Source organism: Hesperophylax consimilis, chromosome 25 (assembly GCF_061612785.1).
Source record: "Hesperophylax consimilis isolate HC1 chromosome 25, BYU_Hcon_1.0, whole genome shotgun sequence".
Classification (NCBI taxonomy): domain Eukaryota; kingdom Metazoa; phylum Arthropoda; class Insecta; order Trichoptera; family Limnephilidae; genus Hesperophylax; species Hesperophylax consimilis.
In genome coordinates, this window is record NC_142860.1 from 19,891,166 (window position 1) to 19,963,254 (window position 72,089).

At 32.9% G+C, this 72,089-nt stretch overlaps 1 protein-coding gene across 1 annotated transcript; it reads right to left on the minus strand.

Annotated features, from left to right (window-relative positions):
* Positions 1–45,634: 45,634 nt before the first annotated feature.
* On the minus strand, positions 45,635–46,282 carry LOC149411646 (uncharacterized). The gene has a single exon (XM_089646711.1). The coding sequence runs from the start codon at positions 46,280–46,282 to the stop codon at positions 45,635–45,637; it is 648 nt and encodes a 215-aa protein (XP_089502837.1).
* Between the last annotated feature and the right edge of the window lie 25,807 nt (positions 46,283–72,089).

The window sequence follows — 72,089 nt, forward strand, 5'->3', positions numbered from 1 at the left end:
CATCTCCAATGGGGGAGTTTGAGAGGCTAAAAGTAGTGGGAAGGGGTAGGAGATGATGGTTGAGAAGTATCTGGCATTTCAATTCCGGTCACCAAACACGGCTAAAGCTATTGTAAGCTACGTTTCAATCTTAAATGCCAACATACTATTTATATTTCGACTACCATAATACGGATATTATGTGTATAGTGTGGTAGTCGAAAAGCGTGTAAAAATACTGTATACAAATATATTTTACGAATAAAGGAAAGAAAAAAAGAAAAATAGTATTTGAAATTAATAAATTAATTGCGCACTTCGCGACTCCCGGATTCGTAGCCAAGGATCGTACCTACTAAACCACGGAGACCGTCAAAGATTGGGAAAGATGTTCCACGTGTAAAATTTCTGATTAATTACATTTCTGAATAGTAGATTTTCTCACACCAGAATAGAGTAAAAACTCATTTGATTAGGCTTAAAACAACTTCAGTGAATATATCAGAATAACCAGGCTCGTCCCACCCTCCCCACTCTCTTCAGCAAACCCCATTTTGAGATAATAATAATAATACTAATAATAATTGGATAATTTGTAGAGCGCCGTTTTTGTGAAAAATCACCTCAAGGGCGCTGTACAATTTATTGCCTTAGTTTGCCTATTAGATGCCTTAGATGCCTATTAGATGCCTTAGTTTCACTTGCTCCGGGCAATTAGAAAAATTTCTCAACCATTTCCAAAGTGGAAGATACTTTCAGTATCGCCATGGTGTAAGACCGCCATTCAGAACTGAAACGTTGCTTGAAATCCCCAAATCACACCATTACTTTCAGCCTCACATTATACCCCAATTGAGGATGCCATAGCCACTGGCTCAAGATGGTTTAAAGCAGTTGGGTCTCTTGTGCGGTCTCTTTAACATAAAAAAATAAATCCTTATTACTGTGGTTCTAACAAAAAAATAGCCCAAAGAAGCGAAGCCAGGAGTGCACAATGGAGTGCTGGAACCAACCCTGATTTATGGAAGTGAATCATACAACTAGCAAAGGAAGGATGGAAGTACACTGAATGCTGTGGAAATGAGATCCCCGAGGCGTCTGCATCGCAAAATCACGTATAATCGTGTGAGAAATGAAGAGTTCCAAAAATAATGCAGGGCTGATGTAAGCTAAGAGAAAAATACACCTATATGGTTTGAGCATGTAGCGCAAATGAAAGAAGATACACTGAGAAAAATGAGAATTGCAAATTTATTAAAAATCTCTTCTGAAATTGTTGGTAATTCGGTTCGAAAGGGGATTGCAGGACTTTTTCAGATAAACTTTTAGTAAGTTCCTAATATTGGAATCTGCATTCGTCTTGATAAGATACAGTGACGAACTGCTAAAATATTAGGATTTTTATGTTCGAACATCTTGATAATACAATAGTAGTTTATTAGGAAACCTATCAATTTATTCGTTTTTAGAAGAAGTCTGGACGCCCGAGGAAGACTTGATCAATTGAACCAAATACTAGAGTCGGGTTATGCAATAGTTAGAATGACAGAAAGGCATGTGTGAGCATGCAGCGTGGAGTGTGTGCCAAGACTGAGTTAGTATTCATAAGAGACTGGAAAACAAAAATAAGTCGAAATCGTAACGACGTAAGTGAAGAAGACGTCTACAAAAATCTGCAATGCGCGGCCCCTGCATATTGGACGGACCTACGGTCGAATTCGCTTTATTCTTTATTCGAAATCCCTAAAAAATAAAGAAATTAAATGAAAAATACTAGTATATATTGAATTGTAATTAATTGAAATTAAACTACAACTTCTCCCCATGGATATAAATGTATTGTTTTGTAATTTTTTTTGTTTTATATAATCTTTTTTTTGTATTAATTTTTTAATTCATATTTCTTTCTTACAAATTAAATTTACTTATTCCATATTATGCTGTCTAATTAGAGGTAAAATCACAAGGAGGAAATCCATAATTGGTTTTATTTTGGCTATATGATACTTGTGTACAAACTGATTAAATGTAAACGGTCGATATCCCGAAAATTAATAAATAAATTATTTGGCGCGTTTATAAGGCTGCGAGTTCAAATCCCGTCGGTGGCATTTTTTAAATTTGTGTTTCTTGCTAATAATTATTGCTTATTTGTTAAATTCCTGTTCTTGTTCAATGTCTTGATAAACTCTTGTCAATTAGTAAGCCGTGCTGAGTGCAGTGTGGATACTGTGAGATAAATACGATATCGTCAGCGACGCCCCTTGATGCAAACTTCAAAATTTTTGTAGGGGGTACGAGAAAAGTTGTTATCATCTTAATAACCTTTTGGTCTCTCGACAATCTGCAAAGCGTAAAGTATGCAAGTAGATATACTCGAGTGTTCTCTGTTCTCTGTTCAGCGAGCACAGCTCAACTCACTGGAGGCTGTTGACCTTTTAACCCAGTGAACTTCCCCTGCTGCACTGGGATATTCCTTCCGGGGGAAGGGAGGGGGGGTGTTCTGCTTCATTCAGGTTCCGGGAATCAGGGATAGGAGTGTTATTTGAAGTTTATAAGTCAATAATCTAAACGAATTGTGATTCTGAAAGATAATCTTTACTTATTGTGACGATGTTGGGTCTAATCAATTTGATTTTTTCATACCCTGATACTAGTTGAGCAGTTTTTTTAGGTCTTATTGAAAGACCACCAATCAGAATCGACACGTTGCTTGAAATGAATTTAGCAGTGTTTGTTGACAGTATCTTTTCTTCCTTTCTTTCGCCACTACCTTCAACCTCACAACATACCTGATTGCGGAAGCCACACTGGAATAGGCACACTGGCTTCGGACAGTTGAAACTCTTGTGCGGTATTTTTTTAAATTTCCAACTCCACAAAGAACTTAACTATCTTTGTTAAATTAGGTTAAAAAAATAGGCAAAAATAGTTTAAAAATGAATAGAAAAAAAGATAAAAATAAGTTTAAGATTATTAATTATTATTAATAATATTAGATTATTATTTTTTTTTATTACGTACATGCTACACATTACACAGACTAGATCCATCCCATACCCCTCCCTTCCCCGTCCCATCCCTATAGGCTAATGTAACTTTTTTTATTACATAAATATTATATATTCACTAAATAATTAAAATACTTAAGTGAAAACCTATTATTGGTTAAATAATTAACACTTAATACACCATACTTTGTAATTATTATAACTGTTGGTTTTCCAAATAAAATAAAATAAAATAAAATAAATAAATAAAACGTGGTACAAAAAATAAGCTAAATCGTAATAAATAGGTGCGTAAAAAATATTTTGTAAATGACTTATCATCGTCCAGCATGACAAATATTTCCGGGTTACGAAAAACTTGATAAAATTTTATTTCCATCTACTTCCATCAAAATAATAATAATAATAATGAAATTTAGGAGGTAGAGGTATAGTCAAAATAACTTCTTTGAAACATAATCTGGTAGAAATGCTAAGAATTTTTTACCATAGGAAAGCTCAGAAATGCACAAAATAATTTGCAAGGCAAATAGAAACATTACACGTTTAAATTTATACGACGAGAATGCCAACATTTTTATAAATCCCAACCAGGAATTATTGAATTCCTGGTCAAATAAAATTGTTCACGCAAAACACTTTAATTATCTCAACCAAACGTATGTTGACAAATTTTTGTCAAGCAGATGGTTGAGTATTGGAGAGTTGAGCGCAGAAATAGAAGGATTTATTCATGATAGAGTCATTAATACTAAAAATTATAGGAAGCATATAATCAAAGATACACTTAAAATTGATGATTTATGTAGAAAATTTTTGGCTTTTCCAGAAACTATAGAACATATTATATCGGAATGTTCTGTATTAGCGCCGTCCCAGTATACATTTAGGCACAATCAAGTTTAAAAAAAAATTAACCAAATGTTGGTAATTAATCATAACGAATCAAATTCATTTTTAGGAAATTAATTTTATAAATTATATTATGATAAAACTATATTAACAGACCGAACGATGAGTTAATAGAACCGATAAAGTTATACATGACAAAATTAAAAAAAAAAAAACTTATATCATTGATACCACTATTCCAAATTTCTGTAATATTCAAAAATCTGTTTCTGAAAAAAATAAGAAAATACACAGATTTAGGAAATGAGATTAAAAGAATTTGGCATTCTCAGACTATGAAAATATTACCATTTGTTATTTCGACTACTGGCATTATACCTAGCTCTCTCATTCAAAATTTAGGCGTATTAGATCTGTCAAAGAATTTATATATAAAAATGCAAAAATCAGTCATTTTAAATACGTAGGGTTATGTAGGGTATATGTAGGGTTACGATTTTTTTTTTAATATTTATATTGTGAGATCAGTAGGATTTATAGGTCCAGTTAGGAGTTCTACCGAGCCGAACCCTCTGATATGAAAATATCTGGAGTCGGTGAATTATTTTTCTATTTGATCTCTGGTAATTTGACGTGTTGTTCTTGTATTGTTTTAGATTTATTATGCTTATATAGTGCACTTGCATAATGTGGATTGACTAGATGATCATTTGTGGAAAAGTGTGTGGAAGGGCTTAGTTTTTCCTATTTTTTTTCAATTTTACCTAAGTTCTCCCAATGGAGAACTTAGGTAAAATTGAATCTGTGACCCCTTTTTGGTATGTGAATACTGCACAAGAGTGCCAACTGCTCCCAACCGTCTGAAGCCAGTGAGACAATGGCATCCCCGATCGGGGTATGTTGTGACGTTGAAAGTTGTGGAAAGGGTAGGAAAGGAGATGTGGAAGAGGAAAGTGGGGAAGTACCTGGCTATTCAGATCTGATCATAAAAAACGGTTAGAGCTATTTCAAGCAACGTTTAAATTCTGAATAGTGGTCTTACACCAAGGCGATACTGAGAGTATCTTCCACTCTGGAAAGTAACTCAAATTTACTTTATGTAATTTTAAATTAATAAATTGTAAAAACTAAATCATTTGAACACATTAAATTTACTTGCGCACGCCGGGATTTAAACATGCTATCTCCGGATTGCTAGTCTAGAAACTAACCCCTCGACCACGAGGGCCGTCGTGCTGGGTAATCGAAGCTTTGGACCATCCAGTTCATTGGCTAATAGACCGGAGAGAGATTTCATCTCATCCCCTCAACTTCCATCGGCTTAACTATTATTTAGATACATGTTCCACCATTGTCAGCTGGTATCCAGAAAACTTGTAAGTTATAAAATTTAAAAAATATATCTAAACAAATCGATTCTACCTTTAAGTTGTACTACCATACATTCCGAATCGAGATTTGCAAGTAGGTACCCGAGTCTATACTCCAGGCGGCTTGTCTTTGCAGGGCAATACTAATACAGGGTTTTCCAATAATAGGTGTTATTTTGAATAGCCCACTATTTCGGTAGATATTACTTTTGAAGCTGTCATTTTTTGACATTTGACAAGTAGAAACTACGTCATTAATAAAAAATGGAACGATACACGCTTCAACAATGCATTGAAATTATTAAAATTCACTTGAGTGAATCAAATGCAAATCATCTTGAGTGATGAAGCCATTTCCACCTCGGTGACTTCGTCAACAAGCAAAATTGTCGCATTTGGGGCTCGGAAAACCCAAAAATTACTGTTGAAAAGCCTCTCTTTTCTCAACGTGTGACTGTTTGGTGCGGTTAATGGTCAGGCGGAGTTATTAGACCTTACTTTTTCGAAAATGAGGCTGGAGCAACAGTTACGATGAATGGATTGCGCTATCGAGAGATGAAATGATTTTTTATGGCCGGAATTGGATGGTATTAATCTGGACAACGTTTGCTTTCAACGAGATGGCGTTACGTGCCACACAAGCAACGAAATCATTGATCTTTTACGATTGAATATCAAAATAACACCTCTTATTGAAAAACCCTGTATTATGTTCCTGGGTTCTCACGATGCAGCAGCTTCAAAGTCAAAGCAGCTTACAAGTCACTACCAGTACTATGTTGGCTGGTTGGTATATCTGGTTGGCATCTCGAGTCGGGAAACCCGATTTGCAACTCTTAGGGAATCGGCACCGCCGCAGGTGCCTTTGGACATTCAGTCGATTATTATCATAATTAGTTAATAAGTGGGGGACGGTGAGAAGAGAAAATTGCTGTGGGAATTGTCATGTATTAAAGGACGAATTTCGGTGATTTTTTTTAAAAGTATGTGTGTGGATGGTTGTATTTTAATTGTGGGAGGAATAAGGTATTGTGGAGCCATGATTCAAAAACAGGTGACTTATAAACAACATCTCATTAAATTGGACAGATTCAATGTAAGACTGTACTTAGCCTTAAAGTTTTGGTACTGTGATGGTAATAGGGTATGATAAAAAGATATAAACTTACTAGTAAGACCAGTTCTTAAAATTTGCTGATCCAGTTTATACCAGCATTAATAATAATAATAATGGATGACTTGTATAGCGCCGTTTTTGGGCAAAATCACCTCAAGGGCGCTGTGAAAATTTATAATACATTTCTACAATGATCTATGTTATAACTGACTATATATGGAGATAATATACAGTACACTACTTACCTGGTAGGTCACTTGAGATTAACACTTAATTAACATTAACTAATTGTTTATTAGCGAAATTTAGATTCAGGATTTAGGACATAATTGGACTTTCTCTCAGGAATGGTATATTTAATTTATGGGTATGACAGCTAAAAAATGTAAGTTTTTAGTTTAGACCTGAATTCTGTTGGAATTGTTATGGATCTTAGTTCCGGAGGAAGTTTATTCGGTCCAGATACTCCGAAAGCGCGATCGCCAAACTTAGTATTTTGCTTGCGCTTAGGTTCCATCAGTCTGCCTACGTTTTAGAGATGTGTACATAAACCTAATTCGAAAAATTTACTGAAACAATGTAAGATCTCATAAGTACTACGAGCATCATGAATATACACGGTGTCTGAAAACTCGTAGTACAAACGTGAAACTATGAAAAACCCCAAAAAACTTATTTCGATGAATTGATTAAACGAAAGCTCAAATCAAAAAAGCTTCTCAGAGGATCGAAAGCTATTTGCGAGCCAATAATTAACCTTATGCTTTATCATCCGGCAGTATCGGATCGAGCCTTATACGTCCAAACTACCTTTCCAGGCCTAGTAGGAACTCTCGGGCCAAACTCGAGGCTATTAGAATCCTTCTATAACTATCAGCACATGTACCATTAGAGGGCTTATCAGCTCGTGACGTCATAATAAACGTTAATATGTATTCAATAGTAATAATAGTAATGTATGAGTGCAATATTAACTTGAGTTGGTATGTGGGAGTATGCAGAAAGGTGGGAGAGTCGTGAAAGGTGGATATAAGAGGCAGTGGTGTTGTTGTATATTTCAGGGCCCCAGAGCAAACCTATTGAGCAACTATTATCTATTTTAATTTGATTCAAGAGGTTGAGGATTCCCGAGTAGCACAAAAACAAAACATCAACAAATTTAAAAAAAGTACTTTTTAACAAATAATTATAAGCAATAATTAGTCGCCTGAAATATCTATACGAATTGAAAATATCTCGCGAGTAAAAATAAATGCCGCCAACGGAAATTGAACCCGTGCTTTCTGATGTCCGGTCAGGTGCTCTGAAACCACTGAGCTATGTCGGCTTATTGTACAATTGTAGATTCAATTTGTACTAGTACCTCAATCAAAAATTACTACTTATTATGTATATTTTTTCCACCTGTAAGCAACCAACTTTATTTTTGTAGGAAAGGCTTTGTTAGTGCTAAATTTCTCACTAGATGGCGTCGAGACATATTATAACTTCATTTATTGGTGAAATATTTTTTTACTTGTAAAATATTATTATTTTTTAATGAAAAACTAATGTTTATAAGACAAACTTTTATGCATAGCATAAAAGATACGTATATCATTTATTCTATGTATAAAACCTTTTCTTATAAACATTAGTTTGTCATTAAAAAATAAAAAGTACTTTTTTGTTTTATTTATTAATTTTTTGAGCGCATTAGTAACTACTCCCAACCGTTTTGAGCCAGTGCGACTGTGGCAACCCCAATCGAGGTATGCTATGAGGTTGAAGGTAGTTAGTGGGGAGAGGAAGGAGTTGGGGAAGAAAAAATTGGGAAAGTACCTGGTTATTCAAATTTGGTCACCAAACACGGCTAAAGCCATTTCAAGCAACGTTTCGCTTCTGAAAGGTGAAAGACCACCAGGGCGCTACTCAAAGTATTAGTATTAGTACTGGAACTTGCAACAAATAGACAAAATATTATTTAAAAATAAAACAACACAATCAAATATGTAAATTTTATTTGCGCACGGCGGGATTTGAACCCCCGACATACGGATTGCTAGACGAGAGCCATTCATACCTACAGAGATGTACTTTATTTCAAATAAATCCATTTCAAATGAAAATGCAAAATGGGTATTTTCCATTTTGCATTTTAAATGCTTTTCTCAATGCATTTTCCATTTAAAATGCTTTTTTGCAACATTCTTCCTACTATCTCCACTCGTCTTTTTTTCATAAGCCCCAAATATCAGTCGGTCCTCAACCTCGCTATGGGAGATAATTTACATTTGTCAAGTTGCTCACTGGTAGGAGCCCTGGCAATTGAGTGATACCATTACAAAAAATACTGATTCAAATACTGAACATGGGGCCATGACGCTGTAATATTAAATGTTAGATAGCAGTTTCTATGTTTTTACGTTGGCATCATTTGTCCCGCGCAAATTTTTTGTGTTTCATAATCCGTAGTCGTTGCGTTTTTTTGATTTACCATCATGTAATATGTTTGTTCTACATTGATTTCCATTATTAAATGACAAAACTGTTTGAAAATTCTATAATTATTTTAATTGTTTGACCTAAGAAACCATTTTTCATTTTCAATGCATTTTGAAAATAGGTATTTTGCATTTTGCATTTGAAATGCTTTTCTAAAAACCATTTTGCATTTTCAAATGGAAAAGTTTTAATCCATTTCCATTTTGCATTTCAAATGGTTTTGGGTACCCATTTTGCACATCTCTGCATACCTATCATTGTAATTTTCAAAATTTTATTTATAAAAATAACTGTCATTTCACTTCTTATCTCGTTTTATATAAATTATAATAATTCCCAGAGAATTACCAAATATATCCGACATTTTGATTCAATATAAACGTTGTTTTTTTTACCTATACATGGATAAGGCGTTTATGTCACCAAACAATATCTTTTTTATGGAAATTTTATTAAATTCACGAGGTAAAGGTCAAATAAAAATTATGAGTCCGAAATAATCTCGCTTTTTCGATAAGATGAAGAAGATGAAAATGTATTCACTATTTATACGACATTATTAATAGATTAAAACTGACGAAAATAACAGAAATAGTAGTAAATTTATTGAATTATACAAATAAAATAGTAAAATGGTCATTAGAATAGAAATTATTATCAAACACATGATTTCATTCACAAATGATCAGTCATGATCAAAAATGAAATGTCACCAAAAATGAAATTTAACGAGACATTTTTATTAGTAATAACTTGAAATTGAAATTTTACAGTCTTCGCACAATGTGTAATAAAAACACCGTTTAACTGTTGTGAAGTTATTTTTTATTACTAAGACTTTAAATGTTTATTATTTTTTACCAATGATATTCGTACGTAAACCCACTTACATATATATTACAATGTTCGTAAATCCATGTGTAGTCCCGTTTGCAAAATAATTTAAATGCAGATTTCTCTAATTTCTAACTGCGCCTCGATGCATTTTGATCTGAATCTCATGCTAATGCACCGTGCACAACTGCATCCCATTTTCAATGATAATTGACTGCACATAAATCAACATTATTGTCGCATAAAACGATAGAAAATCATGTACAAAGTGCGGAGAGAGACAACGACCTTTGAATTAAATTTCTTACTACCTATGCCATACATAAATGACCTATAGATTTCAAAGTTTGTTAATTAAATGTTAATGCAATGCAAAATCATGTGTTTTTGGTTTGAATATTTGGTCGCCTAAAAATGTTTCAGATGCTTTAATTAAATACTGCGAGTAGAATACATCTTGGCCTTTGAAATAATCGAGTATTTTTAGATAAGTCTTTTTATAAGCCCAGAAAAAAATAATGAACAAGGCCTATGAAAACTGCTTTAAAGTTCAAAATCTCCTACTTACTACGAACCCATTTTCATGTTTTTTTCTTGCATAAATCAAAACGGGCGGATGGTGTTAAGCGGGAATTTAAACCTTATCGCCATCTACGTAAGGGTTGTTATTGATAGCGGCTTAATTAAAAAATATTACACGACGTAGTGCATCGCCTTAATCAAAGGGTACAGCAAATATCTAGTAAAAATTTTTTCGATATTATTTATTTGTTTTTTTTTTAATATATGATTTACAGGTCATCAAATAAATAAATTTTGCATGATTTTTTGTCAACTTTGGAATTTTTTGTGAGTTATCTATAATTATAAAAAAACAGACTTACTTTCTATGCTATTAAACCAAAACATTGTAAAAAAAGCGTTTTTTAATCGAAATTTTCATTTATATACGACGATTTTTTTTGTTTCAATAATCAGTCGTTTGTAATTTGAATTAACCCCATCAAAATTCAAACCCTTTTTAAACTTAATGTCTTAATATTCGCATAGCAAACAGAACCAGCAAATAATTGCCAAATTTGCTTCTAAAATCATGAAAAATGAAATATAATATACTAGTAACTCTTAGAATATCAATTATTTTACATTTTATTTCCAATTTTATCTCATTTAATAAATCAAAACCAATTTTCATCTAATTTCATAAAATTTCCAGTACTTAATTATAAACAAAATATTTTTTACGTAACATTTTAAAATTTCAAATAAGGAATTATACAATTTGTTCAAAGAAACGTCACTCAATAACAATAAGGAATTATACAATTTGCTCAAAGAAACAAGCAAGCTTTTCAAGCAAGCAATTTTTAAAATACTGTTTCAATGAATATTTGTTTCAGGCAGGTAAGTATAGGGTTTTCCAATAAGAGGTGTTATTTTGAATATTAATTAAGGAATTAATGATTTTTTATGACCGGAATTGGATGGTATTGATCTGGACAACGTTTACTTTCAACAAGACGGCGCTACGTGCCACACAAGCAACGAAACCATTGATCTTTTACGGGAAAAGTTTCCGGACCGTGTTATTTCTCGAAGAGGTGATCACAATTGGCCACCGAGATCTTGCGACTTCTTCCTTTGGGGCCACGTGAAAGATAAGGTCTACGCCAATAGTCTAGCGTCGATTCAAGACCTCAAAGATGGAATTCATGAGGCTATCGAGGACATAAGGCGGCCACTTTGCGATTTGGTTATGGACAATTTCATGAAAAGGATATGGTCCTGTAGGCGTGGTCGTGATGGTCATTTGACTGATGTTATTTTTCACTATTAACGGCATACTTTTTTCTTTATAATGAAATAAACATTTGATCATTTATATTAAAAATGGCATTTTTCTTTGAATATCAAAATAACACTTCTTATTGGAAAACCCTGTACTATAATATTGATTATTACGATTTGACAGCTAGTGAAGATTATGTGAACTCTAGCGACGTAAGAAGTCAGTAACCAACAGGGGCACCATCTAATTAACATCATTTGTTTAAACGAAACGTATAAACAAATTTACAGACAGACGATGTGTAAAACTGTCGAATTAAAACAGGAAATGCGCTTCGCTCAGTCAAATATTTTGTTTTGGTTATTGTTTGTTTGTGTGCTGTACAGATGACATTATTTATTTATTTATTAACGGACATCGTCCAAATTACAAAATAATAACACGAATACAGTAAAATGAAAAATACAGAAGTAGACAAAGGTACATGAAAGCAAAGACATATGGTAGATATAATATTAAGAAAATAAAGTGACAAGTCGAATAAAGTCAAGAATACGCCATGGGTCAGGACCACAGGACACTTATAATATTCCGTCACTTGTTTAGCAACTGGCAAAAATCATTCAGACTTATCCCAAAAAAGTTAAGGTTTTGACTTGAGTTGACCAGTCTACACATTCTGGACAATGGTGAATAATATCCATAATTTGTCGAATGATGGTTGAGGAAGAGCAGTTCATTATTTCTTAGTCTTTGCGAGGGGATATTGAAGGCAATGAGTTGCAGTAGAGTAGGTGAATCAATAATACCATTCATAATTTTGAAGAAGCAAATGAGGTCATTTCTTTCCCTACGGACTTCCAAAGGAGGGAGGTTTAGAGTTAGTTCAATTTCATCATATGAGTATTTGCCTTTTTCTAAACCTAGCCTCCTAGCAATCCCCCTTAAAAACCGATGTTGAACAGATTCAATGCGTCGAATGTGGACAGCATAAAAAGGAGACCAAATAAATAAGTGAAATAAGTGCCATTCATTAATCTTGAACGTGTAAATCGCGAATCATTAATTTACAATATATATTTGGCGATAAAAGCCTACAAATCCTGATTATAAAAACATTAATCTTTTGGTCAACATATTTGGAGTGCGCTTTAAAATACGTCAGTGGGTGGTTGCAGTAAACAGTTAGTACTTAATACACATTGACCGCCGCGAAAGCCTCAATACATCGTAAACCATCGCCTAAATAATTCGTCCTGTGTTGAGGCTTTCACGCTGATTTGTACAGTAAAGGATGTAGTGTACTTCCTCACCCTTTTGGTGCACTGTCACAGGGCGGGTGTTCCATTGAAGGCTTTGAAGACAGAACCTTTTCGGCAGGGCTGGATTTAACTATTAAAAACCTTTAAGCAAACTAATTTTCTCACTTCCGTAGGGGTTGATTGTATCAAGATTTCCAGAGCAAAATATAACTGACGCAATAGCTTAATGGTTATCTATAGATAAGCTTGGATAAGGGGAGGTGCCGAATTCAATTATCGCTTCGTTTTTTTATAACACAATGAAACTAAGCTAAAGTGATTTTATATATATATTTTTTTAAAGAAAGACAAACATTCCCAGGTTATAAATAACCTGACAACATTTTTCAAATGTTGTCAGGTTATTTATAACCTGGGAATTTTACAAATTTTGAACTTTCGAAGCGAAGATTGGTAAAATAAATGCAATTGTGTCTGGTCACATCATACGCAGTAAAAATGTATAATTCGGTTGACAGTGATGTCAAATTTCAACGTTTTGACGGCTTATATCTCCAGTATTTTTCCAAGTCCTATCCTCAGCATGCTCTAATTAAAGGTATGATACTTTTGTAAATAGCATTATTTTTTGTATTAGGCAACCTCCTCCGAAATACGAATTATATTGACTTTTTCACAAACTTAAGCTAAATACAGTTTTAACTAATTTAATATTTTTATACCGAACGGGCTAAGTTATGAATTGAGCGTCCTACGAGCTAGTTTAAATTGCAAACTAACGTAACATGAAAAATTGCGTATACATATTTGCACAAAATTATATAACAAAGTAAGACAGCAGATTAAAAGGAGCATGGTAGTAGTGCAGACATTTTAAGGAGGTAGATTTATTATGTTCGTTTAAATATTATCAATAAACAGAAAATCTTTTTGAATTATACTCTGCTAAATGTGTTGTCGTTGTAAACACTCCACCGGCTATAAGGCTCCGCAGTAAGCGTTTAAAAAGAAAAAGAAGATGGTTCGCCCTTGTCTTAAGTAGCATTTAATGAAATACAATGATTTTTTTTTAACCTGTAGCATGTGATAAAAATGAACCAGATGTGTTTTTTTTTCATTTTCGATTTAATACTTTGCGATTTTTTTCTATCCAGGGTCTTTCATATAATAACTTTTCAACCCGTAAAATGTATAGAGATTGTCTTATAAAATAAGATATATTTTTCTGAGAGCTTTTAATTTTATTTATTTTACTATACCTATGTAAATACTATCTGTACTTATACCCTATATAAGATGTGTGGGACTGCACTAACCTCCCCACATCCTGGAATAAAGAATTCATTATTTATTTATTATTATTATAAAACCTGAAAGTGGGCAAGGGAAGTAAGTCTGTATTTGTAATTTAGTTTTAAATAAAACCCTGTTAGGTGGGCATTGCTCAAAAAACAAGTCGGTTGTATATATATAGTTAAAGTGCTTAAGTGTTTATTATTTTTAAATTTAATGGTGCAACAAAATAAGTTTTATACATAAGACGTGATTTATATGTATTGCATAATATGATTTTTTATGTTACCTTACCGATGGCAACAAAATATGGGAGTGGAATCTAATACATGTGCTACCGGGAAATGTGATAACGCATGTGGTAGTACAGCAAAAATTGCCAGCTCATAAAACATGCATTAAATAAACCAATAAAATTTCTTTTTCTGCCTAGTCCGTCCCCGAACCCAGGACGTTTCAGGCGCACGCTTATCCTAAATTAACCGGACAGCGGTCGATAATCTCCGCCTTTATGACAGAATTGTGTCGTATTATTCGGAGGCATTGTCCGCGTTTTGAAGACTGCCTACACTAGTCTATAGGTTATTCATTGTTGGGATTAAGTGAAAAAATGACCACCTTTTAGCGCAAGAACATGTTTTTTTTTAAAGATAACAGATTGACCAACTCTTTTGACGTTTTGCGGTGCGTGCGTTATGTTTTTAAAATTTCGCACCGATGGCGCGTGGAAATTGATTTTTTTGAATATTTCGCTAATAAATTTTTCAAATCTATTATATTCATGCAGTTATGTAGGGATATTTATACCTACTGCTAAGCTGTTTTTAATTTGGTACATTTTGTAAATTTTCAATTGGGCCTGATGATGAGAAAAATGTATGATAAAAAAATTTAAATCACAAATTTTATTACACTTCTAGAAATCACGGGAAATTTTAATCGTAGGATTTACTAAGCTGACATCATTAATAAAATATTTGCCTCAGAATCATCGCATATCGAAAATGCTAAATTTATTTGTGATTTAATTATAATTTTGCTGTCAACAAATATTTGGAGATTCGATATTTTAAAAATGGTTAAGGTTTCGAAATTATCTGTCAACCATTTAAACAAAAGAAATACACATTGCAAAAGTAAAAGTTCAAATTTAGAAATTTAAACTTTCAACATAATAAATAATTTTACGCACTACGCAGGAATACAAATCACATAATACATGCACGCACGTACCGACAATCAAAATTAGTATGTTTAATTATTACAGTTTGATGAAAAAAATAATTGAAGCCTATCTTTGCTTTATCTCTATTCTATCAAATTAATTTGCGATTACTTCATAGGAATAATACATGGTAACATATACACGGTGTCCGGAAACTCGTAGTACAAGCGGGAAACTGGAGAATCTACACCACATGGGGAACCCAAAAAAACATAAAGTTTTTTAATTTGAGCATTTTCAAAAAAAAAAAAAAAACCAAAAAAAAATATTTTTCGGCTATTTTAGGGTTAAAGTTTTTTCTGGTGTTTAGGGTTGAATAACAGATGTTTTAACCCTGCAGAGCAGAAATATTTTATGATTGCACCGGGTTAAATGAAGGGTGATTTCAAAATAATGCTTCAAATCCGAGTTTCTTCATTTGTTTTACTTTCAAATAGTTTTAATTAGTTGGGTACTTTGATCTTCAGTAATAATTTATAAGAATTTGATTAAAAAAAAAAAAAAAATCAACTTCAAACTCGATTTACTCGATAACGAAAGCTCAAATAAAAAAAAAAATATACTACAAAATCGACTCCAAATGTGATGTAGATTCACCAGTTTCCCGCTTGTACTACGAGTTTCCGGACACCCTGTATATTTTAGTGTCGGCAAAATAAAGCATTATTACGAGCCGCCCTTGCCAAAATATTTCATCATACAAATAGTCTAGTTTTCACCACCAGCAATCCTTTTATTCTTGACCAAATGCATTGCAAATCCACATTTAATGAAGTGTTAAGGGATAAAACGTTTAAAATTTGCGGTTCGAGTGTTTTTCTATTTGAACGTGTTTACAAAGCGACGAAAAAAATCGACGGACCGGACACTCGGCGGACGGAGAAACGGCAGAACGTTGTAAAAATAAATATTGCAGATTTTTTTGAATCCGATTAAAAACGGGATTGCAGGCCATTTCCTATTAAACTTTTAGTACATTTCTAATATATCGGAACACGTGTGAAAAAATGCGACAATATCATAATTTTTATGAACACTTGTTCCGACGTCGCGATAACACTGTGTCTTTCACCAACGCAATATTGAAAAAAATCTACCACTTGTTTAACAAATGTTTTTACTAATGATTTATTGTTCATTTGGTTATCAACCAATGTTAAACCCATTTCATGCAAAGTTACATAATATCTGAATCCAACAGGGTAATAAATACGCTAACCTTTCTCGTTCATTCATACATAACTTGTAATTGGCTGTCTGATGCAGTCAAATCTGAAAGGTGAGATCTAGTGTCATTAAATATGTCGAAGCATGGACCTGGTTCCAAATTTTTGAAAAAATTAATTTTCCCAAAAAAGGACAAAAATAATTAACAAATTTTAATGCTCAGAACGAAAAAAAAAGCTTTTTTGGGTTCTATATGTGAAGTAGCTTCACCAACTTCTCATTATACGGATTTTAATTGCAACAGCATTGAAAAATCATCTCTTACAACGTTATGTGTTTTCTCTCTTCTTTCTTAAAATCCGTCGCGTGCGTAAATCTCACTGTAGACCTTTTCGGCCACTTGGACAATGGTCACGGCCCACGGACGGACAATGATGGAGGCTTAGAGCCTACAATGACTGTGGCAACAATGCCAATTCAGCAACAGTTGTCCAGAACAGACAAGGTGTGGAATCCATCAATGTCCGAGGAAAGGTGCTTAGATCCTTGTTAACAAGACGCCTCAAATGTACATTATTTATGTTTATATTATTTTTGGAAATACGTAGGTATATATAGCGTAGATTATAATGATAATAACATGATATATTATCGTAATAAGGAGAATGCCGGTATTACATTGTCAAAGTTCCCAGTTTTTAGTACTTTTTTTGGAGCGAGTGAGACTATGGCATCCCCAATTGGGGTACGTTAAAAGGCTGAAATTATTGGGGAGGGGAAGGAGATTGGAAAGGGGAAGGTGATAAAGTACCTAGCTATTCAAATCTGGTTACTAAACACGGCCAAAGCCATTTTAAGCAATGTTTCAATTCTGAATGGTGGTCTTACACTAGGGCGATACTGAGAGAATTTTCCACTCTGAACGTACCGCAAGTATGGTATATATTATTTAAAATGAATGAATTGTTAAATAACACAAATTCCAAAAATAAAATTTACTTGCGCACCCCGGGATTAGAATCCGCGACCTTCGGCTTGCTAGTCGAGAGCCTTACACCTCGATCACGGAGGCCGTAGGCGATATTTTACAAAAATGGCACTTAAAAAAGAGCCAAGCATTGTAATCATTCAACGTAAGTCGTTTTATGATGATTTATGTACCTTTAAATACTCATTGTCATAGTTGAACTAGAAAAATAATTAGGAATCAATATTTAAAAATGTTTTATTTGGTGGATTTTCAATATAACATTTAACATGACTGGCGATTATGATTATCAACTTGTTTAGTGTCACTAACACTCATTAACACTCTTTCGAAGCTGTCAAGAATAAGTTTTCAACGTAATTTTGCATAATAAATGCTGAAATTGAGAAATTAAAAAAATGAAAAATCAGTCAACAAAAATGTTTTTTTTTTTAAATTAAAAGTTGTATCATTTATTTTAAAGTAAAGTTACAGTTTTCTTACACATTCCCCAAACAAAACGAATGTGTTTTATCGAGTTCTCTCATTTTTTCAGCGATTGGAATAAAAAAAATAGGTAAAAAAATGTGGTTAGCATTTTTGACAACATTTTTCACTTTAAAATTATTTTTTTTAGAAAAAGTAATGTTTATTTTAAATGCATACACTGGAAAGACAATTTTATTTATTTTCTAAAACAGCAGGTATTTGTTTTTACGAAAAATTAGAAATAAAATATGTATATTGCGCTTTTGAAATACACTGAAAATATTGCAAACAACTGTTACAATAATACAAACTAAAATACTTAAATTTGATTTACTTTAGATTAACTCAATTAAATACATCAACAAAAAGCTTAGCTTTATTTTAATTTTAAAAGAGATAAGATGGTTTTTCTTGACTATTTACTGATTTACCACTTTGCCACTTATTTTTAAAGTGGATTAATGTAATGTTACGCAAATTAAAAATAGTTATTTTTTCTCTTATGAATTAGTTCTGTGCATATTTAATAACTAACGTGGTACTATTTTTCTAGTTGGCGCTAACAAAAAATTGTAGAAAGAAGCGAAGCTAGCAGTCCACAATGAAGTGCTGGTACCTACCTTGATGTACGGAAGTGAAGCATGGAACTGGCAAAGAAAGGATGAAAGTAGATTGAATGCTGTTGAAATGAGATCCCTGAGGCGTATGTGTGGTAAAACCATGTTTGATCGTGTGAGGAATGTGGAGATCCGCAAAGAGTGCAAGGCAAGATTAAGAAAGGGACGCTTAGATGGTTTCGGGATGTAGAGCGAATGAGCGAAGATAGGAGTGCAAGGAGGATATATGATGCAAATGCGAATGGTAGCAGAAGTCGGGGATGCCCGAGGAAGACATGGCACGATCAAGTGAATCAGATACTGGGTCGGTCATGTCAAGAGTCAGAATAATAGAAGAGTATGTATGAGACGATGTATGAATGTGAATGAGGCAAGGAGTGTGTGCCAAGACCGAGTTGTTTGGCGGTCCGTCCTCTCTGCCTACCCCTGCGGAGAAACGGCGTGATGGTTAGTTAGTTATTAGTTAACGTGGTACGGATGAGTCAAATGATGGAGAATTCCATAAAAAAATTTATAAGGTTTTTAGCGTCAGAAAACCAGCCACTATTGTAAAATAGTCTTATCTACTTAAATCGTTATCTCTTTCTCTAACCAGATTATAAATCACTGGAAATTCCGGGCATTGTTCGGGAATATTTCATGGCGGTATTGAGGGCTGTCCCTTTTGACTGATTCGCCCTTTGTCGGGCCGCCCTTACGGAGGCAATTCTGCGAAATGATCCCGTATTTACCTCCGGCGATGACGCTTTGGCCACCGAAGAGATTTGAGATTTCCTGACCACCTTCTTAAAGATTTTGGCGTAAGATTAATGGGGGATGAACTGTTGGTTGGCGAAAGGATTTTAACTGTTTTTTTATTTTACATTAGATCCGCATTCCTTGAGAAAAATAATTCGTATCAGGGATGTGATCTTCAGAAATTTTGTGTGGCGGGTCTTTTAAGGTAATGAAGAAAATGAGGGTTCCAGGAGTGACAGACGAATGAATCCATCCTTCCAATTTGATCCGCAACGCAATTGGTGGGCAGAGTAGTGTAAAAATCAGTTCCTATTTACCTGGGCATCCCTGCTCCTCGCCAAACGTAGCGAACCACTTGGGGTGACCTATGACGGAGGTATTGGTTATTCAATAAATGGTTGCCGGGTTGCAGTACCCATAACCACCTTCCGAAATTAAGAAGTCAATATTTCATGTAGACTTGTATTTTGGATTTTTTGTTCATAATTTGTACTTGACACTTTTTATTTAGAAAACAACAATTTTACAAATTAAAATATTGAAAAAAAAATGTTATAGGAATTCACAGAAACCACTGTCCGGCATCTAAAGAACGTTGCCGCTACGCACTCCATAATTTACGGTAAATCCAAAAATAATAATTTCCGCCAGTAAAAATACAACCAAAATCTAAAAATCAACGCAAATAAAAATAAGTAATACCTACTATAATCATAGCTTGAAATTTCGTTATTTGTTTCACGTGTCATAGGTCACGTGGTAGGAGCGAATTATATTAACTATATACGAATATAAATTAACTATATCTACGCAGAGAGCGTGCATGTTTACCATTCTAGTGAAATTTCTCTGAAATCGAAACTCAGGACTTTCTACCGAGGCGGAAATACCCGAAGACATATTATTTTTTTGTTGCGCCGAGATGGCACCACTTTAAAATTGCTTAGATTGATAGACCAGCACAGCTGTCTAGCACAGTTGCTTATTGTATTATAATTGCTTAGCTCAGCACCACTATTCGTATTTAAGTGTAAGATGGTACAATATATTATTGTCGAAAAATAAAATTAGTGTAACCGAAACTGTGAATTATGAACAATTCAAAAAATTAATTAAGTCCCTAAAATTGGATACTGATATATTGTACCCCTAATTTTCTTACACTTACTCAATTTGTAAAAAAATATTGATATATTAATTTAATTGTCTTTAAAAAACTATTTTTCTAATTTGTTTACCTGATATATTGTACCTACCCTTAATTTCCTCACGCTTACTTAATCTGTAAGAAGATTTATTATTTTAATTATCTTTAAAAACACACTTTTCTCATTTGCGTACCTATGTTAATATTATGTTTGTATTTATTTCAAAAGTTTTTGATTATTGTTTAAAAAATCATTAGAACTAAATGTAAATACTCCTCCCATAAACACGAGCTCCTGGAGCTCAACTTATGGAGTAGTAGAATAAAAAAACTAAAAAATTATATATATAAGTCTGCATATTGTTATCATTTATAATGTTAAATAATTTACAAGTAATAAATAAATAAGAAATAAGAAGACATAGATAAAAACACGAAGAAATCTTTCGAAAACGAATTTATGCGTCATTCTGTTATTTATCGCCTACTAAATTTTAAAGAATGGGAAGGTTTGAGAAAGAATTGCTATAAATCACATTTATTCGTTATCAGACAAAATGTTTACGAACCCTTTGTCCCACGTGTCCACCATTCAACTAAAGATCAAAGCATTGATATATTGGTGATGATCTTTTTATCTTCTGAACCATTTAAGCTGATGAATTGCAGACCTTCTCAGATGTGGGATTACCTGTTCCCCGTTTTCTCGTGCTCCTGTTCGGCTTCTTTGTAAATCTTCTAAGTTCCTCGCACAAGTTATTACAGCGAGTAATGGGTGCTAACATAATAAGCGTTTGATTTGTTTTTGCCGTACCTGATCATGGTGGCTTTTTTTTAAGTCTGCATCTTATCTTGCAAGGAGATTGTATTGGAGTTTATATTTCAATTTTAATGATAAACCTTGTCAAGCAATCTCGAAGCCCCCGCATACCCAATTTCTACTGATTTATAACAAGTTTCTCGTTAACTCTTTAAGTTTTTAAGTTCCAACAAAAATAAACGGTATTTTTTAAGATAATAACTATATGAAATTCCTTCAATAGAAAAAATCCTTGATTAAGTACAAGAACTAAATCTAGGTATCATCCAATCAGGATTTTAAGTGATAATTCGTGGCTATCGCTCATTTTAATAAGTCCCAATGGAGAAATTTTAATCCTCAGTCAAACCAAAATAAGTTATGCATTTTTAAATACATCTATTAATAAAATTAAATAATTGAAAGGTTTTACCAAAACACAGTCGGTAGATAAAATGAGTTGCAAATAGTACAAGGTGGTGCAAAAGTAATGTCATAATATGAATGTGACAATTTTTTTGCAATTTATGTTGTAGATAGATAGAGAATTAGTTGACAATAAGCAATGGAGCGATACACACCTGAAGAACGCTGAATTATTGTTACTGCTTATTTGACCAATTTCCGGTATCTTGTTTTAATGCAGCGTGAATAAGTACAAGGTTTTGTTAAAAATAAGTTATAGGAAAGATACCAATGACATGTCCTTATAAAATATCTAGTGAGTAAATGTATATAGACATTTTAACGAACGGGGTTAGTACTTGCTAAGGAATGATTTGAGGTAAAGAAATCAACGATATGATGCAAAAAATATACCTAAAATATACATAAAATATATATAAATAGGTGGGAAATAACCTGGCCGTTCAGATATGGTCACTAAAAATGGAAAAAAAACATTTCAAGCAGCGTTTCAATTCTCAGTATCAGAGCGATACTGAGAGTATCTTCCACTGTAGAACTTGTCACACATAAGATAATTTGTATTATTCAAACTGAATAAATTGTATAATATAACAAATTATTCAAACTGAATCAAATAAAATTTATTTGCGCACGCTGGGATTCAAACTCACCACCTCCGAATTACTAGTCGAGAGAATTATCCCTTGACTACGGAGGCCTTCCAAATCAAGCACGATGTACGCATTGAATGTAAAAACTACCTACATGATTCCATTTATTATTCGTTATTTATTTACACAGATAAGCACAAAAAATCTTGTGACAATCCTAACAATAGAACTTCCTGTACTTGGAATAGTGGCCAATCGGTTTCTTTTATCTGTTCAATGGCCAAAATGGTCAGAAGTGGTCAGAAGTGGTCAGAAGTGGTCAGAAGTGTTCAGTCTGTAGTAACTTTTAAATGTGTCCATTGACAATTGAGTGATGCAGAAAGAACCCGGGCAATTGAATTGGTCCCAATAATTGTCCCTAATCTTGTGGTCAATTCAGCCCTTAGAGTATTACTCTAAGATTCAGCCTAAGGAAACAAGCAAGCTGTTCATTTTGTCATTATTTTGGGGTTGTTGAAAAATAGTGTTGAAGCCTTTTTGGACAACCTTTCTGAAGGGTTATTGTAATATGAAAGTTAATGGAGTTTTTACCTATTTGTTTATGGATGTTTGATTTTATTATTATTTATGATTTGGAGTGGGTTTATTCGAAGATTTATTGAAAAAGGAACTTTGACAGTTTTGCTTTTTAAAAATGGTACTGGAGACTTTCGAAAATATTTTTTTGACTTTTTGAAAAAATTGCATGCAGTGGTAAATACTTTCAGTATTTTCTCCCTTGGTAAGACCAACTTTCAGATCGAAACGTCTCTTAAAATAGCTTTAGCCGTGTTTGGTGAACTGGTCTAAATAGCCAGATATTTTCCAAACTTCCTTTTTGCCATTTCCTTTCCTTCCACCAGCCTCACCACATGCCACAATAATTAAGGATGCCATAGTCCCCTTAGCTGCAGACAATGCTATTATCAATAGTATGCCGATGAGTTTGATGTTATAGTATTCTAGTGGACATAACACCAGGAACAAGATTACATGGAGATGGACTTGCCGAACATCACAGCGGTGCTGCTAAGGTTTGTTATCTATGTGAGGATACTGTGACAGCGCTTAATTAGCAGCAGACACATACCTGGATGGATGACGAACCTCGTGCTGGCACTGTTGGTGGACGCGGTGCACTCTTTCGCTGCAGCAACTGGTCCAGTTTCCTCACCACCTAGGATTCTTGCTGCAGAGTCTCCATCCTCTATCTTCGTCGAATGTCACAGCGGTGCTGCCAAGGTCTGGTATCTGTGAGAGGATATTGTGTCAGCACTCTATTAGCAGCATACCTGGACGGATGATGAACCTCGTGCTGGCGCTGTTGGTGGACTCTCTCGCTGCAGCAGCTGGTTCAGTTTCCTCACCACCTAGGATTCTTGCTGCAGATTCTCCATCTTCGTGTCACCGGTTTCTGTACTTCATTTTATTTAACTTAATTGCAATTTATTTTTGTAATATTTATATTTTTTTGTAATACCTGCATTAACTGTAAAGCGCCCCTGAGGTGATATCTCACAAAAGCGGCGCTATACAAATCATCCAATAAATTAATAAATAAAAATAAATTGCATCGACTTTAATCCGATGCAGACTCATTCCGATGCAAAAATATTGCGTTAAGTATTTCTCGGGTATCTTCGAATTTTTCTAACATTAAAACCACTCTATAAACACTCTTGGCACTAATAAGAACATATATTAAGTTAGCCACACACTGCAGAAAATTGAAATTTTTTATGATGATAAATAATACAGTCAGCACATAAATAAAAAGTAAGCTTAGTGAGAAGAATTCTCACACACGTGCAAGATGAGGCGACGTTGATTTTATCACGTAGTACAGTCAGTGAAGAACTCTTCCTTATTTCTTTTGATATGAACCATGTATTGCTAACAATACGTGTAACGTGCATTCACGTAGCATTACATATTTGAAAAAGCTGTTCTTTGAATGTTGACGAGGCGTCATTTAGTCCCTTATGTATTATTAACCCTTAAAGCATAAATATTAAGCATATATATACATACAATGTCTCTTAGGAGAACTGCCAAAATACAGATTCCGTGGAAAAAATTTTCGCAATGCATTTGATTCTATAAAAATTCGCTGTTTTTTTAAGTATCTTTAAATAGTATAAAACAAAGTAGCTATTGTTTGTTTGCTTAGTTCTTCTAAACTACGGAACGGATTTTGACAGGGTTTTCAATATCATTTTGAGAATTTCTTCCGGGATAACAAGCAGGCCAGATTACTCTCCAGCAGGATTCTTTTGGAACATCGTCTTTAGGGATGGATTCATACGTCCGTCACTCCTGGATTCACTGTCCCCCAGATTCATATCCACCCCTTATGCCTTTTCCATCCCAAAAATTCCTCTCCTTCTTTTCCTAAAAAAGACCATCCACACAGCACACCCAAAAATGGCATAAGTTGTGAGAGGAATTATTTTCCTCCGGGCCTCCTGTTTATTTATTTACTACTGTACATTGATGCAGAAAAATTCTAAAAGGATCAAAATATATGTGTTAATAATGTATACACGGATATTGGATAAATGCACAACAGATCAAAATATATGTGTTCATAATGTATTCACGGATATTGGATATATGCACAACGGATCAAAATATATGTGTTAATAATTTATACACGGATATTGGATATATGCACAACGGATCAAAATATATGTGTTAATAATTTATACACGGATATTGGATATATGCACAACGGATCAAAATATATGTGTTAATAATGTGTACACGGATATTGGATATATGCACAACGGATCAAAATATATGTGTTAATAATGTGTACACGGATATTGGATATATCCACAACGATATGTAATAATATGACAAGTACAATATACGTCGAAGATAAGATGCAATACGGTCGTGAATATGTTATAGCATATTCAACATTAGTTTCTAATTAGGCAGTACTGTTTTAAAAAACTAATCATCACATTATTTTTTGTTGTTTTGTACATAATATCAGAGAGCAAAAATTAAAAAAAAAATTGTATTAAATTATTTTATATTGTTAATTATATATACTAAATGCGAATAGAAGAAAAAAAAACGATAACAAAAAAATTATTTGAGAGAAAAGAATTAAAAGTGAAGATTCAGCCATGCGCTTGTTATAAATTCTCAAATGAAATTTTGTAATAATATAATCCAAATCTATCCTGCCTAAATCTAATAGAAATTTTGCCATTTTAGAACTAAATTATGACAATTCACCTTATGAAACTAATATAAAAATAGTGATTAATTATCTAAGATTAATGTTAATAAAAACTATATAGTTGTACATATTATATGAAATAGGAACATTCTGGGCACGCTGTTCAGATGCAGATTTACATAATGAACTGGTTTGGCCTAAAAACTAAAAAATAATGCACTATTTCTATTCAAACAGGAACATAACACACTAATTATGGACGCGTGGATATAGTTAAAATCTCAGAAAGCTATTTTTTGCCGTTTTCCAGCCATAAATGTTTATTTTGGCTACTTTGGACACAAATTCTTCAAAGACATTTTAGAGTTGAGCATCAAAACATAACGAATCATAAAATTACTATGTAAACACAACTAAAATTGATTTAGACAAATCTGCATTGCAATGCAACTAAATAACAAGATTTTTTGCAGATACAAGCCCGAAAAATTCTTGATTATTAATTCAACTTCATTTCTATCACAAAATTTGGGAATTGGGTTAGGTTATGTTAGGTTAGGTTAGGTTAGGTTAGGTTGGGTACCGCTGCCCCGAGAATCATTTATTTGATAACTAACACCCTTTCCATAGGTCACCCGAAGTGGTTCGTTTGGTGACTTAGCAGGGGTGCCTAGGTTCATCCGGACTTTCTCTCGACCCATGGCTTTGCACCCGATGGGAGGGATGAATGATACTTCCGGCACTCCTGCACACAAGACCCTCAATACAGCATTCCCTAAGAAGACATAGGCCCTGAGAACCTCCTTTGTGAATCTAATATAAAAAGCCACATCGGTACTAACATAAAATTAAACAATACCCCTTATTATCGTGATTTATTTTTGGGGTATTATGCCGTGTTGCTCCTTTTTAAGGTAACGTTTTGAACACTTATGATGGATACTGTAACGCTGTCCGAAAAAAGTCCAACACGGCATAATAATCCAAAAAAAATCATGTTGATATTATTCAAATCATACATTCAATTTGAGATTTATATACACAAGTTATAAACCCGTATTATTTGTAACACTCACGGAGAAAAATTGGTATTGCTATTTTATTACGAATCACTTAAAATTATTAGTAATCTGCTTAACTATGTGATTGCGGGTCCTTAACAAATGAATTATCGTTAATTCCTGTTAATCTTTAGTTAAATACGAATATGTTATCACAATGTCGGAATACGTGTTCATATAAAACTTCATATTTTCGCATTTCGTCATTACATGTCTGGGGATAAAGTGCGCTAACTACGGGAAGTGATTCTATATGATGATAGAAATAAAAAAGGATAATTTTTTTTTTCAAAATTTGAAGATTTTTTTCCCATACTAAAATATTTTTCCACAGAAGATACAACATAATTTCTATTATTTATTATATTGTTATTTTTCTTTTCTACTTCTAAAATCATGTAGAATCACCCCCTGAAGTTAGTGCACTTTACTCCTGGACACCCTGTATATTATCAAGTCAAATGCAGGTGCACGTACACGTGTTCCGATTAGGAATTTACTAAAAGTTTATCAGGGAACGGCTTGCAATACCGTTTTCAGCCGAATTACAAATAATTTGAAGAGATTCTAAATAAATCAGCAATACTTATTCTTTTCCGTGTACTTTCAAATCTTAAAAAAAAAACATGATTACAGTGACATGTATTTAAATGAATGAATATGATATTTTGTCAAACAGTAGAATATTGTTTTCCAAAGGCAAAACAGCTGCAATACTGAAAACTATTGTTACACAGCTAAATATTCGGTATTTGCTATTAATTAGTTTCATACCTAATAATTCCTGAGCTTTTTAAATTAGAGTCTGAAAAAATATCAAATAAAACTTTCTTTGCTTCTTGAGACTTCCAAAATTGAGCGTATGCCGAGTCATTGAACCTAAATACGCATGATTCAAAATAAATAATAATAATTCTAGATGCTTATTGAACCTGTTGTCAGGGAGGTTAATAATTTCACATTGTTACGCAATCATTGGCTATATACACTGGACATGAAATCCCCAGAAGTGAATGCTTTATTGATCCGAAAAAAATAGATGTAATTTACATAAACTTTAGAGGCACATGAAATTGATTATGTGCTCAGGACAACAACAGAATATGTATAAAAATTCAAAATTTTCAGCGGAACTAAGTAAAAATTGGCCTTACTTTGGGAAAACAGACACGTCCACAATACACCTCTTCTATCAATTTTGTCTTTAGTGATTATCGCCAATTACACGGAGAAAAATGAGTATTAATCATAGACATATGAATATTAGTAGACCTGCCCTAAGTGCTTAAAAGCGTATTATCCCCACTCCCCATACCGGTTCCATTGGAGCCGGCTGGGCTCGCGTATGGCCTCAAGTGAAATTTGAAAACGTGACGTCATCATTCTTGTGCGAACTATGGTCGAGGCATCATCGGTTCATTTTACGAAATAACACGGCAAAATGTTGACTTGTACTATGAAAACTTGTAAAAATAGATGTGAAAAAGAGAATAAACCCAATTGTCGTATTACATTCCATATATAAGCATTATTTTACTTTATTTTAAGCATATTCACATCGTATAATATAGATCAGTTTTAGAAACATATACTATCATATCGAGAAACGTCTGGACGCGAAACACAAAGCTGGTTGGTTGCTGGGAAGTAAATTATGAACATTTATAAAAGTGTCTTAACTAAATACTTAAACGAAATATTCGACTCTGAAAATAGAACCTAATTTTTTTGCCGAATTTGGACCTCGCAAATTTGTTCATAACGTGGCGAGTAATTTGCGCTCCCATGTAAAAATGTCTATTCATTCAAAAGCAGATTTTACTTTTAAGAAGTAAATGGTGATATTATAATGCGAGATGCCTATTTACTGTCAGATTGATTTATTGACGAATCACAGTCAGCCTTACGCCCTTCGTTCTTCAACAGTTGATTTTACCCCTCGCCATTATCTTCTCGTCTATTAATTCCTATGTCTGTGGTATTAATATATTTTTTAGAATTTCTTCTAACTATTGGAATTCCGGTTGAAAACGAGATTCTAGTTCCTTAACGAATGAATTTATATGTTTCCTAATAAACTTTTAGTAAAATACGAATGTTTTAACACGATGTCGTGACATATGTTCATATAATTCTTAATATTTCCGCATTTCAACATTGTATATTATCAAGGGAGGTGCATGAATTTAATTCAAAGTTTATCAGGGAACTGCCTGAAATCCCGCTTCTAACCGGATTACTAGTAGGTTGAAGAGAATTTTAATTAATTAGCAATACTACTCATTTTTCTCAGTGCCGAAAGAACTTACAAAAAAGCATTTCACATATTTAAAAAAAATAGTTATAAGTTCATTTTGTTTCCTATAACCGAATTATTAATTTTTGTTAGCTTTCATATTAGTATTTATATTAGCTTCAGTGAAGATAAATCAGCGTTCATAGAAATATTGTTAACAGTTTCATACCTATGTTATAAGTATCTACGATCATTTAATTTTCCTCGCTAGGTGTAACTACCGTTGTATTTACATTGTATAATAAAGTTATGTAATCCCTTTCTAGTAAACAAATGTTTTATTCTGTAAAGGTACTTGTACCGTGTATATATAAATAAGTGTGTAGACTTCAGAACAGGTATAATACCTAGTGAGGTCTATAAAACATATGTTATAAAATATTTCTTATAACATATAACTTTTTATATTTATAAATTTTGAATGCTAATATAAAAAGTATATATATTTAAATTGGCTCACCTAACGTTATTAGTAAATGAAACTACTCATAAAAAAAAATAAGAACATCACAAGTATATATTATTAGACTGTTGTTCTAATTTCTATTTTATTTTATGTTACTCTTACGTTTTACTAATAATGTTTCATGTTTTATTTGCATGCCCTAAACTACACACTTCATTTGCCCAGCACCATTAAACCCACCAAGAAAAACATTTCTTTAATAAATTACCAGAAGAAATTAGAAGCATTAATGATAAAAAACAAATATTGAACTACATAAAAAAAAATATTTTAGGGAAATCGTTAGCAAAAAAAATTGATTCCCATAATATATTTTTTTCTTCCTTCCAAATACAATAATTTGTATGGATTTTAATTTTTTAATTCTTTTTACTTTGTAACCTAGTAATATTATTTTTTCGCAAATGTCCACTCCTCTTCCATCCACAAGCAAATGCTTTTAATGGAAGTGTAGTATAAATTAAAACAGTATTACTTGTAAACGTATATTTATTGTAAAAAATACAAATATTAAATATTTAGTTTTTTTTTAATTACTTTTTAATGTATTCTCATTATACTTGTAGTCACAATTTTACATTTGTGTTTTCATAGATCTATTTTCTACCTACTTTAAAATGGATTACATCTACATACTGTTAGTATTTCCTATATAATACAGATTTTCTCCTATATACACTGCATCATGTATCACTTTTATGAAAAAGTATTTTTAGGCGTATAAATAAATAAATTAAGATAAATGTGTTACAAACGTTACGGTAATCTGACTTTTTTGTAGAAAAATAAAAAATATTATTTCAATTTTGCATTCGGAACATTTCGTTTCATAAAGGAACACATTTGAATTATTTTGTGGTTAATTTCTAGATTCAAGTATAAAGCGTGGTGTTTTCTCTTTCAAATGCCGTTTTAATCATATTTCTAACCATGACAGTAAGAGAGATACAACGATTTCTATGAGGCCACATGAGTTGTTCCTAAAAGTGAACAAATCAGCATGATTCAATAAATTATTTTAAAAAATCTTGCATACTTCTACCAGTTTATTTGTTCAGTGGCTGTATTGAATACGAGAGCGCAAGTGTTGGCCAAATTCGTAGAATGTTCGATAATATCGAAGGCATGATTGTACTCGAATACTTTCAGGCGGTTAAAAACACGTTTTACTGTCAAAAATATCTTACATGTATACTTCCGCAAGTTAAATTATGCCATGTTTCGAAGAAAAGGAAGGAATGATCTTATGAAGACATTTTACCTTATAATTCCTTTACGTTTTTCACGTACGTTTCTTAATTTCTGAAAAAATTGTGACCATATGTTAAATTTGTATAATATATGTTCATTTTTTATTATTGTACGATAAATCGATTTATCGATTCTCAACCAATTCACCATTCTGAATTAAAAAGTTCACATTCAGCCTCATAGCATACTCCAATTGAGGATGTTATAATCTTATTTGCTTTAGATGGTTGGGAGCGGTTGGGACTCTTGTGCGGAATTCACAAAATAAAATAAAAATGGAAATATCGTAAAATGGGGTCACATATGGTCAAATGTGGTCATATATGGTCAAATGTGGTCACCCTTGGTCAAATGTGATCACATTTGGTCAAATTTGGTCATACAAGATCAAACGTGTTCAAACCCAGGCGTCTTGGGTTCGTGCACCTTCTGCATTAAATGATAACTAGCAGTTAAAAACCCGCTCCGCGGGTTTTTTTCTGCTAGGCCCTGCGGGCGGCACTTGATTGGGCTTCGCCCAGTTTAAGTGATGCTAACAACAGTTACATTTAATAGGTAGATATTAGGTCATTCACAGAGAGAGGGTGAGTATATATTGTTAAAACACGGAACAGGAAGGCGTTTAGGCATAATAATAATGACAGTTGTTCGGGTAAAACTTTACCTTTCCCGAATAATTGCCTAAATGGCTAAAGGTAAATTAATATAGTTAAATATTCGGAATCGCTGGACACGGAAAATAGGTAATATTTTTAAATAATACCTTCTGATTTACCTTAATTACTATAAAAGGAATCGAACAGCATTTGGGAAAATTTTAATTTTAGCTTTTTAATTTTTAATTACGTAAAATGAAAATTCGCTTTCGCTGTATGGGATGACAGCCTGAATAATTTCTGTTGATAACATTTTCTTTTGTCGGTATTCCTGAAATGAGCGGCTAGAGACAATTGAAAAACGTAAATTAAAAAAATATAATGTAATACAATATTCCGGCAAAATAGTGCCTACTTAGCACAAATGATTTATTTGACTATTATTTTATTTAACCTCACCTATAATAACCTAACCTAACCTATAATAATCCAGCCTAACCTATAATAATCCAACCTAACCTAAAATAATCCAACCTAACCTATAATAATCTAACCTGACCTAAGCTCAACTCACCTATAATAATCCAATCTAGCCTAACCTAACCTAAACTTACCGAACCAATCCTAACCTAACCTATCCTAACCTAACCTAACCTATACAAATCCAACCTAACCTATAATAACCCAACCTAACCTAACCCATAATAACCCAAACTAACGTTACCTAACCTAACATAGCCTGACTTATCCTAACCCATAATAATCCAACTTAATCTAACCTTACCTATAAACTAACTTGAACTATACTAATCCAACCTAATCTAACCTAATCTAGCATAACCCAACCTAACCTATCCTAACCTATAATAACCTTTTTTTAAATATTTCCTTACTTGTAAAAGAAACCAAAATACCAAAATAATATTTGCATAGAGTAAATTATGGTAAAAATTCTAGACACTCATATCAGGAATACCAAAAAAAGAAAATGTCATCAATAGAAATTATTCCGGCTGTCATCCAATACAACGAAAGCAAATTTTAATTTTACGTGATTAAAAATTAAAATGCTAAAATTCAAAAATTCCCGAATGCATTCAGATTCCTTCTATATTAATTAAGGTAAATCCGAAGGTTTTACTTAAAAATATTTCGTATTATCCTTGTCCAGCGTTTCCAAATAATACCTTAATATATATTATATAAATATTTATACCTGGCAAAATGATTGTTTTATTATACATATAAGTACATGTCAAATTAGAGAGATTTGTTGGCTAATTTTACAATCAACGAAGCGTTTCTATCTTCCGATTGTCTTTCATGTTATTTTATTGAGTTGGCAGTGCCTATACTTTCGCGTATATCATATCGGTGTTCTGTCAAAATAATGCGAAATTATTATTTACGTAAATAATATTAAATATCAATATTTTTCAAAATCGTACATGCAAAGAGTTGTTGTTTATTGTCATTAAGTTGAATCAAATGTTTGTTTTAGAAACGATGACATTGCAAAGTTTAAATAAACTTCCAGAAGAAATCTTTTTATTTTGCATATTTAAATATTCGCGCCAGCCCCTTGGTTCGTTCTTTCACCGCCAGAGGAGCGCTCTGTCGGCTATCTTTGACGCGGTGCGTATCGGCCATGTTGAATGAACGTGCTTTTTTCGTCAAACGTCAAACGTAATCACGTAATTGTGGATAATTTTCACTGTAATGTAATTAATCCAATGGATCATGAACTTTCTAAAACATATTTTCTTCGATATTATCCAAAAATTGTATGAGCAGAAGCGATATTTTTGAATAAATATCGTATTCCATGTGGCGATTCTATTTCAGTATGAAATCGTGTCTTAATCTTTAAAGTCTTATTTAAACACAATTTGAATTTGACCAATCACAGGGCCTACATCGTCCAGACGCTGGGACAATAATACTATTAGATAAGTGGTCAAATGTGGTCACATTTGGTCAAACGTGATAACACATAATCAAACGTGGTTAAATGTGGTCAAACCAAGGCGTCTTGGGTCGCGCACTTTCTGCTTTAAATGATGATAAATGGTGGAAATTCCTCAAATATTGTCAGGTTTTAATATTAGCTTTCTTAAAATAAAATTTAAAAAATATAATAATTAAAACAATTTAAAAACCATTTAATAGAGATACTCTCAGTATTAAACGAGGGAAAGACCTCCATTCAGAATCGGGATGATGCTTGAAATGGCTTTAGCCGTGTTTTCCTCTTCTTCGTTTCTTCCCAACTCTTCCCAACATATGGATGCCGAAGTCCCGAATCGGGACTCTTATATGGTATTCAAATTTATAAAGAACCAATGTGTATAATATGTATATATCCACCTGGATTTATACTTCCAAGTTAGTTTTTTAAATAGTCAAATTTAATGGTCTTTTCCTTTTTCGAATAATCTTTCGCTTCTCACATCTGATCGCAATACAGTCTGCCTCCTTGCCTATTAAAACAACGTGATATATTTTTTAATTCTTCCATCAGTCATTACTATTCAGAACACGCGTGGTTAAATTGTACAATTTTTTGCAAATTCACCGAGCCGATGCCCAAATTGAATGCTAATTTGGAATTAGCAATTAATGATAAAAAGGCAATTCTGAAATTTTTTGACGAACAGTGAAGATTTTGTTTTACAATGATGTTAATACAAGAGAAGTTTTTCAGAGTTCCTTGAATTTCATGAACTAGCTTAAAAGATTCAAGAAATCTTTGAAATAATAATAAAAAAAAATTTGGATTACCTTCTGCTATCGGAGGTTGACTTATATCAGGGCAATATTTATCTTGGTTAATGCAACTCAAAAAAATACAGCTGAACAGCATTCCGCATCAGCATCAGCATCCTTCATTAATTATTGTATCTTGCAAGAAAAGATTTCCAAGTATGTATTTATCAACGCACTACGGCAATGATATTTAAATCTTACTGTTCTTAATTGTTTTGGTTATTGAATTAAAATCTTTTATGGTTAGTCATTCGAAGGAAAATGATGAAGAAAAACAGAGGAATAGAAGAGATAGCAACGGGAAGACTACAAATGAACAGATAATCAAAGAATGGAATGGCAATTAAAGAAAAGTTAATAATAGGAAATTCAAAAGAGAAAATTAAATAGAAGAAAAGAAATGAAAAATCAAACAAAAAAAGGATTGTGTAAAATAGAAAAGAAAATAGTAATAAATTAAAAAGTTGCCTAATAAATGAAAACGCCAAAAAATTAAAACGTAAATTAGGCTAGTCAATTTCAACCAAAAAGAGGCATTTTTAATGAAATTTCAACGATTTCCCACCGCGTTTGGTTGGTTGGTTGGCTGCATACGTTAGTAGTATCAATTGGCCTGTGTTTACATGGCACGGGGGGTCAATGCCCCGCACAGCTGATTGTCATTGTCCCCACCGCACCGTGCATCCTTCTTCTTACTGCCTACTGCTTACTGCCTGATGTCCGTACTACTTACTGCCTGCTGCCTGCCACAGGGCACAGATGGCGCTCTGCACTACTCACAACGCGTTACTCCGCAAGACCAGACTGCAAGACTACCTAGTATGCGTGACTGGGGATACACACGTGGAAATATAATTTTATGATGTTGGTAATTGTTTCAAAGCTGTTGTAAAGCGTTTTAAAGTGCTTTTAGTTTCATTATTTAGTTAAAACCTTGGCGGCAAGTTTAAAATTTGCAAATTTAAAAAATATTTTTTTAGGTGTTCCTAAAGGCCCCCCTTTGTGCCCCACGCTCTTATAAAATAAATTTTTGTAAACTTCACCAACCTTCAAATATTAATTTACCTATCTTTCTCCCTGTTTTTATGGGACAGCTTATAAAAATTATCCCCTAGTAAATGCATTTTTTTAGCCCATTTTTGTATTTACATTTATGACCATCGCAATAATCTATCGATAATTCTCATAATTTATTTTCATTAAAAATTGAACAAATTGGTTATTAGTGAACTCTCACGTCCGATGTCATCACTTATTGCTTCTTATTATTCATTTTATTAATTTGTGAACATTTTCTTCGCCCTTTCTCGGCGTTTTTTAGTATAAGATGCTTTAATAAAAAAATAAAATGCAGATTTTGCGTATAACAGAAAATTGTTTTTATTTGTCTTTCCAACAAATATTTAATGCTAGTTAAAATACACGGAAAAAATGTATTTTGTAAAAATATATAGATTCCTCGCTATGTAATTGTTTATAATAGAGACCAAATGAAAATATCCAATCACATTTCTGTGTTCCTAGTATTTTGTTTTTATCGATAGATTCACTTCTTTCGAGTTTTATCTTTATTTTATACATTATGTATAAGTGTGACTTTAGCGCCACAACGGAAATTAACACAAATTAAAATATGAAATTTCAAACTTCGAAATTTGGTCAGGTTCACGTTTTGACGTTTTTTAAAAAATTTATTTGTTTATCTATTACGGACCCGAGAAAAATCACGTATAATCTGAATTCTCAAAAAATCAGTTCCAATTTCGAAGTTGGCAATTAGAATAATTTTCTGTCAAAATATTTTATTATTGGTAGCTTATCTGAATTCTCTAAACACTTTCAATTTTGAAAGGGACACTTTAATTCAAAGCAAATCTGATTTGCAGAGTTCATTGGAACAGAGTTACAAGCACACAACTGAAATTAGTTTTTTATTATTTACTCGTACGTAAAATTGTATTTATACTGTCAGTATCGCCCTGTGAAAGATCACCTTTCATGATATGAATAATCAAATTCAAGTTCGTTTTTAATCGTGAATATAGCGGAGTTGACGTCACTTCGGGTGACGTCAGTGACAACCGTCTTATCAGACATTGGCGTTTTGTACGTCATAATGACGTAGCCTGTTGGAAGCGTTTGGTAATGTGCGTTTTTGATCGTTTTTAAAATCAATAATTGTGAATGAAAGTATTAAAATCACACATTATTTACTAAATTACGTTTAAGTTTACAAAAATTTACTTTAAATCTTCCACACATATTTATAGTTTGTGAATATACCTCATTGGGGACGCCATAGCTCCGCTGATTCACGTAATCATGAAATGTAAATACAGAAAAATAACATGCATAGAAAACTATAGCGTCTTTGACATCAATTTGCATTTTTAAAAAGGAATGTCGTTCATTCATCTCTGATATATCTGGCTACCCGCGATACAAGATGACGCCGAGGTCATTGTATTACCGTGTTTACAGCGACCGCGGGATAAAGTATATGAAACTGAAATATATGTTGATTCCTCCAGGAAGTGTAATGTAGTGTTTATATAATCGCGCCATCTTACCGACAGCCTGTGTGAAAATACGTAGGTACTGACATTTTCTTTCAGCTTCAATTTTCTATGTGATGCAATTTTTGAATCTCAGTAGTAAGGTTACAATATTTACATTAGATGAAATCACTTGTTTTATTTATATTAAAAATGCTTTGAAAGCAAAAGTAGGTTAACCTCTAAATCCTCTGACATTTTGCAACGAAGAATTCAGATAGCAAAGCAGTTTATCAGCAGTTCATGATCACAATATTAATTATAATATAAAAGCATACATATAGAAAATATATACCGAAGAATAACATTTCAAGTTACTACAATACAAATACACAGACAGATATATATAATACAGTCAACATAAGACATACTCACTTTGATGCTATATATATAAAATTTTAATAACTTTTTATTTATCATTTTTTTGAATTCTATACTCCTTACTATGTTTTATATTCTATAATTTTTTTATTATTATTTTTAAATTCCTTTATAATTCAATCTTTTGATATATTCTTTCAAATTATTTTAATATATTTCACATAAATACTAACTCACACACATAAAATATGAAGAGTTATTTTTTTCATATTAGTACATTGATTTCGTAAATTGAATTTATATATATATATATTCATTCAAATATACTTAATGTAATTCCAGCAACTATGTTGAAATACAGCACTCTGTTAAATTATATGAATATGCTCAAATTGTCCACACAGAAGAATTTTCACTGACTTGGTATTTCTATATAAAATTCTAAATGATTTACTTGATAGTCCGGTATTGCTAGAATTGATAAGCTTTCGGATTCCACAACGTAATACTAGAAGTCAGGATTTATTTCAATGCAGAAATTCTGGGACTAACTACCATATGTATTCCTCTTTGCCCAGAATACTAATGGAGGGAAACAATTATACCAATTCAGTGGACATCTTCAATTTATCTTTAAACAAATATAATATGTTTTTAATGAAGCAATTCAGTAATGTACAATAAATAATGTATATTTCTTAATATTCATATGTAAAAGCCCCGAAAAAAGGCGTTAATAAATAAATAATATAAATACATTCAAATATACTTATTGCATAATATATATCCAATCAAATATACTTAATGTATAATAAATATCCAATCAAATATACTTAATTTATAATATATCCAATCAAATATACTTAATGTATAATATATATCCAATCAAATATACTTAATGCGGTTGATTAGAAATCTGATCTTTTAAAATTGATTGTAAATTATCATGCAAAATAAATTATTAGATGGGCAAGTGGTCACCTTCATCATTGCTCAAGCTGGATTTTCGCTTATTATGACGATAATAAGACGATTAAATATTTTCAGGTCATTTGTAACCTTGGAATGTTTATCTTTAAAAAAAAACAACTTTTGCATAGTGAAAATGTTCAAGAAAGTTTTAGATTTTTTTTTCATGTGTATCGAACTGCTCCGATCCGCCTGAAGCTAGTGAGAATGTAGCTTTTCCAGTATGTTGCGAGGCTGAAAGTAGTGGGAAGATGGAGACGATGCAGATATGTTCACAAAACATGGCTAAAGCCACTTCAAGCAAGCTTAGATTAATTCTGAATGGTGGTATGTCAACAGAGCGATGCCGAAAGTACCTGCTATTCATTTTCATTCTTCAAAGATGTTAAAAACATCTGTATTTTGAATCAGTATGAACAGAGTAAACAACATAATGTTGAATACATGATAGCTGCATATTTGTATGTAGAAGGCTCGTAGTAAAACAAGGTAGTTTTCTCGTATCGGCAAGTTGTTCAAATATGCGCTTTCCCCGCCAAGCTACGTGACGTGACAGCGGTTTTATTGCTAGAATAAAACATTAAACACTGCACTTAAATAAAACATTTATGTGTACACACTGCAAACATTTTCATTAGAGCGCATTATTTTACAAACTTATGTCGAAGAAACTAAATCTTATATTTTAAAATATAAAACCAACACTTATAATGTATTCAAATTTTATACAATAATTAGAAATATCAGTTAAAAACACGCTTCGCGGGTATTTTGATGCTAGGCGTTGCGGGCGGCACTTGGTTGGGCTTCGCCCTGTTTAAGTGATGCTAACAACAGTTACATTTAATAGGTAGATATTAGGTCATTCACAGAGAGAGGGTGAGTATATATTGTTAAAACACGGAACAGGAAGAAGTTAATGAATAATAAAATGTTTAATTTAGGCAAAATAAGAATGACAGTTGTTTGAATAAATGAAATTTTAGGTATTTGTGATGGATTATTTCAAATGAAACACTATTATTGACTACATGTCTACAACTGATATTAACTGTTTATACAAAAAATTATATTTATACAATAATTAGAATACAATAATAATCAAAAATAATAATAATAACATATGTGCAAAGCTAGGAGTCCTCAATTGAGTGCCGGTACCAACCCTGATGAAATGGCAGAGGAAGGACGAAAGCAGACTGATTGCTGTATAAATTATATCCCTGAGGCCCATATGTGGTAAAACTATGTATGATAGTGTGAGAAATGTCGAGATTCGCAAATAATGCAAGGCTGTGTTACGCGTAACGAGTAAGATTAAGAAAGAGACGCTTAGATTGTTTGAGCTTGTAGAACGAATGAGTGAAGAAAGGATTGTTAGGAGAATGTATGATGCAAATGGGAATTGTAGAAGAAGTCGGGGACGCCCGAGGAAGACATAGCACGATCAAGTTAATCAGATACTTTGGCCGGGAGTAGGAATAATAGAAGAGTATTTATGAATGTGAATGAGGCAAGGAGTGTGTGCCAAGACCGAGTTGTTTGGCGGTCCGTCCTCTCTGCCTACTACTGCAGAGAAACCGTGAGATGGTTAGTTAGTTGGTTAGTCAATAAAAGGTTTTCATTGATATATCTTAATTTGACGTGTACCCGGGGTGGCTCCACTTTTGTCTATTTTCAATAAATATATATAATCCATGAATGTAAAAACCTTCCGGAAAAAATTATCTAAATGATAGTGAAACCCCTATCAAACTCCGTTGCACAGTTTGGAAGAACTGAGCGCAACAACACACAGACGCGGATATTTACTTTGTTTTATACTATTTAGAGATGAAAGAAAAAAGAGTTACACTAGTCTATGTGGATTGGTTGGTGGGAGGAGAAGAGGGGATGGATATTGTCTGTGTCGAGTAATATCTATTGTGTTAATATTATTTATAGATTTCAGTTTTAAAAATGAAAGGCGCTGTGTTAAATAAGTATAATTTGCTGTATGGAGTGTTAAAAATGAATGTGTTTTGTTTTCAGTTAGTTGTAATTATAAAACAATTTACTGTGGAGATACCCAAAAACCCAATTTTAAGAAAACCAAATGAAAAATGTATTTTTTTTAATGTTATATCTTATGTCTCAAACTTGTTTATTGAGATAAATCAAATCAAAAATAAAATCAATGTAAATAATTAAAGTTGACTAAATGCTGTATTGATTCAAATGTGTAGATCCGGAAAGAGTGTAAGAATAATTAAACGCAATGAATATGATTAAGAAAGTGACGGATATACGGTTTGGACTTTTTTTAATGTGAATACCGCACAAGAGTCCCAACTGCTCTCAATCATCTTGTGACAACGAACAAAAGTATCTAAAACTCTTAAGGGTGCCGCAAATATACCTACCATATTGTCAGCTCAAAGACAATTTTTCTTCCTAGCTCCTAAAATCTTTAACCTTATCCCTGAAAACCTAAAAGCCGTGAGTCAACCCCATTCCTTTAAAAAATAAATTACGAAATGGATCCTCACACACGGAATACATTACAATTACAATACCCATTCATTCTACATACACTCTATCAATTTAATCACCTTTCATACAAAACATAATATATCCTTATTCCCTAACTTAGCGGTATAGTATGTACATAATTAATTAGTGTGATCTACGTATTTACTAATAATTTCTCAAATTTTTCATCTTCTTATAATTCTCTAACTTCTCCATCCTCTTTTTGCAACCCAAGCTAGCTATACCATCATTTTTATTTTATAGTAATGTATAGATTCTATGTCCGCAAACTGTAAAATTCACCCGCAATAACACAGGGTAATCCCTAGCATGGAGAGTGAAATATCTCAAAAAACCACATGTAATGTCTAAATCATGTATCAATAAAATAAATATATTATTTTTAATGAATACATAGAGTAAAAACACAAATTCAGATTTGAACCCGCGATTCCTGCATTTGTAGCATACAATCGTAACCTTTCAACAACAGTGGATTATGTTAGGTTAGATTCAAACAATTTGAAGAATTAAAGTAGAATTGTAGAACTGAAATCCTTGAGGACTATGTGTGTAAAGCCATGTTTCTACATGTAACACGGTCATCCATGTTACAAAAAATGTAGAGATCCTGAAAAATGTAATGATGATATAATCGTAATGATTACGATTAAGAAAATGATGCGTAGATGGTTTGAAAATGTGGAACTGATGACCCAAGAAAGTAGTGTAACGAGAATATATGACGCGAATGTGAATAGCAGAAGAACTCGGGAAAGCCTGAGAAAGACACGATCAAGTTAATCAAAAGTCGGTTCAAGAATCAGAATAATACAAGAGTTGTGTGGCGTTCCACTAAATCTCCCTGCCCCTGTAGAGAAACGGTGTAATGTTTAGTAAGTATGTGGAAAGAAATTATATTTGAGTAAAATTAAAAAAATATATATTTAGAATTTCGCATTAAGAAAGGTTTTTATTAATATGATACTCAGTGCCACAAAAATTTTAACATTTTTTACGTCCCTGTTGTAGTAAAATAGTACGTCATGTTGTGCCTAACGCTGGCACAGAGTGCTTAAGACCTCATGACTCAGATCTCACTACCGTGAATATGCAAGCATTTCCTGAAGGTGAAAGTTATGGAGTGTATAATTTATACTTTTTCTAGACCAAAATAAACAGCGGCAATTTGGTTTTCTCTCGAAGTGAATGTGCATGAACGAAGAAGTCGGTTCCGGGAAAGAAAAGGAAGAGTTGAATTGAAAACAATATTTTAATAAACCGAGTCTTAGAAACTGAAAGTAATTTCGTCGAAAAGGTTTTTTGTTGTTGAGATATCTGCACATTATTATATGTCCGCAGCCCGTGAGACTTTGACATCCCCAATAATAATTGGCACAATGTGTATGGCCGAAAGGTGCAAGGAAAGAGAGGAGACGAGGAAAGGGATTGTTGGAAAGTACCTGGATATTCGGATATGTTTACCAAAAATGGGTAAAGACATTTTAAGCAAGGTGTCATGAATGGTAATCTTGCACCAGGGTGATACTGAAAACATTTGCCACAAAAATTTTACAGCTATGCTGCAAAGGTTGTAATTACCATTGCAGAGGGTTCGATACTTTCAATATCGCCATGTTGAAAGACCACCAATCGGAATCGCAATGTTGCTTTGACCGTATTAAGGCTCCGTTTTTATTTATTTATTTATTTGGAAAAGTTGACAGCAAATCTGTAATTATATAATGATACAATAATAATATTATTAATTATGCCAATTATGAACTTTCCACTGATGAATAGTTAATGGTGTTACAATGGTGTACAATGGCATAGAGATGTTCTCTTAAATTAATTTCTTGTTTAGTTAGGAAATATTAAAAATATTAAAATAAAGGAGGGTGGGGGGGAGGAGGGGGAAATATAGGATAAGGATTAAGAGGCAAAGGACGGGAATATATAGGAATTGAACTAGTTTGAGTTTTGTTGATTATTGAGTTTTTGTTTTATGTCGCGTAAAGTCGAGTTAAATATGTCAATATGGTTATAATTTAAGTTAAAAAAGTGTGTGGATCTGTAGATAAATGAGTTTTGTTTGGAATTTGTCTTACAATGAGGGAGATTAAAAGTAAGCGACTGTCTGCTGTTGCGATTGGGAACATGGAATAATAGGCGTTGAAGAAGATCAGGACTATCGATTAAATTGTGTGTAATTTTGAATAACATTACCAAATCTGCTACATTTCTTCGGAAAGTTAACGTCTGTATATTGAAGAACTTTGCAGAGTCTTCATTACTGATATGAGATCGAAAAGAGCGGAAATTAAGGTACCTTAAAAATCTATTTTGAACACTTTCAATTCTATTTTTATGTATTGCATAGCCTGGGTTCCACACTTGTGATGCGTATTCAAGGATACTACGAGCGTATGAGAAATACAGTGTTTTGAAAGTAGCAATGTCTTTGAATTGTTTACAGGAACGGATTATGAAACCCAGCATAGAAGATGCGTTAGTGACTACGTGGTCAATATGTTTATTGAAATTCAGTTTACTATCAAGTATAACCCCAAGGTCCTTAATTTCTGATTTGGTAGATAAAGGTTGATGATTAATTGAGTATTCGTGTATAAATATGTTTTTGTTTCTAGTAAAGCGTACGATGAAGCATTTGGATATATTTAATTCCAGACAATGGGCATTAACATACGCGTTTAAACGTTGTAAATCCTTTTGCAGCTTGTGACAGTCTTCGATTGATTTTATAGGTGAGAAGATTTTCATGTCATCTGCATATAGGATGGTCTGCGAGTGTAAAAAGCAGTGACCAATATCATTGATATAGATATTAAATAGTAACGGTCCTAACAGGCTGCCTTGAGGAACTCCCGATGTTACAGCAACAGAGTCGGATTTAAATCCAGCAACCACTACTATTTGACTACGGTTGGAGATATAAGAAGAGAGCCAACGATAAAGATTGCCGTGAATACCAATCTTTAAAAGCTTGTTCAACAAGGTTGAATGATCGACCTTGTCAAACGCCTTACTATAGTCGGTATAGACAGTGTCCACTTGTATTCTGTTATCCAAATTATCCTGCAGGTACTCTGTGAAGGTTAAAAGATTTGTGGTTGTAGATTTTCCACTAATGAAACCGTGTTGGGTCGTATTCAGGCTGGGCTTAAGAGCAGAATATAGTTGGTCATAGACTATTTTTTCAAAAATTTTGTTAAATATACAAAGTTTGGAGATTGGCCTGTAGTTTTTAACGTCTGTTTTTTTGCCATTTTTGAAAATAGGAGACACATAAGCAGATTTCCATATAACAGGGACAGTGCAATCGGTTAGGGAACGATTGAAAATTAAAGAAAGGGGTAAGGCTAGATTGTGTGCACATTGTTTGATAAAGATTGAAGGTATTTCGTCAGGACCGGCACCTTTGCGAATATCAATTTCCTTAAGGTATTTTAAGACGATTTCTCGTGTCACCTCAATATTGCTTATATTGGATGTATGGTTCCCGACGTCAGTTGGATCAAGGGTAAGTGGATCGGAGGGTTTACTGAAAACTGAACTGAAATATTTTGAAAATAAATTTGCAATTTCCGTTCCATTATTGGCTTTCAGCTCTCCAAAATACATACATTTTGGGACACCTTGGGATGCGTTAGAAGATTTGACGTGGCTCCAGAAGTTTTTAGGGTTTGAGGAAATATTGTTTTCAATATTACTCAAGAAACGGGCTTTGCTTTTCCGACATAAGTCTTTGTGCCGTTTACGAAGCAGGGAAAATGCGTCATAGTCAGCCTGGTTCTTGTGTTTTTTATATTTGCTAAAGTATTTTGATTTTTCCTTAGTTACCTTAATAAGGGCAGCACTGTACCAAGGAGGATATTTCGAGTTCCACGAAAGTTTATGAGGAATATGAAGATTTATGAGGTATTTCAAAAACGTATAGAAACCGTCAAGCGCTGGTTCTATTTGAGAGGTAGAAAAAATGGAAGCCCAGTCAGCTTGTTCAAGGGCGAAATTAATTGAATCGTAGTCTCCACGATTATATAGAAAAACTTTTCTTTTCGCATTTTTCAATGAAGGAGTTTCCTGAAATGGCACACTAATGGATAGAGTTTTATGATGTTCATCTTCGGGAACTAGCGGGTCGTCATTAGATTCGACGGAGATTAGTAGATTTGACAGAATCAGATCTAGGATATGGCCGCTTGAGTTTAGTTCACCGTTATATTGAGAGAGGTTCAGAAAATGCATACAGTCTACGAAGTAATTACTAACGTGAGTAGAGTAATTACTAGCTGCATAGTGAGCAGATGGCGTAGTTTGGATCCATGAAATTTCAGGAAGATTAAAGTCACCTAAGATAATAAAAGAATCATTGGGGTTATTTGATACTACGTCTGATAACATGTTCAGGAAATTTTCGATTAAATATTGATGTTGAGTCCCTCCGGGGATGTACACGCAACATATATGGACCAAACTGTGAGGTGTAGTATTGGTGCGAATGGTGACCCAAATGTCTTCAGCACAAGAAGTCCATTCTGGTCTGGCGACGCTGATCAGCTCCTGTTTAATAGCTATCACTACACCACCGCCAAGACGCTGACCGGTGGAAGCGTAATCGCGGTCTCTACGATATACATAGTATCGAGGATCGAAAAGTTCTTCGTCTCTGATACCTTTGGTGAGCCATGATTCTGTGAGGGCAATTAAATCGTAATCGTTTGAAAAGGTATTTTGAAGGATCGTCGTAGTCTTGGTACGAAGACCTCTACAGTTCTGGTGATATATTGCTAAAGACATGGGGAGTATTCGAATAAATATTAGTGAGTAGGCGGTAAGTTATACATATAAATGATAACTTCAATAAGTGAGTTCGGTTATAGTGGTCATGCAGTTTTACAAAGTAAGTACATCTAACACAATAATTTCTTGGTATGGGTGCATAAAGTAGTTTAAAATAATAATGGTATAAAAATCTTGTAATACGCATCTCTGGCTCGGCTAGTGATAATATTATTCTGATGTTGATATAACTAGATGGAGGTAGATATCCATATTTGAGGTAAGAGCGGTTAATAATACTATTCAGTTTATATTTGAGTGAAATATTTGTTGACAAATGAGTATACGGTAATTTGCTTACCACGGCGGAGAATATAATTAGTGTGTGTGAGACCGCGATTGTCCGTCGAGTAGGTCTGATTGTCGGGAGTGCAGGGGGTCGCCAACATGCGGTAAAATGTATTCCAGGTTGGTTCTTGAGAAGTGTTGACTGATTTAGAAAAGAATTAGAAAGTTTGTGGGAGAGGGTGAAATGGTAGAGGGAGGGTGAGTGTAATAGGAGTGGATAAAAGGAGGGGGGAAATGTATGGGGAGACACATGAGTATATGAAAAATCCATTTTACGACGCGAAGAGAATGCAGATCGACTCAGGCTATTTTCTTTAGGTCCTCTTCCTTGAAAATTGGTATGGGAGGCGAAGTGGGATTTTTTCTCACAAATATCCTGGTGTTTTTTATCCACGTGAACTGGAATCCCTTCTCCTTGGCAATACCCTTGGCCCGAAAAAGGAGGTTTTTGTTAGAACTAGTCAGATGGTCGTTGACATAGATTTTTCTATCGTCACCAGGGTAATTCAGGTCCTTCGTGCTTATTCCTTTCCTTCGTCGAATTTCGGTGATGAATTCATTTTTACGCGAGCGGGTGGTAAATTTAACAATTATTGGTTTGATTAATTTGGAATGAAGTGGGTCTTTCGCCGAGACTCTGGTGGCGAACTCAATTTCGTTAGTTTTAAAGTTGTGTAAGCCAAGTTTGTTTGCCATCTCTGATAGAATGTTTGGAATGTTTTCATTGTTATCTTGAGGTATTCCTTTTATTTCGACATTCTGTAGTCTCATCCATTGCTCCCTTTTGTTGGAATCTTCTTGTATTTGTTTGATGGTCGATTTAAGGGAGGAAACTTCTTGTTCCAAAAAGTCTACTTTGCTCATTGACTGTTCGAAAGCTTGGAATCTATTGGAAAAGTCATCCAATTTTGAGTTGTTGAAGTCCACAGATTTTTTCAGTTCTGACATGTCTTCCTTGACTTGCTTATTAAGTTTTTTGAGAGAGGCAAGTTCAGAAGATATTTTTTTTATTTCTACCATTACATCTTCTATTGGGTTGGTTGACGTAGCGGATGATTGGAGTGAAGTTTTGCATGCAGTGCAGCGCCAGCTTCTTCTTTTCTCGTTATTAGCCTTTCTGAATGTAGTTTCAGATGTTCCTCCGCATTCGTAATGAAACTGCTTACTGCAGGAGTAACACGTGATGCCGTCGGTAATAGTTAGTTGGCACTTCACGGTAATAGTTAGTGGGAACAGTTCATGTTGAAAAGGTTGGGCACCTCTGGATTGTCGGGCACCGGCGATGAAGTGGATATATAGCTGAGTATGTATGTCTGTCAGAGCACGCACGGCACTGCACTGCCTCTAGTAGGTAGTATTAAATATGGCTACGCGGAACTGCACCTTACTGGACTTTATAATATTGGTTTCACAGCAAATTAACATCAACACTGTAGAGATTATATAAGAGTCAATTTTATGTGAGTTCACTGAAAAATTTTGCGAGGTTCAATGATACAATTTGATGTTTTAACTGTAGGAAAGCAATTATTTTAAGAGAGCGAAAAATGACGTGTGTGTGACACTGTAATCTGTTATATTGTATTTTATTAGTTTTAAGCATTCAAAGATTTTTGGAGATGAGTGTAATATGTAAAGGGAGATAATATGTAAATACAAATGATAGAGAGAGCGCGCTTACATAAAAAAAACGATTATAATGAATAGGCGCAAGCCACTGTTTTTGATGTAAAAATATTTAATAAAACAAGACTTACTTAAAAATAGAGCAAAGTCTCTCGACATGTAAGTAAGGTAGCATTTAAAGAAACGCTGTGAATTTTTCATGCCTTATAGCACGTTAAATAACAGAAAGAGATCTATTTTTTTATAATTTTCGGAGCATTCTTTACGATTTTTTTTCTATCGAGGAAATTTCAAATGATTACTTTTCAGCTCGGCCTCTGAATATCTATATTTTAAAGAATTGAAAACTTAAAATGTTCAACTATAATAATATGTTATGAAATATGAAATTCGGAGAGCAGGGTCTTAAGTGACCATATCTGTATAGCCACGTACTTTCCAATCTTCCTCGATATTCCCCATTTGGAGATTCAATTAGCCCACTGAATCCGGGCAGTTCGGACTTAAAAAAGCTTATTACTACGAACATTTTTCGACTTAAAGATTGCAATCTTAATTAAATATATTTTTTATATTTTAGAAATTCAATTGGCTGAATCACGAAGTGTGAGTATTTCAGTGAAATGATGATGATGTTCGTGATAATAATGAGGCAATCATTGCACTTTCCCAATGTTATTGCTCTGAACAACACGTCATCTAAGGCTTTTAATCTTAGGTTCACTAACTAATGACGTCATCAAATCATTAATGAAAATCATGAAGGCAGATTTCTAGAAATGGCTGATGACCCGGTTAAAGAAAGTTCAGTGAAATGACGGATCAAGTCTACCTAACTATGATTCACGGCAAAGTCCTTTACGACGGCTGTGATGCAACAATAGGTGCAAAATTTATTATTTTCTGAATTGTTACGTAAAAACAATACTGCTTCAACTGGTACCCTCCATAATCATACTAATTAGATTAGCTAGTAGTTACTAACTAACCGGTTTCGCTTTGGACTACTTTTTTATTTCTTGTTCAACAAATTACGCACGGAGAAAAATGAGAATGACTGTTTTTTAATCAAGGTACTATAATAATAATAATAATAATAATTGGATAATTTGTAAAGCGCCGTTTTTGTGAAAAATCACCTCAAGGGCGCTGTACAATTTATTTCCTAGGATCTACATTTGTTAATTAGAAAAGATACCAAAACATACTTACCTGGCAAGTCACTTCCGACAAACACACTTATATTAAAAAATTTATGCTTATAAAAGATAGAACTGCACGCAGAGAACACTATATCAAAAAGCACTGGTCGTCGCATGATCTTAAGTCTGCTATAGTTTTTATTTTAATTTAAATGTATTTTAACTGTCTTAAAAGCCTACAAATTGTTAGTTGTTTTCATTTTTATTTATTTATTTTTAATTATTATTTTTATTTATTTTATTTTATTTTTAGTATTTTTTTTTACATTTTGTTAATTTAAATTGCCGTCAACTGTGAAAGTGGAGGTTTCTGAAATTATGGATACGACTGTCTGAAAAGGTGCGTTTTAAGTTTAGACCTAAATTCTGTCGAGTCTGCGATCATTCTCAAATCATGTGGCAGTCCATTCCAGGCTTTAGGTCCTGACACGGCGAAAGCACGCTCATCGAACTTAGTATCTGGTGTGCGCTTTGGTTCCTTCAACCTTCCGATAGCTGATGACGTTGCTGACCTAAGGGTTGACTGTCAGGAATTGGAATCTTCTGGAATACACAATTCTGATAAATAAGCCGGAGCCATTCCATTAAGTGACTTAAATACCATCCAGCATACCTTGAACTGGATTCTTTCAGGACATTTGAGCCAGTGCAGATTTTTGAGATGCTCTGAAATGTGGGAGTATTTAGATACTCCGGTGATAAGCCTTGCCGCGGCGTTGAAAACGGATTGTAATTTGTTGATTTGACATTTAGGGAGACTTGCATATATTTAGTTGCAATAATCTAGACGTGAAACAACATAGGAATTGACTAGCAATTTAGTCGCTTCTGTTGGCAGGTTTCTCCGCACTGCTTTAATTTGCCTTAATTGAAAGAACCCCGTGCTTACAGTTCTGTTCACCTGAGTTTTGAGGGAAAATTAGCGTCCAGATTGACACCCAGTAATTTGATGCACGTTTTTGGAGTGATGTCACTTCCGGAAATGGTTATTGGGGAGTTTTCAATGTTATGCTGACGTCTGTTTGTAGCAGTCCACAGAAACTCAGTCTTTGTGGGATTCAGTTTTAATCTATTTGAGGTCATCCAGCGAGTAATTGCTTCTATACACTCAGTTATACGAATTTTTAGACTGTTTATTTCTTCTGGTAAGCAGTAAAAATAAACTTGCTGGTCATCAGTGTAGCAGTGAGATAGAAGGCCGAATGATTCGATTATTTTAGCGACATCATTTGTGAAGAGGATGAAGAGTAGCGGGCCCAGAACGGACCCTTGGGGTACTCCAGATCAAAGGATTGCATAATTTGATTGGTTTCTTCCCACTTTTATGGCTTGTAAACGGTTGGCCAGGTACGATGTCAGCCAGGTCTTAACATCACAGTTTAAACCAAATGATTCATCTAATCGTTTAATAAGAAAGTCATGGTCAATCGTGTCAAATGCAGCACTCATGTCCAAGACTGAAAGAAATGCCAGTTTACCCGACTCAATGGCAGTAGTTATGTCCAAGACGTAGTAACCCGGTTTCTGTGGAGTGGAACCGTCTATATGCAGATTGGTATTTAGTTAATAATTCATTTGAATTTAAGTGACATATGACAGGCAGCGATTTTTTCTAATATTTTTGATATAAAAGGCAGATTTGAAACGGGTCGGTAATTTGAAAGATCTCCAGCGTCCAGTTGTGGTTTTTTTAATAATGAATTTACGATAAGATTGCATGACCATTTCCTAATTAAATTTTAGTCATTCAAAATATGGTTCAATGCTAACTTAACACAGTGACTATTCAACACACTTTTAAAAAGTGATATAAAGTCATTTAAAAACATAATTTTTTTTTAACCTAACCTATTTAACCCAGTTAATAAAGTTTTTGTTTCATCACTTTTCACGACTTTATATAACTTTTTAAAGATGTGATCAATTATCATTTTCATGATTTATCCGGTCACCTCAAAATATATCTGAATACGTGTTCAAGCAGGTGGCCTTATCCGGATAAATATAATGGATGAGATGCGAAATTATTATTATTTAGAAGAACACGTGTTCCGACTTCCTCATAAAATATTCATGCTTAACTGATAGTTTGTTATGAAATTTATCAAATCATTCGTTTTAGGCATCCAATCCCGTTTATAACAGGAAAACGAATAATTTCATCAGATCATTAATAAATTTATCATATTTCATATCAGCAAGTTATCGGAGTGCAAAAATAATATACCTAGCGAGTTTGTTTTTAGAAAACTAATTTTTCGAAGTTTCATAAACGAAATGACGTTTGCGGCTGAAACTAGTTTCTAAATTTAAAACTTAGAAATTTGATATATAAATGAAACAAATTTCGTGATACTGCAGCTCACTTTTCAAGTGTTTTTGGTCCTTTGGAAAAAAGTGTATTAATAGAATTTCGAATTTTTTTTTCACAGATTAAAAAAACCCGCTGAAGGTAGGTTGGGTTTTGGTTAGGTTAGGTTAGGTTAGGATAAATTTTCTTTGTACAAAAATATGTCTTTTTCATCTTCTAATACTCTATCGGACCAATCCCATCAAAAGGAAAGTCACAATGAGAATTAATAAAATTACTTATAAAACCTCTCGTCATAAAAATCCAATTGAATTAAAAAAAAAAGTAATTTTACGTATAATATAAAAAATGGTGAAAATTTATAAAATAGATACAAAAACTGGTTTTTGTTATTGACTGAGTGCAGCGAAGTCGCATTTTAACGCGACCGGTCTGCATTTCTCATGTCTGTACGTTCCGTTTCAAGATGGTGGCCGTTTTAATGGTAATTAAAGATTCTTCTTTCAAATGTTAAATCGTTGTGACTGTGTTTCTTTGGATGAATTGTGTAATTCTTTATTTGGAACAAAACAAATGTTACATGAAATATATGATTTTTAATTAAGCGGGTAGGTATTTAAGTACTTACTTAAAAATCTTATGATTTCAGAGGAATTTTTGGTTTTGATTTATTAAATAATATAAAATTCTTTATTACTAAACACATATTTTGGACACAAGGTTTACCGTGCGCAGAACTACTAGTCATTAAATCAATTATTAAAGCAATCATTATGTCAATCATTAAATTCAGAGTAATTCCAACAGTTCAAAATGATTAATTTGTTTCATCTATTCTTACGTCCTTGACGTTCTGAATTGTGTCAAAATCACCTGTTACAATTAATTAAGCGCAACAAACAGAACGTGTGTATGTTGTTTGTTTGTTGTTAATGTTTGGATTGGTTCTATATGGCTCGGTTATGGAATGTTGCGTAAGGTAAGGTAGGTTAGGTCAGGTCAAGTTAAATTGGGCTAAGCTTAACTCGTTTCGGATCGATTTACCTTCAGGTTTCTTAAGCTGGGACGTCATATAGCAGGTTGGGTTAGGTTTGAATCAAAGAATTATCGTTAAATGTTTTTTGTGATATTGACGATTCGTGGAGGAATTCCATTATAATGATATATTGAAACAACTTTTTACTTTTTTCCGCGTATTGATTTTTTGACCGTTACCGGTTAGTACTTATTATAGTTATTTTCAGATTGGTACAACTATTCATTAAATTATGGTTTATATAACATTTGGGGAAGGGTGTTAACAGGAGTGATATACAATGATTTTATTACAATTAGATGGATTTTTCAGCTGAATTCCCAATTATTTGGTTATTATCAGGACCGATATAAATACCTTCCTTTGATATATTCATTTACTGTGAAAACAATTAAAGCAATATATTCCACAAATAAATAGTTCTTCGTCTAAAAATCAATCATTAAGTAATGCATAACTGTAAAAGAGAGTATTTCATGTAAAAAAACAACACAGATATTGCTCAAAATTCTAGTTTGGGGGAAGTTGTTGGAATCATTTTCTTTACGTCCACACTTTTGATGGGCTTTAACTAATTTCAAGTTTTGTAAGATTAGATCATGCTTGGTTAAGTTTGGTTAGGTTATGTTAGCATAGGCTAGGTTAAAATACATCCAAATTGATAGAAATACAGTTTTCACGTATTTTTTTCTTAACTCCGTTTTCCCCTGCATATTTGGTAAGCTTTGGCTAACTACTTGCGCTTGGAAAAATCATAGCCGCCCCAGATGCCATGGACCATAGACCAGAAACCGCACTTGAAAGTAAAACCGTGTCACCAGTCACCTGTCTGTTGTGGGAAGACAGAATGGAGAAAGAGAAATCCGCGCCAGCCTGGCTTTTCAAGGGGATTCCTAATTCGAGTAGTTAATTTGTTTGTTAGTCATTTTTATTGGTCACCGTTGTTATTGGCGGCTGTTAGCGTATTGGTTTCGTTTGATGTTGTTGAACTTCGCTGTGCAGTGGCGTAACGAGTAACTATCTTCACTGGAATGATAAAACACTTGTTGAGTACAGAGGGAAGAAATACAAATCACCCAAAGACATGAAAAAATATTATTAATTTCCAAATCTTTGACAGAAACGAAGAATTATTTAATGTAATGTATAAAGCAAGTAACAAATATGAACAACAAAACAATTCAACAAAAAAATTGTTACCAAGTTTAATGAACTACGATATAATTTAAAGTTTTTCTTAAATATGAAATATGTGCAGCAGGAGAATATTGACTTTTTTTTTAAATAATTTATTTGTTAATATAAACGAATTGGAACCAATTCTGAACAAACCAATAACTTAATTTTTTTAAATTTTTATTAAAGGAAAAATTACATATAAGTAATAAGGTTTACAATTTATAATGACAATATTTAATACTACTTTTCCAGAGAAGTATTAGCTTGTGGTTGGAAAAGGAGTGTACATTATATTATTGTAGATATACATATAGAATCACGAGAAGTAGGAAAAAAATATTGTAAGTAAAATATACAACTATTAGCTATAATATATAAATAAAAATATGATGTTATTAGTTTCTGGGATAAAGACCATTATAATTATTTTATTAATATGTATACTATATTTGGAGAAGAAATAAAATATTTACTACTCATTTTTTTGATAATTTATCTTTAAAATATTTTTTCAAAATGCTCAAAGCTTGGCTTTTTTCGTTATGATTCTGATTTCCTCAGAGAGTTGATTGAAAAAGGTTCTTCCTTGGTATGTATAGTAATTTTGTGCAAAGTACCTAAGTGTTTAATTTTGGACAATGAAAAATGTATTTAAGTCGAGTGCGTTTTTCAGTTAGAAATTGGTACTTTTCTTTTTCTTTTAAGATTTGAATTAATGAATTTTTAATGTACAGATCTTCAAAAGGAGGTACTTGAAATTCTTCGAATAAGCGGTCTGTTGGGTAGTCCGAAGGTTTTTTTTAATATCATTTTAATAATTATTCTCTGCACGACTTTTAGAATTCTATCATTCTAAAAGTACTTATATAATTTGAATAAATTCCAACAATACAATCAAAGAACGAATGACAAGATTATGAACAGCATGCATTGTTTTTATTTATATTTTTTGCAAATTAATGTTCACGCACGGCCCCTGGGCGGTTTTCAAGGCTGTTGTTGCGATTGGTACGCCACTGTTTCATCATTGGAAACAGTTGTTTATTATTGTTTTTTGCACTTTTACGATAAGTTGGGTGGAGAAATCTAGGCCTAGATAACATTGTAAGGATTGGAAGGAAGTTTATACGAAAAATTATAAGAAAAATGATTAACAGTCAATAAATATTTTCACCTACTAAAATATAATTTTATTCATTAACTTTTTTCTGTAATTTATACAATAAAAAATTATTTAACTAAAAAGGTAATTTCGGTGAAAAATATTATGGCCTACAAAAAATAAAGATCAACAAACGCTGATTCTGAATATATAAGATTTATTATTTATTATTACACGTAGAATTGATAATTTGTCATTCAAAAACGATTAAAACCGTCAGACACTCAAACACCCTGTGATTGGTCGGCGGATTCTGACAGTATTTAAACCACTGGCTCCCGGGTTGGCCAGCCGCGTGCATTAAGAATGCGCACAATTTTGTGCCAAGTTACGCTGCATATATTCGCACACGGGTCACTAATGCAGCTTAAAAATATTTTAAAAGAATTTATGTTTTTTGGAAATCTATATGGCAAAATATTTCAGATGTTTTTTTTTTGTTTTCATGCCGACCCGAGTGGGATTGGCCTAAATTTTAACCGACAAAACTGGGGTACGTACGACGTCACGCGTAGCCCGTCAGATTTTGGTGTGATTTGAAAAATGAAAACAATCGAAAAATATTTTAACTTTAAAATCAACATTTGTAAAAAAAAATACTTTCTTAAAAGTAGTAAAAGTAAAAGTTTTCTTCTGATTAGGACGAATGCACACAAAATTGTATTATTTTTATTATCATTTATTAAAACACAAAAAGCCATAGTGAAAATTATTCAGATAGGCCCTGTAAGAACTAGCACTGACAAAATCTTCAAGAAACTCAATATCATGTCACAAAAACAACTTTATTCTAAAACAATACTTCTTTACATTCATAAATACAACAAAACAATAAATAAAAACTAACAAGTACAATGGAAACACTAGATGGGTCAAACACATGTCCAACAAGTAACTAATTACAAATACAACATTTGGCCAAAAAAGCTTCCTATATTATGGTACTAAACTCTACAGCAAAATCTCACTCTCATTTAAAACTGACATCAATGTTTTAACATTTCAAATAAAAAGTTGGATTCAAAAAATAGGGAGGTCAACCACCCAAATACTCTAAATAATATTTGTCTAAACTCTATCATTGAAATTTTTCGGATTCACTGCCCAAATTCAAACGTGGCTTCATGTCAATAATTTAAACTGTTCAATGCGCATACATACAGACACACACACATACACACACAAACACACAGACACACACACCCTCATAGACACACAAACACACACACACACACAAACACACACGACACACACACAAATACTCACACACACCTACATACTACACACCTCACCTGGTAATTAAGGAATAAACATACCACTTAGCAGACATTACAAGGAAACATATCATAGATACACAACATGAAGTATCTTACTCTTGTATATTGTTTCATCTCTGTAAATAATGTACTGTTTGTTTCTATAATATAAAAAGTACACTAAAAAAACACCATGTAATATATATGTAGTTATTTCAGAAAAAAACTGTACTTAATTAATTTAAATCTAGTATGATTTGAGATTGGCAAACAGTATTAAAGTGATTAGTTTTTGGGGTATTATGCCGCGTCACGCTACCTCCTTCTTTAGCCAGCGTTTCGGACAGCATTGCTTTGTCCATCATCAAGGCAGATGTATAGATTAGATTACACATCTGCCCTGATGATGGACACTGCAATTTTGTTCGAAACGTTGGCCAAAGAAGGAGTAGAATACCCCCAAAACAAATCACAATAATTTTAATTTACTTCATGTTATCTACAATACTAACTTTTAATAATATGTAAATTAAATACTCAGTACGGGAGGTACCCGTGAAGATATCAATATCCCTATTTGTTACAAAAAAGGAAGGTAATACAACGCTTATTATTATTATTACTTGATCATTACGTTTAATTCATAATCCTAGCCAAAAGATTTAAATGACTAATGACAAAGAAGAAAGGCAAAGGTGAACTTCCTCTTGGTGAATGTTTATGGAGAGAGTTCAAACAATGTAAATCCTATATTTATGTTTAGAGAAATTGCTGGCGAAAACTCCATGTAAGTGCTTGTCTCCTAGAGATTATATTAGTTGGGTCATTTGCCTTCAAGCGCCTTCTCTACTGTCACCATCTCCGCACTAAAGTGGGACCATACTGGGCACGTAGCACGACGAACATATGACTAACTAACTAACTAACTAACCATCACGCCGTTTCTCCGCAGGGATAGGCAGAGAGAGGACGGACCGCCAAACAACTCGGTCTTGGCACACACTTCTTGCCTCATTCACATTCATACATCGTCTCATACATACTCTTCTATTATTCTGACTCTTGACATGGCCCGACTCGAGTATCTGATTCACTTGATCGTGCCATGTCTTCCTCGGGCGTCCCCGACTTCTGCTACCATTCACATTTGCATCGTATATTCTCCTTACACTTTTTTCTTCGCTCACTCTACATGCCCAAACCATCTAAGCGTCCCTTTCTTGATCTTACTCATTACGCTTACATCAGCCTTGCGCTCTTTGCGGATCTCCACATTCCTCACACGATCAAACATGGTTTTACCACACATACGCCTCAGGGCATTTCAAAAGCATTTAATTTACTTTTATCCTTTCTTTGCCAGTTCCATGCCTCACTTCCATACATCAAGGTAGGTACCAGCACTCCGTTGTGGATTGCTAACTTCGCTTCTTTGGACAATTTTTTGTTAGCGCCAACGGCGTTCAGTCCTCCATTAACGGAATTACCTGCATTTACCCATCTTTCAATATCTCTGTCAGCCTTCCCATCTCTCGTAAACATACTTCCTAAATACACAAACTCATCCACCTGCTCCAAGTATTCCTCATTCACAATTATATTGCACACTGTTTTCGTACTCTCTCTTTCAAACACCATTACTTTAGACTTACTTACATTCATCATTAACTCATTCTTCATGCATACTTCGTTCATCCTAGACACGAGAGACTGTAGATCATCTATACTATTAGCAATCAGCACCGCATCATCAGCATACAACAGGCAACATACGAACATATGATATTTCTTTAAAATAAAAATTAATCAACACTTAGTTTTAGCAAATTTTATTGTTTGAAAACCCGACATGTTTCGCAAGCAATGCTTAAATAGGCTTAAAGACGCGAATTTTAAATTACCCTTTGTTAAATTTGTTCCCATTATAAATTACTCCCTATCACCACCATCCTCCATGTTTTTCCCACCCCGGATTATAATTTTACATCTTTAAGGATAGGTTGTTTCATAAAATTTGAAAAATTCATCAAATTTCAACTTTTATTTGCGAGTTCTGTAAATTTTCAATTCAAGTTCTGTTATTATATCATTATAGGCCAGTAACTTGACAGAACTAAAATATTAACAAAACTTGAAAATTAACTTAGAATTTTGAAGGATTCTTCAAATTCTCTAAAACAACCCGTCCTAAGTCTTTATTTGTGAAATAGTGCTAATTGAACACAGAAAAAGTGTTAGTTTTTTAAACAGTAAAAGTGGTTAAAATAATTAGATTAATTTCAAAATAAAATGGTGCCAGTAAATAAGTTTAATTTTTTTATTTTATTTTATTTCGGAGAACTCATTTAGGATCAAAACGTTGAAAAAGGTATAATAATTACTAAAAATATTGTTATTCTAAATCAGTTCAATTCACAAATACAATAGACTTATACATGTAATGACAGGTTGATTCAGATGACATCACAGCAGCGTGGTGTTGATCCAATTTCACGTTATACTTGCAACACATCGCAATATTTGGCATTCCGCTAAATTGGGAAAGACATCGCCCACTAATCTAATGACCAAATCATTGCGAAACGCAAACAAAGTTACACATTAAATTAATAGATGTATCAGTGTAAATGGTCATTGAGGTTATGGCTTAGAAAAACACTTAAAAATAATTATACTTTGAAAGATTTCAGTGGATTGTAGGCGTTGACCAATGAACAGAAAATAAATAGAAGTGAAATCATTGAAAGAAAATTGGTGTCACCAACTTACTTATCCGAGACAATCTCACTGCTAGGCCATAGAAAGGGTAATGATGTCCTCCGTAATAGAGCGATTAAGATCCTTAACTTCAAATTGGCGTTCCAAAATAAATTTGAAAAAAAAAATTATTATTCATTAACACCCTGTCAGGCTTTTACAGAGGAAATCGACAATTTATATATGTAAGTGTAACATAATACATGGATAATAGCATAACTATGTACAAAAAATAAATAAAAAATCAAATGCTAATACTAAGATTAACATCAAATCGAAATAACAACAGCTGATATTGTAAATAAATCAAAGTTTCAAATATAACGTAAGTATGTACCATTGTACATTCTTCTATGCATACAATTATTCATGTTTGTTGCAAACCAGTAAGCTTGAAAACAGGAAAATAATTTACTCGTAAGGTATATAAAAAAAATATATATAATATACTGACATATATTATATTTTTAATTAAATTTCTTACAAATTACAATCCTTGAATTTAATACATATAAATAATTACAAGTAATATTAGTCATAAAATGAGATATATTACGAGTACAAAAATGAAACAAATTAAAAAAAATTATAAATTAGGAATTTAGTGGTAGATACTCTCAACAATTGTATTTAAAGAATTAAAGTCCAAGGTAGCCCTGGTGAAATATGGCTCAGCCATGTTTGTTGACCAGATCTGAACAGCCAGATACATCTCAACTTTCATCTACCCCCTCTCCTTCCCTTCAGCCTCATAATTAACCCCAAATTGGTATTCCAGAGTACCACTGGCCCCAAACAGGTGAATGTAGTTGATTATATATTTAAGAAATAATTTCAAGCAACACACATCTCCAATGGTGTGTTAGTAATAGTAATTTTATGTTGTCATTTGTTTGAAAGAACTTTGTCATGTTAGATTGTTTTATGTCGCTGATTGTAATGCAATTTCTAACGAGTAGGAAGTGCTAAGGTGATGGGTTTTTCTAGTTCGTTGACGCGGTTTACTATCCAATTTGTATGAAGCAATGTTTTCACTTTCGTCATTTGAAATACGTGTACCAATTCTGTTGAAGGCCTCCGAAAGAATAACAAAATGTATATATGTGCGCCACAGAAATCTGCAGAGTTGGAAAGGTTATTCAAAAAACCACGGAGAGTCCCAACTCAAATTTAATTTATTTATTAATTATTATGATATCTTAGTAGAGGTAAAGTCACAAGGAGGAAATTCATAATTGGTTTTATTTTGGCTATATAATACTTATGTACAAACTGAAATAAATGTATTGATATAACGATTGCTGCTTAGTTCTAGTAAAATTGATTATTATGTGAAAAAATATGCTTTACATTCTGTTAGAAGCGATAAATAAAAAAATGAAACGTTGATTAAAAAATTATAAGAGTCATAATTATAATCAGCTTAGAGTCATTGCACTGCAGCATCCCTAATTGGGGTATGTTAAAGAGGAAAGTTGGATAGTACCTGACTATTCAGATATGATCACCAAATCCAGATAAAAACATTTCGGGTAACGTTGCGGTTCTGAATTTAAACGGGTAGATAACATTTGAGTTTTCAGAAAAATTTCTTCATAATTATGATCCTTTTTAACCCCCTGGATTACACGCTAATATCCTTAAAAACGGCATACGAGTTTGAAAAATAAATATACCATGGTCTATCGCAAGGCTGCCCAACCTTTTTAACAGTTGGGTGAAATTGACGATTTTGAATCACTGGCGGGCCACTGAATAAACCATAATTCCCCACAAAAAAAAAATTCAAAATGAGTGCTCCCCACAAAATATTTGATATCCATGGGGGGGGGTTGTTACGGAACTTCGCTGAGAAAAAATTCCGCGCACCCAAAAACATCATATGTGATTCCCCACAACAATTTTTCGAATTCTATGGGGGGGGGGGGGGGGGGTGGCTACAAGATTCCATTTCGGACGCAAAAAATATTATATCAAAAACCGGTGTATTTTTGTTTAAAAAGTAAGTTCAGCAGGTTAGATTTTTTCGTCGCTGATTCTCGTTCTGAGTAGCCTAAATAGCGATAAATCGCCTTCGTTGGCAACACTGGTGACCGCGCGCAAGCTGCATTGTTTGTTTTACCGCGGGCCCGCGACAATTTTTCAAATTGGCGGGTTTTTTGAAAACGGTTCACGCGGGCCACTTATAATTCGTTCGCGGGCCACATTGTGGCCCGCGGGCCTGGGGTCGGGCAGCCTTGGTCTATCGCTTATATTACCCAAAAAACTATTTTTTTCAAAAATCAGTTAATTCTTGAATTCACAACTTTGTTGTTTAAAAATACCCCGTCTGATATTAATTCATCTATTATGATATACCTGCTTTTACTGATAAGAGAAAAACACGAGTGTAATTGTTACAGTTATTCGAAATTTGACAAATATTTAGAAATTATTCATCTAATCTTTAGTCCCAGTTTTCCCAAAATACGAGTAACGCAGATAAATTTCTTTTGAACTACTTGAGCCATATTTCATATAATTAGTTAAGGCGATGCAATACGCAGTAATGCAAAATCATGTGTTTTTGGTTTGAAAATTTGGTCACCTAGAAATGTTTCAGATGCTTTAATTAAATACTGCAAGTAGAATACATTATGGCCTTTGAAAAAATCGAGTATTTTTTAGAACAGTCTTTTTATAAGCCCATAAAAAAATAATGTAAAGGCCTATGAAAACTGCTTTACAGTTCAAAATCTCCTACGTACGAACCCATTTTCGGTTATAATTTTATTGTATAATGTGGAAAATTAAGTTATTTATAAAATGATCGAAAAAAAATAAATTATTCCTGAACATCCACAAAATAAAATAAAAGGCACTTTTTGTCCATGTTTTTTTCTTGCATATATCAAAACAGGCGGATAGCGGGAATTTAAACCTTATCGCCATCTACCCAAGGGTTGTTATTGATAGCGGCTCAATTTAAAATATAACACGACGTAGTGCATCGCCTCAATGCCTTTTTTATCATTAATGATTCAAATATTAACATACTAATTTATCTTAAAACAAAGAGAAAAATACTAAAATCGTAAAAGAACTAATTAAAACTATGCTTTCCAATAGTAAAGTAATGTTTTTTTTGTGGCTTACATCATATTGTGGTTACGGGATATACACACGTACATCAAAGGTCGTAAAATCTGTTGAAATTTCCCTCTAGTTTTCTTTTCTTTCTGTTTTCAATAATTGAGATCGCTTTCACCTTCTAAGAAAGTCTAGCAAAAGTGAGGAAAAAAACTATGCCATAAGTTAGGTTAGGTACTAGCTATCGAATAAAAGTTTCCAAGTAGATTTGTTGAACTTATTTCCCGTCTTTTGGGTATATAGTCTAACCTAGATTTTTTGAAATCAGAATATAAACGATAACAATAACAAAAACAAAACTTCTACGCGTTTCTTAGAAAGAATTTGAGTCAGACGTGAGGAAATTGTCGAGTTTGTGAACTTGTGGTGATACGCAATAAATGTTCTACGTATCGGTGAAATGTAGGTTATTTAACGATTAAGAATTTTTAACACTCTCATTGTTTATTTTATATTTTTTAATTCATTTAAAAAACAAACATTGTTATATGACAACGTGTATGTCTCGCCACGAAATTCTGTGTTGAGAGCAGTCACATTTTACAAAATAACATACTTCGTGTCATTGGTATTAAATTTCTATCAGGGCCTAAGAAAAAGGAGTGAAGATGGGTCTTGAAGGGACCCATGTTGTAGAAGGGAGGAAACACACAGGCCGGAAAATTGTTTTACACCCGAGCTGTTGATCTCAAGAACGAGGGTTAACGCCCGTAACGTAACGGCCCGTTCTCGTGAGACAAAATTCTCATGTGCAAATTTCCGACGCGTGGTTGCATGTTCTCTGACCATGGATAGTTGCCGAAGGGATCAAAGAAGGATCAATGAACAAGGACAGCATGTACATCTGACGCCTGTGCTCTAAAGATTTGTTAAGACATGATAATCTTTTAATTTGATCGCCCGTTTTTACACAAAGTCCAGGGTTTTTCCTTATCAAGTACTTTGGGGCTCTAGAACAGAGGTAGCTGCCAAATACAACAGTGAGACACATTTGTGATTTGTACAGGGTAAGCAATTGTCCGCTGTCTGCAGTATCTGCAGGTCCTGTTCAGTGCATCTAGCTTCTGAGAAGCTAACTTGACTCTGGCCTCGATGGGCCCCCGTTTCTGAACTGGTCACTAAAATATACACTGAGCATATCAAATTTAAATAGAACACATAATGGAAAGATTCTTTTTTTGTATTATTATACTTTTTTTTACATCACAACATAATACAATCGGGGTTACTAAGTTCCGACTCCTAACTGCGGTCATTTGACCGCAACCTTAAAATTTTAATATCCTCTTTGTAAATAAATTATTAAATATACATACACTGTAAAAAGGTTAACACTGCTACATTAACCCCATAGCCTTAACGTAAAGTTGCAAGAAGCTATAATAATAATAATATTATATTATAGAGCATTTTTTTGTCATTTTCCATCCCTGTTAAACATAGGTTATTATTAAAATGGAGCTTTTTTAAACGCATTTATTTCAGTTAAATAAACTTGTATTCACCACTATTTACTCAAAAAGTATCAACATGTTTCAAACTTCGTCAGGAAAAATTAAATTATAATATTTAATAAATTAAAATTATTTTTTAATATCCCAAAGTAAGCAAAACCCTTATAATGATGGTAACATATATGAGAAAATATAAAAACAATATTACAATGTTGTGCGTATATCGTAAAACGAATGGTAATAAAAAAGTGAATATATTATTACTATCCACCACCATTTACTCAATATATATTAGTATAATATATATTGAGCAAACATATAATATATATAAATATATTGTATGGTGGGTGCTTGACCAATCTTATTTATGAAATATAATAACATTGTCATATCCAAATTATTAACTGCTAACTTCGCTTCTTTCGGAAAACTTCTAATTTTAACCGCGTTCAATCAAATGTTGTACATTAATATTTCCATCAACATATCAGCTTTTCCATCTCTCGTTAGCGTAATTCTCAAATATACAAACTGATCAATTTGCTCCAAGCATCATCATTCACAATATACTGCAATTTAATTGCACTGTAATTTTATAAAAAACTGCAGTATTTTTTACTATTTTGTTTCTTGCTATTTGTACGTGGTTGCTATAACTACCAGTTAACTATTGACGGCTACTAGTTAGTAATCTGCAGGTAGCTATATGCGGTAGTGAATGTTCTGCAGGAAGATTGACTTTCGTTTCCTATCCAAACGCCTTTCTAACTGGCGCTAGTTATCCGCTTCCACATCCGCCATCCGATATCCGGTGCGATGGAGCCCACCTAACCTACACCTCTAAAGCCTCCGCTGTTCTACGTCTGTAGGCTGTACTCGTGGTGCAGAGGTACGGAAACTTTTTGCCAAATTTAATTTTTTTAATAATGATTTATATTTTAAATGCATCGACAAATATCCCGATGTCTGTTGTCTGTATGTGAATGAAATTCTGATTAAATGAACTTGGATTTGATTTGAATTTAAGCGTTATTTTCAGATAAACGGTAACGTATATACGACTATAAGATAATATTTGTACAGAAATTATAATTATTGTAATTTTAAAAATTGTAAAGGATATCTGGAGCCAAGGAGATTATGGCAACCCCAATTGGGGTATGTTGTGAGACTGAAGGTAGTGGGGGAGGCTAAGCAAAGGTGGGGAAATACCTGCGTATTCAGATCTGGTCACCGAACGCGGTAAAAGCCATTTCAAGCCACGTTTCAATTCTGAATGGTGGTCTTAAATTGATTGAGTATCTTACACCCCGGAACGTGTCGCAAAAATAATATATATTATTTAAAATGAGTACATTATATAGTAGAGCAAGCCGCACTAATTTATTCATGAACTCACCTGTGGGGAGAGCTACGTGCTTTTTGAATGCGGTAGATAAAAAAATTGATTTATTTTTTGTGTCCTATAGCGCATTTGCGAGATTTTTGGCATTGCATTTACATTTCATAAATAGTACAATTATAACGTCTTAGGCTATATTACCTGTAATTGTTATAAATAAATGTACAAATTATATAAATAAATAAATTGATCAAATTAAATTTACTTGCGCACGCAGAGATTTGAACCCGCGACCTCCTGCTTGCTTGTCTGAACTAAAACTGGAAGAAGGACATTGTCCACATTATATTTCAGGCAACGCCCGGGATTTCAGCAAATATTTATATAATCTCGTTTCAGTGTGTGTTTCCACGTACAAACACGTGTTAAGACAATGAATTTGTAATTAATATCAGTGCTACTCGTTTTGGTGATAGAATATTAATTTAGCTGTTCAATTTACCAGATAAAATTATTCTTAAATTTCGCAAACACTATTTGGATCAGCATTTTTGTATTTCCTGTGCTTTAAAATGGCAAAAATTATTCGTATATCCAATATAATTATTTTGCTACCCCTGTCACTGCAACTAAAACCGGATATGCTGCACTCGTCTGTTTGGCGCCGTTTTCTTCTTTTTTGAAAATGGCCCATTGGCCTGCCTAGCAGCTTTCTACTTGCCACTTGTGACGGAACTACAATCTCGCCAATGCACACCAATACACAATACACAAGACAAAAACATAATACACGAGTGCCATGGAATACATAACATTTGAAAATGTAGAGACAAATTTCACTCTAATCTCTTACAATTGACCACATATTTAATAAGTAGTTCTGTGAACAGTTTATTAGATACTGCGCAAAAAATGATATTTATAATATTCCCTTATTAGAAATCAAAACCAAAATTTTCTCTGAAATCATTAGATTTGTAAGCAGGTACTTAAATACCTACCTACTTTATTTATAAACACGATGATTCGACGATCGATCACATTTGAAAAAAAAACAATATTTACTGAACCATTAAAACAGCCACCATCTTTAATCGGAACCGGCACGTAAAAAACAAATTTACAGATGAAATGTAAAACGCTTGAGTAGTCCAAGGAAACAGGACATCGCTACGCTCAGTCACAAAGAACCTACGAAAATAAAGTCAAATTTCAAAATACCATTCTCGGGAATTCTTAAAAAAAAAATCACCTCATTTTAGCAAATCAAAACCACAATTTTCTTTGAAATCATTAGATTCGTAAGTAGGTAATTAAATACTTACCTAATTAATTTATAAACACGATGATTCAATGATCGATCACATTTGAAAAAAGAATATTTACTGAACCATTAAAACAGCCACCATCTTTAACCGGAGCCGGAACGTTTTTTTTCAGAGGAAATGAAAAACGCTTGAGTTGTCCGAGAAAGCAGGACTTCGCTACGCTCAGTCACAAAGAACCTACGACAATAAAGCCAAGTTTCAAATTATTAAACATAGGAATTTTTTAAACAAAAATCACATCATTTTGGCGAACTTAATAAAGCACAGGTATTCTTAGAACACCTAAAAAAACAGATTGGAATATTATCTTATCAGAATTCGTTTGGGAAAATTATTTAAAAAATATTTTCTGGGTTAGTAAGCCATGATAAACATTTTCAGGTCACTTAAAGTGCTTGTATTCTATGGTATAGAAATTAAAGGTTTTTTATGTTTTTTCATAGATGTGCTTATAGACTGTTTGTGAAACCGAAAATGATTACGAATAACTTTGTTGTGCAAGCGTGTGAAAAAGGAACGAATGAACATTGATGTATTATATTTAGATGAGATACGAAACGAAAAAATGGTTTCCGATTTTTTACATCAAACTCTCCCAACGCTCCAACTATAACTACCGAATCCGGTCTACGCGCACCGCTTATCGCGTTCTAATAGAGAAACAAGTTTTTAAGAGATATTAGTATTCAATAGCGCCTCTAATTGTAACTCTATGCGAATGGACTATTTCTCCCAATATACCCAAAATGTAATTTGATTAGAATTTTTTAATTATGAATTGAAAACGAATTTCGTACATACGACGGATAATATAAAGTATGCAGCATTTTGAACTGTTTTTAATGCTTTATTTTGTAAGATTTTATTTAAAATCAGAGATAAATATGTATTAGGTTAAACAAAGTTAAGCTAAAAAAGTGTCTCATACTAATGTTGGTTAGATATGTGAGTTTTATTTTGTATTCAAACTAATGAGATGATGAAAGAGTGAGTTGAATAAAAAAAAAATAGGAAAAAAAAATTTCAACAATTATTGCTTTTACATTTTTTCAACTGAAAACTAACATCTTTATTTTTGTGGGAAAGGCTTTGTTAGTGCTGCATCCCCCTCTAGATGGCGTCGAGACAAATTATATCTACATGCCCTCAAGTCGTAAAAATCAACGATGTACTTAGTCAACAAAAAACAAGTCACTTCGGCATACCTCAAGGTACAGTCCTGGGACCGTTACTGTTTATCATTTATGTAAATGACATATTCAATCAAAGATTAAATGGAAAAATAATATCTTATGCTGATGACACTGTCATAATAATTGAAGGTACTGATTGGAATAATGTTAATAACTTAGCAAATACTGATATTAATATACTGAAAAATTGGTTCGATAAAAACCTCCTCTCATTAAATACTGAAAAAACAAAATGTATCCCATTCTCTATCAACAAATTTAAATCAATACCAGAATTAAAAATTATAATACATCAACTTAAATGTAACAGAACTAATTACAATAAAGAATGTTCTATACTTAGTCTAACTTCTGAAATTAAATACCTTGGTATATATATAGATCAACATTTTAAATGGAAAAAACAAATTTGTGAACTTGTCAAAAGAATTAGAAAATGTATTTATATATTTATAAGACTTAGAAATATTCTTAGACTAGAAAACCTAAAAAGAGTGTACTATGCAATTGTACAATCTATATTACAATATGGTATTATTGGCTGGGGAGGAACTTATAACAATATATTAAATCCACTTAAAATAGTTCAAAGATTGATAATTAAAGTAATATTGAAAAAACCATCAAAATTTTCTACTGAGATTCTCTTTTCAATATTCAATGTACCCACAATAGACAATATATATAAAAAATATTCAATTCTACAAATTTATAAAGAAATACAGTTAAATAACTTACAATTCAATTCATCAGTCAGATATCAAAAAACTATCAAAATCCCAAAACTTAATACAAAGCACACACAAAATACCTATCTCTATCTAGGTATAACATATTTTAACATCCTTCCATTATATCTAAAAAATATTGAAGATATTCAGGAATTTAAAATAAAATTGAAAAATTACCTAAAACTACTATAAATGTCCATATCTTACTCTTATTATTATTTCCTTCAAATCTTGAAACTGTATTATTGATAAATCTTGCCTATTTCTTACTTATCCCTTTGGTTTTGCAAATATATTATTTACTTACTTACATGATTCCATATAATTGAGCTAGGATTCACTCACCAAACACAAGAGCCTCGTCTCTTTATGGTGAGGAAAAGCTATTATTATTTACCTTGATAACACTGTATAATATGTATAATTGTATATTTATTGTAAAAAACATACAAATATTAAATAAATAAAAAAATAAATAAAAAAATGTATTGAAGAAATAATTCGACTTGATAAATATTATTATTTTTTTAATGATTAACTAGTGTTTATGAGATAAAGTTTTTATGCACAGCACAAAGGATAACAAATTATTATAAGCAATAATTGTTAACTGGAAAAATTAAGAAAAAAACTCCCGAATGAAAAATACTAGTTCATACTGAATTATTTGGCCGGCTTGGAATAAGCTGAAGTAGCTTAATGGTTAGAGCAGCTGACCTTCAATCAGAAGGCTGTGGGTTCAATTCCCATCAGCGGTATTTGTTCTTTCTCGGGAGATTTTTTCAATTTGTATGGGTATGGTGAATAATTATTGCTTGTAATAATTTGTTATTCTTTGTGCAATGCATAAAAACCTTGCCTTATAAACGCTAGTTTATCGTTAAAAACCTTATCTTATAACAATAGTTTATCGTTAACCCTTGTCTTATAAAGACTAGTTTATCGTTAAAAACTTTGTCTTATAAACACTAGTTTAACGTTAAAAACCTTATCTTATAAACACTAGTTTACCGTTAAAAACCTTGTCTTATAAACACTAGTTTAACGTTAAAAACCTTCTCTTATAAACACTAGTTTACCGTTAAAAACCTTGTCTTATAAACATTAGTTTAACGTTGAAAACCTTCTCTTATAAACACTAGTTTACCGTTAAAAACCTTGTCTTATAAACACTAGTTTATCGTTAAAAACCTTGGCTTATAAAACTTTGTCTTATAAACACTAGTTTATCGTTAAAAATTCTTTTCAAGGAAGTCAATTTAATACGGCATTAACTAGACGTCACGTATTTGCACTTAACAAACAATATTCAAACAAACAAATTTCTAGCAATGCAACTCTAAAATTAAATGGGGCCACCGAAAGCTAATACACTGTTTGTACTGAAAAAAACATAGCATTTTTGGCGCAGAATTGCAATCTGCAACCATTGTGTTAATTGTAAACACAGAAGTGTTGGCCCAATTCTTCGCTTCTTTCAATGGCTCACTTCGTTGATTCAACACACCAGTGCCTGTGCTAGGTTGTTAGGTAAGTCTTAGGAATTTCAGCGTTCAGTTCCTTTTCCGCGTCGGCTTTTAATACTTTCTTGTAGAATAAAAATAGAAAATACGAGTTGAAATAAATTACTAACACCGTGGTCGAGGGAGTAAGATTTGCAATTATAAATCCAGAGGTGGCGAGTTCAAATTTAATTAATGCAAAATGAGGTAATCGATACTAATTTCGGTTGCCGGTGCATCGGTGCTTGTAGAAAGTGATGTGAAAAATTCTTGCGTAGTGAGTAAAATTGTTCTCGTTCAATAAACTTTTAATTTTTCAAATATAAGTCTATTATGGCCTTATAAGTATAAATCATATCAGATAAGCGATAAATTTAGCAACAAAATTATTTTTTTATAATTTTAATTCGTTATTTGAAATTTATTCTTTATTAAAATTTACTAATGGTGTTCATTAAAAAGGTTAACTTTTGACGTCTCTCTATTTCGTAAACTCTCGTCAACATATTTACAAATATGTTGACGATTTCGTAAATACGATATACAATTTCTTATACGCATTAATTCTTAATTTGGAATTAGGAGTGCTACGAGGCTCTGTACTATGGCCACTGTTATTCATAATTTATGATAATGATATTACGAGAGTCATAAAATAGTGCAAGATAAGATTTTTGCGTATTCTGCGCTTATTTATATCATAGGAAAGGATTATGAAAGTATAATTGAGAAAATTAATGATCTTAACAATGTGTCCAAATGGCTGAAAAATTAATTAGCTTAAACTCAGAATCTCGTAAACAAAATACATCACCATTGATAACAGAACGTACCATGAATGTCATTAAGTTATAGTGGACGGTGAAAACTTGGAAAAGGTTTAAAAGATAAAGTACTTTGGAAAGATTCTAGACTCAAATATACCACTTGAAGAAAATGCCGATTTTATTGCCAAAAAAATGGCAAGAAATGTTTTTCTATGAAGAATTTTCTAATATATAAAACAATTCTTACACCACACACAGACTACCGCTCTAGTATTCTCTATCTCAATAATATAGATATAGGTTAAAAAATCCAAATAATCCAGAAAACGGCAATGTCACAAATTCGAAGTGTAATAAACATAAACCAATACAGAAAACGCTAAGATATAATAAGTGTTAATCAAAACAATTCTATAACGTTTTCATTTTACGGCGTAATTTTCAACAACTTACTAACTTAATTTAGAGACGAACTCAAATATAATAAAGACTTCAACACGCACCATACAAAAATAAAATATCAGACTGGTGAACAAAACAAAAATCCATATTTGTTCACTGTAAGAAGGAATCCAAATGTATTGCTTAGTCAAAGTGTAAACATTATGTATGTATACGGAGAAAAATGACTATTACTAATTTATTATGTACGTCTACAGATTATTGGTAATTCCGTTTAAAAATGGGATTGCACGCCTTACGAATGAATGAAATGAAACAGGTTTCTTGATAAACTTTTAGTAAATTACGAATATATTATCATGATGTAGGACCACGTGTACATTTTTGCATTACTATTATTGTATCGTAATGATACATTTTAGAGCAAACACTAAAGCATTAATTTTTTCGTGAGGGCAAAACTCGATTTTCTCCGTGTAATGTATGAGAAGCGTAAGTTAAAATGAAAATTGTACCAATGTTTAAATTAGACCACATGAAGTAGATCCAATTAAAAATATGTGTAAGAAATTTAAATAAAATATACTATTTTATTATGTTTGCATCTTGAGGTAATCCAGGCAAGATTGGTGGAACATGTAGAGAATTAAGACGCTGCACCTCTTTTATTCGAAATTTACGTGACTGTTGGTGGACCCGAGCCAAAACAAACAAACTGTGAAAATTCCTTAAATTAAACCTTGAGTTGGGACGTACCGGAATCGATGCCCGCCTTAGTCAATAATTACTGACAGATGTACCAAGGTCCTTTTTTTTAAAAGAAAGACAAACATTCCCGGGTTACGAATGACCTGAAAATATTTGAAAATCTCCTACTACCACCACAGTAAGCGGAAAATGTTACTTGTGTTGTGGTGGAGGACTTAGCCAGCCGAGGAATTGAACACACTATGCCTGGGTGGTACCCAAGCGCAATGTTAACTCAGCCCCCGACCGGTCAACTCGACTATTTGGCATTTCATGTGTCTGTAAATTTGTTTGTCACGTTCGGGTTCCGGTTGAAGATGGTGGCCTTATTGGATACTAAAAATATACTATAATCAATATTACAATAAAGAAATTTTGAAAACCGAATTGTCGCTGAGATGGCGAAATTTCTTTCGACATATTGTAAAATTTCTTATTTCAAATAAAAAAAAGTCACACAAAATATTTATGGTTAGTGATTAAGGAGGTAGATATCAGTATATTATTTAATTATACAAATCATATGAATTTTCGTTTCGATTTTTTAAATTAGAGAAAATTAGGAACATACCTTTTGAATGGGTCTACTGTTTCCAGAACTACTAGCATTATAATATACATACTAATAAAAACACTGTGTTTAATTCACATTCATACATTCAATAATACATCAACTTGGATTTTACAATTTCCTTTTGGAATACTATGGCTTATACATGCTTTAAAATTTATGCCATAGTCGTCTTCACCACCTGTTCAAGATACCACACGGCAGATCAAATGTTCTAGCACAGGAAATGGTGCTATTGAACAAAATTTCTAAAGAAATAGGCGTAATTAAATCATACTTTAATAAGCTTTTTTGAATTCCTATCTCATACACATGTTAAATCTAGTCATTGGATGATTATTCCATTGTCTAATAATTAAAATAATTAATAAAAAAATTCAATCCAAGAACTTTGCCAATCCAGGTCATATTTCAATGAATTTTAAAAAAATGCAAAAAAATAATTATAAAATAGTAAACAGAAATAATAAAGTCATTTTAAATACATGTAAGATTTCGAAAGATTTTTTAAATATTTATATTGTGGGATCAGTAGGATTTATAGGTCCAATTAGAAGCTCTACCGAGCCGAAACCCTCTGATATGAAAATATCTGGAGTCGGTGAATAATTTTCCCATTTGATCTCTGGTGAGTTGACGTGTTGTTTTTGAATTGTTTTGTATTTATTGTGCTTATGTAATGCACTTGCATAATGTTGATTGAATAGGTGATCATTTGTGGAAAAGTGTGTGGTTTAGTTTTTCCTGTGGGGAAGATTTAACCCGGACATAAAGTCGAAAAAAATAAAAAAATAATAAATGTATTATACTATTTTTTTCTACAAATAGCTATAATGATATCCTCACTGGGATCTCCCGTGCTGAGGATTTCATTTACACATTATTAAATTTTAGTAGTATGGATAATATAAAGTAATTATAAATATATTTAATAGTGTTTTTTTCTGAAATAATTATAAATATTTTTGTTTATACATGGTGTTTTATGTTCAGTTGAGAGGTTTTAGGTTCAGATTGTATTTTGTGTATATAGTATATTGTCTATTTCTGATTTCTCTAT

Excerpts from the sequence above, each read along its gene's own strand:
- LOC149411646 (XM_089646711.1), bottom strand. The coding sequence starts at position 46,282 with ATGTCAGAACTGAAAAAATCTGTGGACTTCAACAACTCAAAATTGGAT.